This window comes from Acomys minous (assembly GCF_964271855.1).
Source record: "Acomys minous genome assembly, chromosome: 12".
In the NCBI taxonomy this organism is placed as follows: Eukaryota; Metazoa; Chordata; class Mammalia; order Rodentia; family Muridae; genus Acomys; species Acomys minous.
The window spans coordinates 82,885,044-82,945,991 of NC_140493.1; the positions used below are offsets into that span (position 1 = coordinate 82,885,044).

General features: G+C 44.9%; 1 protein-coding gene across 1 annotated transcript; it reads left to right on the forward strand.

The window, feature by feature from the left end:
• Nucleotides 1-23,212: 23,212 nt before the first annotated feature.
• MMD (monocyte to macrophage differentiation associated) lies at nt 23,213-50,728 on the forward strand. Its single transcript, XM_084750207.1, has 7 exons — nt 23,213-23,510; nt 30,637-30,718; nt 33,191-33,351; nt 36,824-36,898; nt 38,369-38,470; nt 39,942-40,011; nt 48,781-50,728. The coding sequence occupies exons 1-7, from the start codon at nt 23,485-23,487 to the stop codon at nt 48,979-48,981; spliced, it is 717 nt and encodes a 238-aa protein (XP_084606333.1). The 5' UTR covers nt 23,213-23,484; the 3' UTR covers nt 48,982-50,728.
• Nucleotides 50,729-60,948: the final 10,220 nt, after the last annotated feature.

Sequence of the window (60,948 nt, forward strand, 5' to 3'; positions counted from 1 at the left end):
TGTTTACCTCCTTGACCCCGAGGCGGGCTGGAATAGCAGGAGGCACTGTAGAAACTCACAACTCAGGCTGCTACAATCAGCTGCTTTGGCAGCGGGAAGGCGTACAAGGACAACAATCTTGCCTATGTTCCTAGGGGTAGACGGGGTCTCCTGGCAGGCAGCCAAAACCTGCTGACACTGGTTCTTTCCCAGAACCTCATTCTTCCTCTTCTCTGTGAGTGGGCTGCCTCTGACCCAAATATAGGTCCCCTTACCTCTCTTCCTAACTGTTCCAGATCTTGCCATTTTAACCCAAACATTCAACACTACCTCTTTTTCTTTTTTCTACTGACAATAGTATTGTTGTTACTTTGGAGAATATATGACATATGTAAATTTTCAATACGCAGCTCTACGACTAAGCCCTTTAGAGTTGTGAGTGTGAGTGTGTGTGTGTATGTGTGTGTACCTGTCTGTGTGAGTGTGTGTGTATGTATGTGTGTACCTGTGTATGTGTGTGTACATGTGTGTGAGTGTGTGTGTATGTGTGTGTACCTGTCTGTGTGAGTGTGTATGTATGTGTGTACCTGTGTATGTGTGTGTACATGTGTGTGAGTGTGTGTGTATGTGTGTGTACGTGTGTGAGTGTGTGTGTGTATGTGTGTGTAAGTGTGTATGTGTGTGTGTGTAAGTGTGTGTGTGTGTGTGTGTGTGTGTGTGTGTATGTTGGGGGAAGAGAAATCCTGAGCCCTTGCCACCAGAACAACAGCTCTGGGACATGGGGACCCACCCCTTGCCGGCTTGAATGGAGATGTGGAAGGATGTCCTTGCTCTTGCGGAGCAGCACCAGCTCTGCTCTGAGGCAGACCACACCCCCATCTTCCTTCAGGACATCCTGCCCCAGGATTTCTAAATCAGGACCAAAGGCAACAGAGTGTAAACTCTACATTCCATTCCTTGTGTAAGAAAGCCGTGTGACAATTCCTCGCTGGGCAAAGAGACAGTAGGAGAGCCCGTGAGAGATACTACTGTCTCCCAAAGTTTAAGAGCAAATTCCCATGTCTTCCACTGGAAAGAGATTTCCAAAGGGACAGGTTAGGGTCCAGGGAATTTTTTAAGTGTATTTATTTATTTGTGTGGTGTGGTGTGGTGTGTGTGTGTGTGTGTGTGTGTGTGTGTGTATGTATGAGTGTTTTGTCTGCATGTATGTCTGTGTACCTTGTGCATGTACTGCCTGTCAAGACCAGAAAAAAGCACTGGATAGCCAGGTACTGAAGTCACAGATGGCTGTGAGCCACAACATGGGAGCAAGGCATTGGCCATCAAGCTCAGGAAGAGCAGCCAGAGCTCTTAATGGCTGAACCATTTACACACACACACACACACACACACACACACACACACACACACACACACGCACATACCAGGTTAGAGTTTTATATGTCCTAAACTATCATGTTCTGCTGCAAAACTATTCCTTTTCTAAAAATTATTTATGTATATGAATGCGCCTGCATGTACGTCTGCATCACTTGTGTTCCAGGTAACTGTGGAGACCAGATGAGGACATCAGATCCCCTGGGAGTGGAGTTACAGTTGGTTGTGAGCCACCATGTGGATGCTGGGAATTGAGCTCAGGGCCTCTGGAAAAGTAGTTAGTGCCCCTAAGCACTGAGAAATTTCCAGCCTCAACAATTCCATTTTGAAAGGAGATTGGAGCCACACATTCTCTCCCCTCTTGTAAAGTCTAGGTGTGTCTTTGCATGCTAAAGGCACAAAGAACGGCAGCTGAAGGAATCCTGTTAAAGTTTACTGCAAGATTTCTGAAAGCTTACTAAACCATATGAGATTTTTCCCCCTTTCTTTTATGTAACACAATCAACATCTGTTCTGAGGAATGTACATTGGGAAACACTGACGTAATGGAACATGGTGACCTCTGGAGTCAGCAAGCCCACATGAAGTCTCCGCCTGATCGCTGACTTACTAAACCTTCAGCTCTGCACTGGCGTCTTCAAAGGCTGAGCTCGTAATTCCAACCTTATAAGACTATTGCAATGGTGAAATTAAAACAAACAAACAAACAAAAAAACATATTACTTAATGCCATATGGGAAGCCCATGAACCAGAAATCATTGTGAACAAAAATTACTTCACATGGGGTAGACTTAGTAAGGCGCTCCTCAGTGCTGCTCAGACCCGGTGCTCAAACCACATGGTCAGAGTCTGCAACTCAGCAAGGTTCACAAGTAATCTCTAGTGCCTTTGAGTTCGAGAGGCAAGGCTCTATAGCATCCTTTGAGACAAGGTCACGGACGAAGATCAGCAAGAGCTAGCTGGTGGGCATCTCTCTTCTGTGACTACAGAGGAAAGCTCAGAAGAGGGCTGTGTCAGCTACCTTGCAAAAGTGTGCCACACAGGGCAGCCGGCTCCGTGCTCCTCTTTACAGGGCAAGCTGATAAGTAGTCATTTTTTTTCTTCTAACAGGAGGCCAGTGGTTTAATAATGTAAGGATATGCGGTCTTTAAAGTCTCGCTGATTTTAGAGAGCATATAGAGGGAGGAAGGAAGGCAACTTTTTTTTTTATCTTGGAAGTAAAGAGCCAGAGAAAGTCTTGACTGCTAGGCACTGGAGCTCATCTTCCTGGTTCATGTCATCCTGTTTTTCCAGCAGAGGCTCTGCAATATTGCATCAGTCAAAGAACTCTGCAACATCATTTAGACGACATAAGGCGTCTGCTTGTGTCTGAGCATGACTCAAAGGGCAGACTTGTGCCAACCCATCTGTTACTCTGAGGATACATCCAGAATTAATTCTATTAGAAACTTGAAAGCAGCAGGCTCCCTTTGACGGATGACCTGGTGAGTGGATAGAAAAAGACCAGGTGCTGAAAGATGGCTCTCGCCTCCCCTCCTTTTGCCTGTGCATGCCTTAAAGACAGTCTGGACATGCTTTCTTGGCTGACTGTCATCACTGTTGCACCCTCCCTAGTTAGTATAAGGGAGGTAAAACTCCTCCCTCTTAGGACTCCCCGCTGGGTCCAAGAACTCAATAATTGTGAGAAAGATTAACAGAGGAAACTCAAAAATATTTATTAAAAGTTTTACACAGTATGGGAACGCTTAAAAAAAAAAGTTTGCCCAAATCGACAAGCTTATCGAAACAGTGGAAGGAAGTTTAAGAGTAAGGTAAGATGTGTTTCACAAGGTCTTTTAGACCCACTAAAGACCACCGCATCTTTCGCTTGGGCATCTTAATCTTGTCTCCATGGGGAAAGGAAAGAAGCTTAAAGCACCTTTCTTGTACCTTTCAAGTGTCTTTAGCTGCCAGTGATCCTTACGTCAAAGTAGTGTGTTGTGTGTGTGTGTGGGGGGGGGGTGACACATTCTGTCACTCTTCATAAATACTTCATCTTCCTCAACCGTAAGATCTTAGTCACAGCCACTCAACCCAGACATTGTAAATATCAGCCCAGCAGAGAACAGATGTAAAGAAGTGCATCTGGCTCTGTTCAATACATCGTTGTTTATAAGAATACAGGGCCAAGGGTTTAGATTTGGTTGCTAAGTTTTATCTCGCCAGCTCATACACCAGAGTCTTGTCTAGACGATGGCTTTTCAATTCTTAATGTGCTTAGAGATCAGCAGGTGTCTTGTAATGGTACAGATTCCGGATTCAACAGACAGAGCCTGACATTGTATTTTTCGTAACAAGCTTCGACCATGCTGGCCATGGTCCAAGGACCGTATTTAGGAAGACTGGGTGTGCAGAAGTAGGTTCTTCGCCTAGAGTCACACGAGACTCGACTTGGAGAGCTACAAGAATACAAATGCCTGATTCTTGCTCTCTCCACTCCCATCCAGGTCTGTATCCTGAGGTGTGGCCTGTGCATCAGAATATTTTTTTACAGTTCCCCAGGTAACTCTGACATGCCGCTAACTTCAGAGCAGTGTGCATACAGCACAGTATCTCACGTGGGAAAGGAGAGGGTTCTCTGAGGATTCACTGCTCAAGTTTCTGAAACGAAACATTTGCTCATTTGGGGGGGAAGGACATATTTCTATACAAGAAGAATAACAGACTCTTTTATGTGTGAGATGACCACGCCTCTGAGTCCCCCAAATAGGATGATGTCAAAGCCCACGTAGACGAACGGAGGAAGCACGGCGAAGAGATGAGGCTCTTCCTGATCTGAGCTTGAAGTGAAAAGATGGGCAGGTGTTTTTAGGGTTCTGTGGTGGCAACTTTTACTTTTTGTGGCAACAAAACTTAGGGCGAGAAGCGAACGAAGGGAGGAAGGGTTATTTTGTCTGGCTTACCATCTAAAGGCGCTAACCACCGTGTCAGGGGAAGCGTGGCATCGGGGGTGAGGGTGGGGGGTGGGGGGGGTGAGACAGCTGGCTACATCGGTCCCCAGTCAGGAAGCAGAGAGAGAGATGAATGCTGGTGCTCAGGATGGTGTCCTCCCCTTTATTCAGTCTGAGATGCTAATACACAGCATTGTGCTGTCTACACTCTCTTTCTTTGGGTGGTTTTTTTTATCAAGTTCTGTTGCCATCTCTAGATATAGCCACCGCCACAGCTATAGCAGATTCTGTGGCCCTTTGAAAGGGTGCGACTTAGCTCCAGGGCATCTTTTTGTATTGTTCTACCCTGATCTAGCAAACTCCCACCACAATAGTCCATAAAGCTAGGCTTATAGCATGCCATGGCTTCTCCGGCCCACAGTTCCAGATCCTTCCACAATCCTCTCACAAACTAACTCCAGAGGCCTTGAGCCATCTGATGCAAAACTTACCCGACTCCTGCCACCAATCTCCCCTATCCGTTCCTTTTCACGTTGCTGTGACTGAACACTTGACAAGAAACAAATTAAGAGTTCTTAAGTTTTGAATTTAAGTTTGAAGGCACATGATACTGGACAACGTCTGACAACAGGACCGTCGGATGTCTGGTACTATTGCATCCAGACACAGGAAGCAGAGAGAGGTGACTGCTCAGATGGACTCCATCTTTCTCATTTACAGGAAGTTTGGAATATGTTATTGTGCCACCCATATTCAAGGGAAGATCCTCCTTCCTCAGTTAAACACTGCTGAAAACAAGCAAACAAACAAACAAACAAAAACCTAAAAAAACAAAACAAAGACCCTCACATGCATGACCAGAGCTAAACCTCAGAGGTTATTCCAAATCTTGCCAAGCTGGCAATAAAGATTAACCACTATAGGTACAATCTAGAATTGGGGCATTTGTGCGAATTCTTCTATATAGAAAGATTGTCAGCCCTAGAGCTTCCCCAGCGTAGATGGGAGAGAGGTCAGTTGTTGAACAGGGGTCATAAAAGTAAAGTGAAGGACTTCAAGAGAATTGTGACATTTAAAATGAGTTCTATGACTACCGCGTGGGGGTGTGGGGGGAGATGCGGGTCGAGTAGGACATAAATGGGTTTCCCGGTGCTGTAGAGGGTCAGCTGCAGTTAGAAACGTTTTTTAACTGAATAAAAAGAGGAATTTGCTGACAGTGAAACTGTGCAAACTGTCCTGGGCCGACATCAGATATAGGGAATTACCAGTGTCAGGCTCTCTACCATAGGTGAAATCAGCACTTTTTATTTAAAAATAAAATCCCATATGCATCAAGAACAGCCAAAAGGAGTATTCTTAGTGGTTTGGGGTAATAACTAAAGGCCAACCTTTACATGATTGTAAAAAATACACCTAGCATACAGTAAAGGTTGTTTACAGGACAGCTGGCCCTCTTTTTTCCTTCTATTTTATCTTTATTATGGTTCTTTTGATATTTTTTTTATTTAAATACTTTCATATTCTTTCCCTTCCCCCAACTCTTCTCATATCCTCACCCCAAAACTTCATATTCTCTCCCCCACCTCCCTCTAAGACAAAACAAAAACAGAACAAAAAGAAAAAAAATCAAAACAAATAAGAAAAAATACCAAAACAAAACAAAATGGAACAACACCCCCCCCCCCACTGCACTCACACACAACAAACATGGGGCCCATTTTGCATTGGTCCTGGACACTGGGGTGGGGGTGGGGATGGGGGGCTGCTTTGGCATGTGATCAATGCACCCAGTGACACTCCAGTGCAGAAAACTGATTTTTGCCTTTGCCGGCACATATCCATCGCAAGTAACTTTTTAGTTTGTGGTGGAACTTCCTTTTCACTTCCCCTTTCTCAGTGCTGGCGTTTTCCTCTGATTTGAACTTGTGAAGGTCTGTGTGTCCGGCTGTCGCCCTTAATTACTTTCAATATGAATTCACTCTGAGTGGGAGAGACTGGAAGGGCAGAAGATAAACATGCCAAGAGTTGCCTACGACCTGCAGACTCTTCGTCTTGCCTGCAGAAGCAATACATCTCTCACATGAGTGATACCCACAGAGATGAAGGAAGTGAAATTAAAAAAAAAAAAAAGGACTAAATAATTAGTGAGGCAGACCATCTTGTGCTGGGATTTTGAGTCCGAAGGGTCCATCACAGGTTTATGTGTTTGGCTCCTGAAATGGTGGCACCATATTGGGGGGGCCATGGACCTGTTAGGAGATGGAGCCTCATTGGAAGAAGCAGGTCCATGGGGTGCTCTTGTCCACTTCCTGCGTTCGTCCCTTCTTCCTGGCCATGATGATATGAAGGAACTACATCTGCCACCTGTGCCTGTTCCATGGCCCCCACGACTGTCATTGGAGCTCTGCCCTGCCCTGCCTTCCCTGCCACAGTGGACTGAAAACTTTTAAAAGCATGAGCCAAAACAAATCTTTCTTCCTTTAACTTGTTCCTGGCAGGTGTTGTGGCCATGGCAACACAAACGCAGCAGTGTGGTGTGGTGGAGTATGGAGCAGTAAGTTAGACAACAGTCTAAGGTTTCCCAATTCTAAGATGCCGTGATTCTAAGAAAACCTCTGAGCTTCGGTTTGAAAGCCAAAGCCTCTTATAAGAAGGGAATGAATCTCTCACTGTATAAATTATTCAAGTCCTTCAGGGAACTGCTCTCTGAAGTTTGATTGAGGCAGATATCTCCCATATCTCTACCTCAAGGCTGAACTTTTTAATCTCTCAAGTCCAGAGATAGGCCATGGGTAATTAGGACGCAAGAAACTAGGTGTCCCGTCAGCTGATTTCATTGTGACTATCAAAAACATCACCTCCTACAAACACTGCAATGAAGTATATCCACGAAAGCCCAGAGTTGCTGTGAGGCAGATCACTACGAGGTGGTGTTCCAAACAAATTTTATTGCAGTATAAACCCAACAAATGGTTGGGCTTAGATATTATTAATTTTGCTGCATTGCAAGTAGTGGCCTTAGGTAGGTGACTTAGGCAAAGTGCCAAGCTTGGGAAAACGAGAACAATCATGCCCACAACCAAGGGTTACTATGAGAACAGAACACATGGGAAACATTTAGAACAGTAGGTGGCAGGAAGAAAAGTGGGGTTTAGCCGTGCTCATTACATAATTCCTAGTGCCAAGTAATGGGGGAAAAGTTATACTTGCGTGATCACACTTTTACAACACAGCAGCCAACATAACAAAGATGCAAAGTAAAAACAGTATTAACTGGGCTACCTTTCTGAAATTAGTCACTAACATATTTACTTTGCTATCAAAGCCCTTCAGGAGAGGCTGGAAGATGTAGCTCACTGGGATGGCACTTGCCTAGCATATACAAGACTCTAAGTTCAAATCTCATCACCAGAAGAAAAGAGTCTTTCTGGACTCAATGCCACTGTCCAGTCTCTCTCTCTCTCTCTCTCTCTCTCTCTCTCTCTCTCTCTCTCTCTCTCTCTCTCTCTCTCTCTCTCTCACACACACACACACACACACACACACACACGTTCTCTATTAAGTGAGCAGCATGTACTTAAGCCAAAGCAGGCTATTTGCTGTAGTCCTATTAAGCACCACTCTTTCAAAACTCTGAACACTTAAGGGTATTTATATGTAAATATGTGTGTAAATACATAATATATAAACAAGTATATATAAATAAAACATATGTGTAAAAAAAATGGACTCATCTTTGGTGGCCAGTGGCTTTCCAAACCATCACCATCCAGGCCGAATGACTGCATCATGAAGACTTTCTTCCAACAACATTCAACAGAAGTTTTTCCTCTTGTCTCTGGGACCTTACCACTTTTTGCTTATGTAGCTGCACCTCTGGTTTAGTGTTGTTTTGTGAACTCTGCCCCTAGGTCTTATGGAACTTGAAAGATAGAAGTTGTTCCTTATTTGCCTTTATATCTCATCTTCTGAATGGATCCCGCCATCCCACCTTCCCAATACACACAGATATGTTTACTGGGGTACCTCACACACTGTAAGAATTTGATAAACCTGGGATGGGCATTGTAATATTGAGGATGCAGGGACCCAACCATATAATTGGAATAGAGATTTGGAAGTTCTCTAACAAGCCTGAATGTAGAAATATAAAGCAGATGGCTGACTTTTAGATTCTGTGAGTACTTAATAAGATGAGCTGCTTAATGTCTGAGAATGCATTCTATTTTTCTTTTTCTTTCTTTCTTTCTTTTTTCTTTCTTTTTTTTTTTTTTTAGACAGGGTTTCTCTTTTCTCTGTGTAGCCTTGGCTGTCCTGGACTTGCTTTGTAGACCAGCCTGGTCTTGAACTCGCAACTATCCGACTGCCTCTGCCTCCCAAGTGCTGGGATTAAAGGTGTGCTTCACCACCGCCCGGCCGAGAACACATTCTTACACACACATAGTATTTATCAAACTTCAGTTGCTAGCTACTTGTTGGTCCCCTTCTATAACAACTTCCCCACTTAGCCTCCAATGATAGATATGGTGTATGACAAATCTGCTTGCTCCACCATGTCTCCAGCTTAAACTAAGTGAGACCAGCACAGCCCATTTACAGAAAAGCTGGTTACTCCTGGCCTTAGCAAGACAAGATGAGCTCTGCTAACAGGACCTCCACTGCAACAAAGGACCTCCATTTCCAACAAAGACCTGGGACTCCTCCGACAGGCGCTACAAACACCAGCCTTGCTATAAAAGCAACAGCACAACGATTTCACTTCTATTTGTTGAGCGAGCTCTACACACCAGTCACTGTACTGAACATTCAAGGTATTATCTTTACTTCTTAAAGTGTCCTGTGATGTTGACGTTACTAAAAGGCCATAAAATCAGAACAAAGTACAGTGCTTTGGCATGTTGAGTATTTTAATTAATTTCAAGAGTTCACTGCTCCACTCCAGCAACCTTTTCTTCTATTGAGGTTCAAGAAGGATGCTTTGTTTAAACTGTTCCTGTTTGACAACAGGCCAGACCTTTTACAAGATAAGTGGCTGGAAGGAAGACTCTAGTTGGCATTGCCTCAGAGCCAAGATGAAATGGCTCTTAGGCTATTTTCTATTCCTCAGGAACATTGATCTCCCTAAAAAAATTATTTATTTCCCCCTCTGAATTCCCCATGTTCCCTCACTTCTCCCATTTGTTGTATCCTCTGATGAGGGTGTGTATGCTTCCCAGACTCGCTGGGTTGCTTGCTGGGTCTCCACCTTCCAGGGACGCCATGGTACACACAATGTGCACACCTTTTCTGATGCCAATCTAAGATCTGCTAGTTCAGTCTAGCTATCAAACCCACAGCTGCGAGAGGGGAAGTTCTCGTAGGTCCTACAAAGCCACAGTTGACTCCCATTTCACAGATGAGGAACCTGGAACATGCAGAAATTGCTCAGCCAGGCATCACGCTCACCCCCATCTGGCTACAGTATCTATTCTTAACCACAACTGAAAAGATTTTCCAGGAAGGGCAGGAAGGGGAAGCATCCTGAAGATTCTATCAGGGTGCTCTTTTAAGGGCTGAAAAAAAAAGTCAGTCTGATGAGAAAACACCAGGGAGAAAGTGCCACGGATAATGATAAATAAAAAACTAAGTAACGGAAAATCAACAGAGAGCTCCAGGGCTCCTCAGTGGGGGATGTCCCCCAGGCTTTGCAACACTGTTTCCTGCCTTAGGATTTGTGACCTCTGATGACCTTTGTATCATTACTCAGTAGGACTTCTCCGTAAGGAGAACCACACGGTGTACTTAGTAAAAACCTGTGTGGACTCAGAAAACACCCACATTACATGGTCCATTTGGTGTGTTGTCAACTTGACACAAGCTAGGGCCATCTGAGAACAGGGAGCTTCAGTGGAGAAGACAATGCCTCCATCAGATTGCCTATAGGCAAGCCTATGGGGGGTGTTTTCATGATTAATGATTGATGCTGGACTGGTCCAGCTCACTGGGGGTCATGTGACTCTGGCCAGATGGAACTGGGTTGTGTTTAAAAAAAAAAAAAAAAGCTAGGTAGCTAGTAAGCAGCAGGTATTCCCCTGTGGACTCTGGTTCAGTTCCCACCCGTACTTCCCCAAGATCCTGCCTGATTCCGTCACTACCAATTGCTTCCCTCATGATAGACTTATGGTCTGGATGAGTAAGTCAAATAAACCCTTTCCTTCCCGAGATGCTTTCAGCCAATGTTTCGTCACAGCAGCAAAAAGCAAACTAAGCAGTCCATCCTCGGGGCCAACTCTGCATGCTGTCACGTCCTTTTCCAAGACTGGGCTTTATTGGAGTTCTAGCTCTGCCACATTCACAGGGAGGCCTGTTCCCTCCCTGTGTTGGAACCTCTGCACTTTCATTCATAAGCCAGCGGAGGCCTGGAGGGAAGACTTGAGGGTAGCTAGGCTGCCGATGTGGACACCCTTGCCCCAATTCTTTGTCTCCTTGTTTGTAGGGCATTATTTAGGGCTTGTATGGTAGAGCGCAAGTTACCCGGCTGGGCAGGGCTGGGCAGAAAAGAAGGTAATTTTATCTCTCCGGGTTTCATTTCATTCTCGCGACCGTGTTTCCAAAGTCGGCGGGATCGCCAGAAAAAAATACCTGTATCCCTTTGTTCTCGCTGTCAGCTCTGCAGGCACCCGGCTCTTTATCAGTGAGCCTGGTCTATCTTTCCACAGCTCTGTTTACACATTTTCTGCAGCATTCTTCCAAGGCTGGTTGTTTATTGTACGGCTCTTTATTCTTGCTGGGTTTGCTTTGTTTGTTTGGCCAAATCTTACTTTCCTACCCACTTGGACCTAACTGGCTACCTCCCTTTTGTATCTCATCCCCTGCCCTTCAACATTTAACAGATGGGTGGAAGAGAAATGGAGTTAGCTTCGAGGCAGTGAGGCAGATCGCTTATCAGTCTGAGCGGTCAACCACTTTTATGATTTTCTAATATAGTTAAGTGTACAGACACAAAGGAGTCACACTTAATTGAGTTTTGTAGTGGATTTATTTGTAAATGAACCATGCCCAGTCTAGTAAATATTTCCTGGGGTTGTTTCCAACTTTGAAAAGGTTTTAGGCCTCGACAGAATTACAAAACTCACCGATCCCAATCTCCCTCTGGCAATCACATGACCAGAACTGTACACAAACAAGTTGTGAGATGGCTGAAGCAACTCACATTAAGTTGTGGAGTGTGAAGGACTCTGGGGAAGGGCTCCCCTGAGGTGGGATTGCTACATCACCTAGAGGAGACTAAGTTAAGTTAAATTTCCGAGGACTAATTAATAATTAGCAAACAGTACTGTACTACAGGGCAGGGGCAGACTTTTTATACTAAACAAAACTGCTGAAAACTGAAATTCAAATTTCCTTAGGTATCCTGTATCTTTATTTGAACCTGGCAACTTTAATTCTCCATTTAAATACTCCAGCCTTCAAACACCTCAAGACTGAACAAACTGAAGAGCTTTTTGCAGCTCAGTAATTCTCTAATTCTATGACTCAGGTACTAATGACCTACAAGAGACTTTAGGAAAGGCATTTAATCTCTTAGCGTGTCAATTTCTTCATCTTCAAAGTAAGAATTGTGCAGCCAGTGAGTGACCTGGCCCACGCCTCCATCACCCGTAACTAAAGGTGGACATTGATTACATAGGAAAACAGATTCTCCTTGGTAACTACTGACGATAAGGGAAAGACCGGCGCTCTGATTTGGGTGAGTGTTGTTTTAAAGGGAAAATGAGAGACAAGGCGATGGGAACCTGATGGGTTGCTGAGGAGTCACGGAAGTGAGAACCCACAGAGGGCTGGCCCGCGCAAATGTGCTTAGGTCAGCTGTGTCTGCAAGATGGTCCTTTTGAGAGTCACGATTCTATCCACCCCGGGACCCTGGCCACATCCTTCCTGGGGATTTCTTTGCCAAAGCACGAGTTTCAGACACATGAGAAAGATGCCCCCTGAGTTTCAGGAGATGATATAAACTTCCAAGGACCTGGGGAAGGAAGGACTCCTCACCCTGAGCCCTTTTATATTGTTCTAAGTCAGGGAAGTCAGAGGCTGGTGGCCAGCCAGCTCTGGGCTGCAACAGCCAACTTTTCTGACAGCTTTGAGCTCAAAAAAGGACTGAGTTGATCTAACAATGCTACATTAGGCTACTAGAATCCATATCAGATTTGGTCAAATCTTAGTACAAGATTTAGGTTTTGATAGTTTTTTTTTAATTTAGTTTTTTTATTCACTTTACATCCTAATCTCAGCCCTCTCCATCCTCTTCTCCCACACCAGCCCTCCCTCCCTCTTTTCCTTATCACCCTCCCCTACCTCTCAGGAAAGGGGACACACACACACACACACACACACACACACACACACACACCAGCACATCAAGTCACATCAGGACTGAGCACATCCTCTTCTTTGGCAGCCTGGCAAGGCAGCCCCACCAGGGGAAAGTGATCAAAAAGCAAGCAATAGTTCTTTAGACAAGGCTTTTTTTTTTTTAATGTTTTTTAAAATATATTTTTAAAGTCAATTTCGTTTGCTGACAATTTCATAATGTATATAATGTATTGCTTACTCTCCCCTCACCCTTTCTGATCCCCCTTTCTAACCCCACCAAGCCCCTCTTGTCCCTCCCAGCCGCTTTCACAGACCCATAGCCTTGGTTGTGTTGTGTGATCCATTCAGTTTAGCCAAGGGCATCTGGGTGACCACTGGATTGAGACTGACCATTGGGATCTGGTGGGATCACCCGTGAGTAAACAACTGAAGACAGTGATTTCCCCTCTCCCTGAATCTACCAGGAGCAGACAGATGAACAATAAGAGGTAATCCACAGATGAGGGGTAGCCCCCACACCCAGCCCAACCCTAGGTACTGATGGGCCCATTCCTTTGTAGACCCGGTTGCTGTGAGTTTGTGATCCCAATGGCTGGTTTGCCTACAAGATGGCATTTTTCTAGCCACTCTCCCTATCTTACCACTTTTACATTCTTTCCACGCCCTTTCACAATGTCCCTCAAGCCTGAGAGAACAAGGGATAAATCTCTAGCTTAGGCCTGAACACTCACTTTCCCTTTTGCACACCTTGTACCATCATGACTCTCCACATTTACTGTTGTTCACTGGGGAGAGACGTTCATCTGATCAACGCTGAGAGTAACATTTATCTATGTATATCAACATAAATATTTAGGAGATAATTTGATATTATGTTAACCTAGCTAAACAGCATTATTCAGCTCGCTACTGGAACCTATGGCCTTCTCCCCCCCCACCATGGCTTTTTGACAGGGTTTATAGTATCAGGCAGGAATTCTCTTCTGTGGATCATCTTCAAATCCAAGTAGAGAAAGGCTGGTAACCCCCATAACAGTGGTGCCACTACTGCCTGAGTTTCTTTGTTTATTTTTTTGTTGTTGTTGTTTGTTTTGTTTTGTTTTGTTTTAGATAAGGTCTTATCTTTCCCTAGCTGACCTCAAAGTCAATCACGTGGCTATGACTGGCTTAAACTCCTGATCCTCTTGCCTCTACTTTCAAAATTCTGGGATCACAGGCACACGCCACTATACCTGTCTCTAGACAGTTTTTTTTTAAATGTACAGCTCTGACTCTCAAAAGTTCTTGGCATGTCCTCGTGCATTATTCATGCACAAGAGCAGCAAGCCTGTAGTTGCAGCTACTCCGGAAACTGGAGCTGGCTGCAAGATCTCCTGAGCCCAGATATATACGTGTGTGTGTGTGTGTGTGTGTGTGTGTGTGTGTGTGTGTGTGTGTACTGCACATGTGGAGATAGGTGGACATGGGTTATGCCTTCTGTCTTAGTTTTTTTTAGTCTCTCACTGGCCAGCCAGTGTGCCCCAGAAACACACCCAAGTCCACATCCCTAGTACTAAGGTTAGAGGTGCACACGGCCATGCCCGGCTTTCACGTGGGTGCCGAGGATTTGAACTCGGGTCCTCATGCTTATGTAGCAAGCACTTTACTGACAGAGCCATCTCACCAGTCCCTCTATTGGAAACATTTTATGACTAAATTCTCAACAATGATAGAGCTTTTAATGCTATATTAAAAATAAAGAAGTGGCTGGGTGTGGTGGTACACATCTTTAATCCCAGCACTCGGGAGGCAGAGGCAGGTGGATTGATGTGAGTTGGAGACCAGCCTGGTCTACAAAGCAAGTGCAGGACAGCCAAAGATATACAGAGAAACCCTGTCTCAAAAAACTACTACTACTACTACTACTACTACTACTACTACTACTACTACTACTAATAATAATAATAATAATAATAATAATAATAATAGGTCAGGATATGACACGCGTTTAATTATAGCTACCTTGGGGTACATCTGAGCTGGATCTAGGGAAGAGCATGCATTCTGTTTTGTTGTTGTTGTTGTTGTTATGTGTGTTTTGTTTTGTTTCTTTTTTCACTCATTAGATTCCCATTTTTAAATAGGATTATTCACTCATTAGATTCCCATTTTTAAATAGGATTAAAAGCTCAGTCAGGTACAACACCCATAAAGCAACCCTTAGGTGGCATTGTCGCTCCTCTGAAGCATTGTCGTAGATTTAAGCTTTGTCTATATAATGCCTTCAGCCAGGTATGATGGCTCAGAGCAGTAAACCCAGTGCTTGGGAGCCTGAGCCTTGGGTCACTGTGAAGCTGAGGCCAGGTTGAACCTCAAAGTCGGTCTCAAAAGATGGGGGGTGGTCTGGGGACGTTAATGCAGGCGGTAAAGTGCTTTCCGTGGAAGCATGAGATCCCCAGTTCAGTCCCCAGGACTCAAGAGAAAACCTGAGTGCTGTCCTGCATGCTTGTTTTCAGCACTGCAGACTGGGGACATGGGGACCCGTGCATGGAGTTCACTAGCCAGTCAGCCGAACCCAACCAATGAGTTCCAGAAAAAGAGAGAGATCCTCTCTTAAGATACAAGGTAGAGGCATCCTGAAGAATGACATCTAGCTTGACCTCTAGCCTCACATACTGGCATGCATGAACACACCACACACACACACACACACACACACACACACACACACACACACACACCAACTCTTTTCTCTTTCTCTGATTATTCCTCTTTATTCCACTGCCACCATCCCGTGATACTGCCTTACTCCTCAACTTTAATTGCATCTTGCCTGGACTGTTGTAATCTGTTTGTCAACTTTCTCTTAAATGCTGGGATAAGGTAAATGTGGGAGAAGCTCCAAATAAAAACCATGTGAGTGAGATGGAAAGGTTCCCTCTGACTTAATCAAAACTGTGAACTGGTGTGGCAGCTCTGCCCAAGTCGTTGGACTTGGGCTCATCTGTCTTACTGTCCTGTCATGCCAGAGTCACCCTGTCCACTCTCTGTAGCCACATTCCAATCTGTGGAGGAGGATAAGTAGGCAGAGGGCCGGAATTTTAAAGGCATGACCCAGAAAGCACATGGTAGCTAGCGCGGAACTGTCTAGAACTCAGCCACATGACAACATTTGCCGCCAGGTAAACTGAAACAATTCATCTTTATTCTGGGCCACTCATATGTTCAGCAAAAAAAAAAACAAAAAAACAAAAAAAACAAAAAAACAAAAAACAAAAAACAAAAAAAAACACTGGAGTTTTTATTCCAAAAGGGAAAAGGATATAGACTTGTATTTAAACTAACTGCATTAAAAAAAATCAGTAAAAGTGAACATCACATTCCTTGGGCTCTCTCTAAGGTACTCAAGAGCCAAGGTGACAACATGGATTTGGGCCATTCGGTTCCTCATGCGACACTCTGCTGGCTAGAATTATTATCAATACCCATGACTCTCAACTGTGCCCCTCCCAGCTGTTCCCCATACATCTCTCTAGATAGGAAACCGATCACCTTACCTGGATGTTACAAGGTTTTCCCACTGTGAACCCCAAACATGATTTTAACTCATCCATCCTCCCTTCATTAGGCAGCCTATCTACCCACCATCTCTACCATCCGGGACCCTGCTCCGCAAAGGCCTCCAGCTTTCCTCGTGTGGATCCTTTCCAACACATCAGGCCTTTGTCCATTGCATGCTTTCCCCATTGCAGCGTAACTTGCTCACCTTCCTCTCCTGCCTAATTTGCTAAATCCCGTTGTTGCCTGCTGTTGAAGGTTACCCCACCCTGTCCCGTTGCCTTTAGAACACTGGGAGCAATAGTCCACCAGAGCTGCACACACTGAGCTGCTATGCAATGTCACATGTCTAGCTCCTCCATGGTTATTTTACGGAACTTTCTACCTAGTGCCAGTATGCTCATTAGACTGTATGCAGAAACTGCTCACTGAGGACATGTATGACAGGAAAAACATTTCCTTTTTCATATTCATAAAAACCTAGTAACAGTAAGCACTACTTAGCTGTGATCTTTAAGTGTCGTTTAAGTTTGTGTTTCTTCCTTGGTATTCATGGATTTGGTCCCAGAATGCCCAAAGACACCCAAATCCCAGTATGATCATATATATATTTGTATGCATATATATATATATTATATCTTTGTATGCATATGTGTATATATATTATATCTTTGTATGTATGTCAGATATACATACATCTCTGTATGTATGTGAGATAGAGCAGGGTCTGTGTTGGAAAAGTACATTACTACCCATGCTGCCTCTCCTTGTCTTCCTTGGTTTCCTCTTTAGGGGACTCTATACGTCTCTATTTAGCTAACAGGCTGACTTGGGCTAGGGCTTCAAGCCACGATGGGTGCATGGGAAACACGCTAAGTGAAACTGAGTGGGAACGTAACATGTTAAAGATGTTTAATATTTATGGAACAGATTTCTATGGTGGATTCATAAGGAAAGTGGCATTTCTAGCTCCTAAAAATAAGTCCTAACTATGAGAAAATGGGTTTAATACCAGCCTTTTTCTTCCATATTCCTGCACATGATACACACATGCATGCATGCACACATACATTCATACAGTTTGCATATAATCTGTGCACATTGTTTTGTATACTCTGTCATCTCTACCTTACGTCTATTTCCTAATGCAATGCCACTGCCCACACTACTTCAGTGATGTGAATTCCAGGTACTTCCTTGGTGCACAGTAAATTCAAGGTTTTACTCTCTGAAATTATTCTTAAAAGTCTTTGCATTCTACAGTTTGTTGCACATATACATAGATCCACCGCCGATGGATTCAGAGCATCAACTACATAGAAGTCTACCAGGAAGCAGCTGTGGGTTGCCTAAGGAAGTCCAGCTGAACAGGAAGTACACACGATGGCAGGAATAGTGTCTGAATCCTCTCAGGAGGGAAGGCTTCAGGGCAGCTCCTGCAGTGTGTGAGCATGGAAAAATACTCTTGGGCAATTCCATCAACAAACTACTTTTCTCTCTTCAAGAGAAGTTTATGGTTTGTCTTTGCGAGCAGCAGCCAGACTACCCAAGACACACAGAGCCATGAAACCTCTCTCTCAAGCCCGTTTCATTGTGGTTGACTTTGGCCCTGTGGCTGTCCCTACGAACTTCCTGATACCCCAACCTCTAAAAGCAAGATGCATTGGATTAAATGGCCATACCACTCAAATCCAAGGACGTCTAGATTTTCAGAAACTATTATTCTTTGTTCTTTCTGCTGGGGGCGAAAAGCACAGACGATGGTTTCCTACAAACCAGTATGAAAGTCTTTGATATGCCTCTGTGGCTTCAGAACCACATGGGGACAAACAGTGCCATTAACTTCTGCTGTGTTTGAGGAGCATGCCTTTGCTTACCAAAGTCTACACCTACCAAGCCTTCTAAAAAGAGATCTGCAGCTAGCCCAAGCTTTCTGTATTCGGCAAGAACAGCATGAGACTGTCAGAGTATCCTACGCGGATCTAGTGCAATTGGCTGGAGGGAAGGCAAGCACTACAGCCAGTACAATGTCACATGTTGACTTCCCATTGAGGGTGGAATACTGTTTCATGCAGGGAAGATTAACACATATACTGTGATGAAGTTTAGAGGGACAAAGCCTGGGCCTGGGATCAGAAAGCCTATGCTTTTTTAACTCTTTCACTTATATTTACAAATCTAACTAACTCATGAAGTTCCCATAATGCTTTCACTTCTTCGTTTATAAAATAGACACAAAATCTTCATGCAAGATGATGATGATGATGATGATGATGATGATGATGATGATGATGATGATTTTGAGGGAATGAGGTCTTACAATGCTACCTGCATTGACTTCAAACTTCTTGCCTTGAGCACAAGATCTGCCCGCTTCAGCCTCTGAGTAACTGACATTACAGGCACACAGGCATGTGACACTCTTGCCTGGCTTTGGCAGGATGGTTTTAAAGGAAGTGATAAAGCAATGGATGTAAAAGTAGGTTGTCTGGGTAACCCCTTTGCCAACTAATTCTGCGTGACCCAGTCTCTAAAAGGAACATTTTCAAAACAATATTAGCAAACAGATGATGATGATTATGATTTTTAAAATAGGCCTCTAGATTTTTATCTGTTGGGAAACCCTCCTAGGAACTTGTCATCCTATTTTTCCTACTCTTGCCCCTTCCCACATGTCTATGAGCTCTTGTACTTACTCAATCCCTCTCTATCTCTCAAAGCACCTTAAGCAACATCCACTGGATTATGGAATGCTCATTTTGTTTTTTTTTTTCTCTTAGTCATCCTCACCAGAAAGATCAACATAGACTATGTACCTGTATTAGCTATTGTTTTTCCTTGGCACAGGCAAACAAATAAAAGGTTATTAAGGGAGGTTTTATTCAGCTCATGGTTCAGAGAATTCAATCTGTCATGGAGAGGTGTGAGTAACAGCAGGGCTAAGAGGCACAGATCACAGTCAGTAGTCCTGAGCAGAGAAAAGAATGCTGCTGCTCCGCTTGCTTTCTCATACCCCCAGCATTTTTGTTTTGTTTTGTTTTGTTTTTTGAGACAAGGTTTCTCTGTGTAACCCTGGCTGTCCTGGACTCACATTGTAGACCAGGCTGGCCTCAAACTCACAGCAATCTGCCTGCCTCTGCCTCCCGAGTGCTGGGATTAAAGGCGTGTGCCCTCATGCCTGGACACCCCACCATTCTGATTCAGCCTGGGAGTCTAGCCCACAGGGTGGTTCCAGGCACATTTAAAGAGAGCCTTCCTTCCTCTGATAAACCTTCCCAGAAGCTCGACCAAGGATACGACAGAGCCCTGCCTACTGAACGATTGCAAATCTAGTCAAGTTGACAATAAAGATTAATGGTCATTGTATCTATGCCCATCCCATTTTCCCAGATCTTTGTTGTTTTCTTTCCCATTGTTTTCTTCAGATACTTTCATCAGGAGAGCCTGAGGACTGAGCATACAGAGACAAAGGCTCTTCCCTGGTCAGGGAAGGTATGTAGAACAGGAAAGGGTAGCATTCCTCCTCTGAAGAAACGCGGAAGGCCAGGAGACTCCCAGTAAAGTAGTTGCTTTACTCAGTCATTTGTAGAGATGCACCAAAAAGCAGCAACACATCTGAGCGAAAAGTTCACTTAATCCTCCCTGGGCATCTCAAGTTGAAGTCTGAGCAAATCTATTATTCTCTGACTAGTCCACCACTGTCAGGGAAGCAGGGCCCAGGTGCTTGCTAGCCCCGTCAGCATCCTGTCTAGGAACCCGGTGTATCTTAGTCAGCAGAGCAGGTGTTCTCCCAAAAGCTGCTTCAGCATCTGGTGTCTACGCAATGACAAACACCGTCATATGAGGGACAGGTTGTTTTTGCAAAACGTGTCTGCAGTTTTGTAGAAAGACCTATATCCCCAAACCTAAGAACAACAACATCATGTTCCGTGAACGAGAAACAAACAGAAGAGAAAACCCACAACAAATAACCGAAATAAATACAAAACAGAACTTCTCCGGTTTTCTTCCGCTCCCACCATCTCAATGATTTCTAAATTGAAGACAGTAGTCTTTTATGCAAGTGCTCTTGGGATTTCTCCTCTTAGATGCAAAGGGCATCTCCTTCCACATGCGTATGTCGTATGTACATGCTTATGTGGGCATGGGCGCAAGGATGTGTGTGTGTGTGTGTTCATGTGCACACAGATGTATGAAGGACAGAGGTCAATGTCAGGTGTCTCCCTTTGCCACATTACTTTCTGAAACAGGATTTCCCACTGAACTTAGGCTGGCTGGCGCTACAGCTATATAATATGTGACCCTTTCTTTATAGCTGGTGTCTTTTTCATTTGGCATAAAGGCTCTCAAGGTTCATTTATGTTAAAGCATGCAGCAGCGTTTTATTTCATTATATACGTGTGTGTGTGTGTGTGTGTGTGTGTGTGTGTGTGTGTGTGTGTGTGTATGAAGCAAATCATTTTAACAGTCTTAGGTTCAGAGCAAGAGTGAAAGGAAAGCACTCACACATAGCCTCCCCTGGGTTCCCCCAAGGAAGTGATACCTTTGTTATAACTGTGGTTCCTCGTTCCTATCCCTTATGTCATGGCTAATTTCCATTTATCTTTTTTAGTTAACTTCCTTTGTTACCATCTCCTGAAACACTGATCATTCTTAGCTGGGCCATGCCAAGTAGCCAGTTGATAGATTTTTCAATGTATGCTAATGGTCAGGATTTACTGTGAGCAAGGGGCTGGGAGTGGGGAGGCAGAAAGTAGTCAAGTGCATGCTTTAAGAAATGTGCCCTTTTAAAACTTAGGATGAAGCAGTAGGCATTCTGAAGATACCTGTGGCTTTAGTGATAGAGGAAGCTACCTGTGAATCTGTTTTGCACCAGGCAGGTTTCTTTTTCACTCAGCACACGCTAATTGTAGAAAATAACAGATCTCATTGTGATAGCTTCATACATGCCACAACAGTTATGGTGGTTAGCTTCTTCAACTTGACACAGCCTAGAGTCATCTGGGAAGAGACTCTCAATAAGGAATTGATTACATTGCGTCGACTTGTGGAGGGTTGTCTTAATGAAGTTAAATGATGTGGGAACACCCAGCACCTGTATGAGGAGAGAAACTGAGCCCAGCACAAGCAAACAGGCAAGGGGACATGTGTGCATTCATGCCTTGCCCTCCTCTTCACTGCAGACGTGGATGGGACCAGCTGTTTGAAGTTCCTGTCTGCACTCCCCCAATGACACCACTGCCTAGAACATGGAAGTGTAAGCCACATGAGCACCTTTCTCCCAAAAGTTGCTTATAGTCAGGATAGTTTAGCACAGCTACACACATGAAAGTAGAACACATGCCTATAGTATTCTTTGAACAGATTAGCACACACCCCCACGACTTAAAAAAAAAGAGACCTCCCTTCTTCTTCCTGATCCCCTTCTACACTGAAGACTTTAACCCCCTCTTTCTCTACATTTAATACGTGAGAGAAAAAAATTTAATGTTTGTCTTTCTGAATCTGGTTTATTTATTTCACTTCACACGATGAGATCCAGTTCCATGCATTTCCCTGCTGAGGATATGATATGGCTCTTCAAGACAGCCTGTTCGGAAGGTCTCTCCCAGAACCGTTTTTTTTGTTCATACCCTTGGCTGAAGAACAACCCAGTCCTCCTCTCTTGGGGGTGCTGTCCTCCTACACCAAGCGTGCAGCTTTGGAACGGAAGCACCCCGAGCTAAACAAGGAAACCGACGCCCACCTAGCCAGCTCAATCTGCAGATGCAGCCCCGGATATGAACGGCCTGACAAATCACAGTCAGGTCACCCTCACATCTTCATTTTTTTTTTCCTTCTGGCTGACTAATTTTCCTTGTTGTCTCTTATACACGCACCACATTTCCTTTCTAACACCTACCCTCTGGTAGGCACCTGGGTTGATTTAATACATGGCTATTGTGAATAGTGTCTGTCCCCTCTCAAAGCCTTTGCCTCCTTGAGAATAGCGGTGTAAATCCTAAGGATTCCTGCCAAGATCAATGATCAATACAATTGTTGTGGAAAGTACCCCTGGGCGCTTAAAGAGAAGGAAGCTAGAATTGTGGTGAAGCCACGCCCCAGGTTCAGGATGCTTCATGCACTGAAAGCAGAGTAAACACTCCTAGGAACCTGACCCTAGGCCCCTCAAGAAGGTGGAGTCTGAGGAGTCGCGGATGGGTGTGGGCAGAGCTCCTGGAGGGGATTCCTCAGGCTGTTTACTGCCTCTTATCTGCTTCCCCTCTCTCTGTGAACTACTCTTCTAGAAAATCCTAAAAGGTTTAGCAAAAGGGTCCCGATTCAAGTCTACTTTTCCTTAGGAATGTCTTGGGTTAAAATAATAAAAATAAAAATAAAATAAAATGGGCGATGTCAAAATCCCTCTCCAAAGCCGGGCAGTTGTGGCGCGCGCCTCGGGAGGCAGAGGCAGGTGGATCGTTGTGAGTTCGAGGTCAACCTGGTCTACAAAGCGAATCCAGGACAGCCAAGATAACATAGAGGAACCCTGTCTTGGAAAAAAAAAATCCCTCCAGAAGACTCCCCGTTTCTCAGAGACTCCAATCACAAGACAGACGTGTTAATAATCTGTCTTTACAGTAGTGTAAATGGTGAAGAAATAAATGAAAGGAAGGACGAAAACATTAATAAAGGATGAATAAACGACACGGGGCCAAGATTAGAAGTCAGAGAGGTCCTTGCTTGCTGCCACTTCCGGCACAGCTGCTTTTGAGCTCAAGGGCCATCTCCTACACACTATTTCTTCCTCTCAGTTTCAGCTCACAACCACTCCAAGCTTTAATGCAGATCACCGCCCTCGCAGCGCCCCGCCCCTTCCATCTAACCACGCCCCTCCACTCGGAGGTCTCGCCCCACCTCCCGAGCTTCGCAGGGGTGAAATGAATGGCAGCGGAGCCACGCGCCGCTCCGGACACTGATTGGTCACTGGGTCCGGTGACGCGCTGGCGGCCCCGGGCGCACGCAGCGGGCTCCGGGGCGGGGGCGGAGCCGGGCTCTGGGGCGGGACGCGGGCACCCGGGGGCGGAGGAGCCGGGGAGGCGGGAGGCGCCCGGGCCGTTTAAGTGGCCTCCCTCCCGCCCCCAGCCGCCTGCTCTGGCCCGGGCCCTGTGCTGACCCCCGGCGTGGCCCACTCCGGCCCTGCCCAGCTGCGCGACTCCCGCCTGGCACGCCGGCGGCTTCGGGAGCAGCTCAAGCCCATGAGGCCCGCGCGCCCCGCCGCCGGTGCAGAAGAGACGGAGCTCCCGGCCCCCGCGGTGGAGCGGAGGATCAATGCGGTTCAGGAATCGGTTCCAGCGGTGAGAGCGCTGCGGGGCGCGTGCTCAGTCCCCCAGGATGCCAAGCCCTGACTCGGACGGCTCCTGGGAAGACCCTCAGCCCTGCAATCCTCTTCCCCTGGGCAGCTCGGGATCTGCGCCCCAGGACCCTGCGTCTGCTTTGCCTCCTCCATCCGCTTGCGCACCCAGTTTGGTCCTTGCGATCCCCCTGCAGACACGGCTGCCGCTAACTCAGAGCGCCTTACCCCATCCTCAGAGCCCCCGAGTCCACTCAGGGCCTCTATCCTTGTACAAACCCCAGCATGAGGTCTCTTGGGGCTGGCTGCTGCAGCACCCTGTGGTGATATTTGTCTTACAGCAGGGTGTGTGTGTGTGGGGGGGGGTCTGGCCCAAGCTGTTTGGGGGTGTTTTGTCCAGGACTGGCCCTAAAGACAGGGAAACTGAGGCATGCTGCCCTGTGTCTAGCTTTGCTCAATGTGTGGGGACGGGCGGGGGTGGAGGATTCTCAGGCTAAGAGCCCAGTGGTGTGCTATTTGGTAGCAGCAAGTTAGCATTCAGGTGGAAAGACTTGTCTTTGGTTTTAGGAAATGAGGAGAAAGAGCGAGGGAGGCGCCACCAGAAGGCTGCTCTACAGTTGAGAAGTGGTGGGGACCTCTGCCCTTCTCTCCCGGTACCTGCCTGCAAGAAATGGTGAAGGCTGCTGGCCTATTGTTCCCAAAGAAAGCTCAGAGCTTTTCTGTGTCTTTTAAGTGGGTGAAAGTTCAGCCCTCGGGTTTCTGTTAACTCTCCATCCCTTTGTCTGAGCCTGGCAGCCATACTAATTCCCAGGCCTTCACCACCAACAGGGTTAGGGAAATCCAAAAGCAGAAATGCGTGAAATCTTTCCAGCAGGCTGTTGAGTTTGAAGTTGGTTTTTTTTGTGGCTTGTTTGTTTGTTTGTTTGTTTGTTTTTAATGTAAACCCACAGTTAGGTATCCTTTTCGATATTTCCCCCTCATTCACCCATCAATGCTTATCTCATTCCTCCCAGTCCCAAAGGGTAAAAGAGCCAATACATACACAGGATGAGTGTGGTCTTTGCTGTCAGTTGAGGGGGGATCAGCTTGAAGAATAAGATTGCCTTCTGAATATTTCTGTTACTTGGCGGTTGAATGTCTGGCACTATTCTTGGAGGGGAGCTACGCATCCGTGCCCAAGGCAAAAGGGAACCTTGATCTTTCTGGTTTTAGAACCTCATGGATTGAAGAGAGACGTGTGAACTGCATGCCCCATGTGTGTGGGTTGCCTGATTTTGGTTTTCTGCTCTGCATGTCTGCGGGCTTCCTGCTTTCAGAGAACTATAGCTATAGTCTGCAAAATTACCCCTTTCCTATTTGACAAAGAGTTTCTTATTTCTTTTCTGTCCCTTTGAATTCTGTAAAAGAAGGGGAAAAAAAGTCTGTGTTTGCTTGTTGCACCAACATTCAGACAGCTCTAAAATGGGAAAATAAAAACCACTTCAGCTGATTGAGCAATCTTTTTGATGGACTGAATTTGCTCTCATCCTGTTTTTAGAGCCATTCAACAATTAGAAAACACGGGGATTATCATTCAGAGTATCATAGAATGTAATTTTGAGTGAGAATATAATATTGCACTCCACAAATGTTAGTTATGTCTTTCTTGATGACCCCTGGGTCTTCATTGATTTTGATTGACATAATCCCTTCTCTATTAAAATCTAGATTGGAAGGCTATTTATAAGCACCAATTTGAGCTTGAAAAATAAGCCTGCGAATACAAAGTAATATTAGAAGAGTCCTGATTTTTATGATTCACACATTAAAATGTTGAAAGTAGTACATCCCACATCTTTGAGTGGCCATTAAACATCTTGCTGTGCATCCACCATGGTTACATGCAGGTAAATTATACAGGAGGGACACACTGTAACTTTGAACTAACAGGCTCTTTTATCTGAGATGTCTTGGGACTCAGTTGAGGAACAGTTCATTAGACCACGGTTTATAGCTCGGCCTAAATAAAAAGAGCACCTTGCAGATCCACTCAGAGTGGAAACTCGGCGCTTACTGTGGCTTTGGATCGTCTTCCAGACTTCTGCCATTTATACGGAGGAAGACAGTAAGGGAATGGTTAAAGCAACATTGAGCGGAGGGGGCTGGGAGGTGGGAGGTGGGACGGGACCTTGGGAACTTAGGGTGTGAAAAAAATTCCTCTGGGTTGCTGCATATTTTCTATCTTGCATTATCCCTCTATGTCGAGTCTCTCAAGATACCTAAGCATGTACCTGCGCGCGCGTTCTCTCTCTCTCTCTCTCTCTCTCTCTCTCTCTCTCTCTCTCTCTCTCTCTCTCTCCTTTCTCTAACAGCTCTGACAGGTGATAGTAACCACATATTCAATCCCCGCCCCTTCGTGCCAGCTCCTGGCTAGGAACTTGCATATTTTTCAACTTACAAGTAATGGAGGAGCAGATAAGTTTAGAGCATAACAAAGTCCTTGCCCACAGTGGTAGAGATAGGAAGGAGCAGACCTTGGAGCTTAGTTTCATATCTCTGCCGCTTCTACCTGCCCTGTTAGCTCACCCTTTCTTTCTTTCTCTCGGCTGGGAAAGGATCGTTCTTCTCCACCCAAGCCGTGGCTACCCTACCGACGAATTGCGTAGAAAGGCATCTTTTTCAAGATCTAAAGCATTTAGAAAGTCTTCCGGGGCTGTCTGCTGTCTAATTGGACCGGTTCCTAGAATGTTGAACCATAGAGTGAGATGCCCTAATATCGTTCGTCTCCCTTTCGTAATTGCCAAGAGTGGCATCATTGACAGTGGCACTGCCTGAACAAAGTCCATGCTCGGCCCATGGTAGCAGAGTGCTGTGCATACGGTCAGCAGTCCCTGGTGTTGCAGGGGCCCTAAGGATATCCACTATCTTTTTTTTTTGTTGTTTTTGGTTTTTGGTTTTTGGTTTTCAAGACAGGGTCTCTGTGTTAGCTGTGGCTGTCCTGGACTTGCTTTGTAGACCACGCTGGCCTCGAATTTACAGTCATCTGCCTGCCTCTGCCTCCCGAGTGCTGGGCTTAAAGGCGTGCGCCACCACGCCCGGTGATATCCACTATCTTGCTCTTGGCGTTTTCTGTTCATAGGACTCAGGGTTCTTTTGGATCCAAGGCTGCCTGTTGCTCTTCTGTATGGAACCTATACAAATCTCTAGTAAAACCACATTGACGATGGCTTATCTCTATAGCTGGGAGAGCTGTATATTTATCCATCCATCCAATACTTATTAATTAAACTTCAGCAAAAGATAAGCATTGCACTGGACTGGAAATAAAATAGTGAAGACCACCTTCATATGTTTGTATTACAGTGTGGAAGTTTAGGAACCAACTTCTTACTAGTTATGCTAAGAATGCTTCTTGGGTGAGAAAGCCAGAGTTATACTATAGTCTATGGTGTCTGGAAGATCTCTGAGCAGGGGACATATTAGCTTGAAGGAAGGAAAGCAAGTTGAATGTTCTAGGGAAAAATAAATAGTCAGTGCCCTCAAGCGGATAAGACCTTCGTGGGTCAAAGGATCAGAGAGGAGGTGGTGTTAGCTAGAGGGCAGGAGGCACCTTGAGTGTGGGGAGTGGTTCTGGAGGCTTGTGGGTCAAGGATGCATCAAAGTGTTCCCCTAAGCATTTTGGGATGCTAAGAGATAGTTTTAAGTAGAAGTACATGACACGGTCTGTTTTTAGTAGACACTTACGGCTGCCATATGAAGGAGAGCCTCTATGGGGACAGGTAGCCAGGCCACTTTTGAGTCTCCAGTTCCACAGGTGGGAGATGTTGCCTGCTGGTCTTGGTTTCAGCCGGCGCTGTGCAGTTGTGGTGAGCTGATGTGGAATATCCTTTGAAAGTAATGTTGACAACATTTGGACTCGGGGAGTCAGGAACACAGGAGACTTAACCTGGTGTGGTTTGGTCTTAATGCATATCAATTCTGCTGGAAGAGATGCAGGCCTCTTTTCTGAGAGCCCGGTGCTTTGGTCTGGATTTAGTGTACTAGCCAACGTATGAAGGTCGGTGCCTAACTACTGTTTGCTTCATAGTTTTGGAATTCTGCTGTGGGACAAAGAACACATAAGAGTAACCCCAAAGCCGGAGGCAAAAGAGAAGATTGGGGAAAAAAAAAAAAGCAAATAAGCCCTGCTTCCCCAATCACCTTGGTAAATGGGATTGCCTCACACTCAGGCCTATATTGGAGCTCCTTACAGGTGGGGCTGTGCAGCCCATGGCCCACGTGCGTTTCAGCGTAGCTGTGAATGAGACCTAAAATGTCAAAAGCCTCTGCACGCTGGCTACTCTGCCCAGGGCACCGAGCAACCATTAGGTTGCTTCTGGTTCAGGAGGGATGACTTCCATAAATGGGCACCCTCTTTCTCTCAAACTTCTCCCGTCCTCTTGGGGGATGGAAAGACGAGGCTCGGAGTGTGGGGGTGTATTTTCTGCTTTTCCACTTAGGCCTCAGGAGTGGTTCCTTCAGACACTGGAGGAGGAGGGCATGATTGTGGCCTGGCAGGTGAAGAGGAATTGTGACCGTGCATTCTTATTTTCTAGTGGGACAGTTGTGCTGTCTTTTCTCGCTGAGCCCCAGACGGTGTGACATGCTCGCAGCATAGTTGCTTTTCCCTTTGTTTATAGTATAAAGCTCATCCATCCACCAGGACCAGGAACGTAGGCCACCAGAGAAGACTGTCCTCCATAGCTTCCCTTCTCCTCCTCAACTCTTTCTTTTTCCTCTGCGTGTGTATGCACAGGTATGTGTATGTGTGTTCATGTGTGTGTGTGTGTGTGTGTGTGTGTGTGTGTGTGTGTTGTACATGCACATGGAAGCCAGAGGCTAACAACAGGCATCTTCTTCAGTCATCCCCATATTCTTTGAGACTGACTCTCTCTTTTAATCTGCAGCTTAGCAAGTAACCTTGGCTAAGTGACAAGTGATGGGGATTCACTTGTCTCTATCTCCATAGCACAGGAATTATGGGTACAAGGCACCCCTCCCCCCCTTTTGAAACATGCATAATGGGGATTAAACTTGTCTGCATGATTGCATAGCATGCACTTTACCCACAAAGCCATCTTCTCTCCCTCTCGCTTTATTTTTAACGGGAATAATTTCTGCCGGGCAGAGACCAGCAGACATGGCCACCCAGCATCTTCGCTTGCAGGAGAAAATGTGAAAGTCTATATCTTTGCCCCGCCCCCTCCCCCCCCACACACGCTGGGTAATGGTCTAACTATTTTTAGAAATGGGCTTCTTGAGATAGAAGTTGCTATTTTAGTCTGCAGCCTGGTGGTGGGTAGACAGCTCCTGCCCTACATGGTGCACTTTTCCATTTCATCCAACCTCAGCCATTCTGGAAGCTCCTTCTCCGCCCTTTGAACTTCGTAGTAGGGGTGTGATCCACTGGGCTCCAGTTGGTTGTTACCTCTTGGGATGAGGATCCAAGCTCCTTGGATGCTTGGAGCAGTAGGAAAGCATTCTTCCCCCAGGGTGTAATTATTTTTCTTTTTTACTAATAAGAGCTGTGTGGCAGCTCTCATCCCATAGGAAATGAGTGATCTAATTTGGGGGAATCTCCAAGGGAGAAGAGATGAGGTTTGGACTTGTATATCTGCATGTGAGGGTAGTGGGTAAATTCCGAAGCTCCTAGGTAGATTATTTGTTCTTCAAGCTGGCTAGTGGCTACACTCAGTAAGTTCAGCTAGGCTGTAGCTAAACAACTGGTCCAAGTTAAATGGCTTCACTGTCCCCATGTCCAACCTGCACTGTTTATGAATTTTTCAGGAACTGTTGTAGCTGAGGATACCAGCTTCCATCCAGTTGGTGGTGTGGGGGGCGTGGTATTAGTTGCTCTTTTTTTATTTTTTTAAGTATTTGTAAGGGCTTGGTTATGTATTTCAGCCATTTTGTTGCTGCTTCTGGCAATTTGACTCTGCCTTTGGGTCAGCCTGGTACTGTTTCCCATCATGTAGATGGAGAATGTGATTGGTCAGATCGGATACTTGCAAACAAATACAAACTACCTCCAGACTATCTGGAAGTTTTTTTTTTTTTTTAAAGAAAAATGTTTTTGCTGTTGTTGTCTTGGTTTTGTTTTGGATTTTGATTTTTTGGTACTGAGCATGTTAACAGGCAGAGCTCTGGGATGTCAAAGCTGTCAAGGAGTTTATCCATTTGTTTCTCTGTGTCTGCTGCTTTTGCTCTTTTATTCAGTGGCATGTGGGTGTGTGAAGTGTGTGTTCACCTCCACAGAATAGAATTGTCAAGCCGATCCAGACCTTGCCAGAGCCTGATGTAGGCACGGGTTAGGTGTAGAAGCCTCTCTCCACCCTCTTGCTAGGATGGAACAACAGCCTTGTGGTGTGCGTGCATTTCTCGTTCTTCCTCGGATTCTGGGAAGGTTAGCTCGAAGGGAAGCCTGGGCCGTGAGCATCCTTGTGGGTGTGGCAGGCTGCGTGTATGTGCGTCAAGTACTACCAATCACCTGTGTACTGTCTGAAGCAAACTCTCTTTTACTCAGGAGGAATGGAGGTGAAAATGTGCCGTCTTGTTTAGGTGGCCTGGAGGTAGCCAGGTATCAAATATGCTGCCTAGTGCCAGAACAGGTAATACAATACAGGGAAACTAGTCCGACAGGCCCTCTAATGTGGGATGCTGCCTGTAGAGATCCACGTACATAAAGCTTTACAACCATCCGAGTGAGAAAGCAGAAGCCTTGCAAATGCAGTGAGTACCTTTTTGTTTAGTGACAGTAACTAAAAATCAGGCCGGGGAGCAGAAATCCTCACTTTCTTTTAAGATTTAAAACTTGGCTATGTACCACCCTTTTAATTTGGGGGATACAGCTGAGTTTGATACAGTTTCCGTTTGCTTATTGCTTGGCACGAAGTTTATCCATTGAGTAAACTCAAGGGCTGTTTCATCAAATAAACGAGATGTTTGCTTTAGACTCAGTGCTGCCGGGCCAAGTTGACACGTCTTTAATGGTTTTGGTGTTGTTGTTGATAGCAGCAACTCTTTTCATTTAGAAGAGACTGGGTGACCACTACAGGCTTCCTGCACGGTTGGGTTAGAGAGTTTCTCACATGATGGCTTTTATGTCTCTATAGTTTCATGAACCATCGGGCCCCAGCCAATGGCCGTTACAAACCAACCTGCTACGAACATGCTGCAAATTGCTACACACACGCAGTGAGTACACCTTTTCTGTTGCTGTCCTTCCCTCGGGGCTTTGGTGGCATGCATGGCTTCTCTGGCAGCTTCAGCACAAGCTATTGGGTCGACTCATCCTTGTGACCTCACGTACCTGAGTGGCAGCGCTGGCTTATGCCACCAGAATCAGAAGGTTGTGAGCATGGGGAGTGCTCTGCACACCCTAACCTGTAGCCCACGCTCTCCTGGACTTGTGTGCCTCAGTAAATCTTCAAAAGAACAGTAGGAAGTAAGTGCCTCAGTGAGAGGATGACAGAGAAGCTTGCTAATGGACACGGTGGGCTCTTGAATGAAAGTTGCTGTTTTCTCAGGACATAAGCTTACTTGTCAAAGCAAGTCTCTCTCTCTCTCTTTTTATTTTTTGTTTTTGTTTTTTTTCAGACAGAGCTTCTCTATGTAGCCTTGGCTGTCCTGAATTCACTCTGTAAACCAGGCTGGCCTCAGACTCACAGTTATCCACCTGCCTCTGCTTCCCGAATGCTGGGATTAAAGGCGTGTGCCACCATGCCGGGCCAAAAGTTGCTGTTTTCTCAAGACATAAGCTTACTTGTCAAAGGCAAGTCACTGGTTGTTGGAAGGGAGGGGGGTGGGTGTCTTGTTGTTTTTATGTTTGGGTTTTGTTTTGTTTTGTTTTACCATATGGCTCTCTGAGGCAGGAAGTTTAACTCTTCTAACCCACACAGTGGCCATTGCATTTTCTTATGTCTCTCTACGTTTCCTTCATCTTTGTTTGTTTTTTGTCTTTTTTTCTCTTTTGAAGTTTCATGTGTGAGAACTTGAGAGAGAAGCAGTGAGTGAGATATTCTGAAAGCAAGAAGTAGGGAAGATGATGAATTTGCTTCTGTAGCGATGGATATTTAGGATGAGGCTTAAGTTATGGGACAGCAGGGTGGTTTGCATATTCAGATACACAGCGGACCTTCAGAAATAACATTTGTGTGGAATGGGCTGGGCATGGCTACTCCTTATCTCTTCTCAACTTGTCACAAGTATGGAACAGTGCTTAAACTGAAATTTAGTGAAAGCCACCGATAAAGCCTCCATGCTAATGTCTCAGAACAGAATATGTGGTCTTATTAAGTAAACACTCATCTGGGAGTATTAGAGACCCATGAAATTTCTGAAGACAGTAAATATCTACCACCACCTTTATTCAAAGAGAAGGCATGGTCCAGTGTGGTGACGCACACTTGGAATTTGAAGGCTGGTAAGTATTGTGCCTGCCTGTCTCAAAACACAAAACCACAAACCTATAGAAACAGAGAGGATGCTTTCCCAGGACAAGAGTAAAAAGGACAAACTGGGCGGTGGTGGCACATGCCTATAATCCCAGCACTGGGGGGGGGCGGGGGGTAGGGGTAGGGGGGACAGGAATGGCAGAGGCAGGTGGATGGCTGTGAGTTCGAGGCCAGCCTGGTCTACAAAGCAAGTCCAGGACAGCTAAGGCTACACAGAGAGACTCTGTCTCGAAAAACAAACAAACAAAAAAACAAAAGAGTAAAAGGGACGGAATCTCTAAGGGCATTTTGTTTTTCCTTAGACAAGTTTTTCTTTATGATTAAAAAAAAATGCTACTACTATTACTGCTCTTGTCCTGTTTTGGACCACTGTGATGTTGGAATTTGGGCCCATGGTGTAAAATATAACACAAAAGGCAACCATGGTGGGCTGGCTCTGTAATCCCAGCACGTAGGAGGTAGAGGGAGGTGATCCCGGCCTAAGGTCATCCTTAACTACTTAGTGATTGCAAAGGAAGGAAATGGGAGTGAGGGAGGAAGTGGCAACCAGAATTCTAAGATTTCTGCTTTTCTCAAACGTTGGGTTTCAGGGATAAGTTATTCAACATGCGCTATTTAAAATGATGAGAGCTCCAAGCCCCTTTGTTCTGCTGGCTCTCCCAAACAGGTAAAACAAACAAGTACAAAGTAAAAGCCAGGACATACTAATTCCACAGTTGGGTTTGGGTGTGTGTGGTGTTTTATACAATATAATATGGGCTTATTCACCCATGTATCCTTTACTTAAATAGTGGGATTGCAGGCAGGGTGGAATGCTTGGAAGTCAGGGCTTCTCTGCGAATTGTAGAACATGCTTCATGTTTGGATATTTTAAGTGCCAGCCCTATATCAGATTAGAGAGGACAATGAAATACAATCTTGTTTAACGAAATTAGGATAAAGAACAGCTCTTTTGCAACAGTTGGGCAGTGCTGTGTTTGTGCACCCATTGGTTGGCCCAGTTTCCTGGACCAGGAACACCTGCCTCCAGCGCGGTAGCTAAATTCACCCGCCTCTAATTTTGATTATCCAAGGAAGACAGATGCTTGCTTAAAACTTACTTTGTCGGAATTGGCAAACATCTGTTTTGTTTTGTTTTTGTTGTTTGTTTTTTAAGGAACAGTCTCCATCCCACAGATGCCAAGGCATTCATTTCTCTTTCACTTCCTCCCAGTTCCTCATTGTTCCGGCCATCGTGGGCAGTGCCCTCCTCCATCGGCTGTCTGATGACTGCTGGGAAAAGATAACAGCATGGATTTACGGGATGGGCCTTTGTGCCCTCTTCATCGTTTCCACAGTGTTTCACATAGTATCATGGAAAAAGAGCCACTTAAGGTACAGAGGGCGGGGCACCCTCCTCTGCAGATCAGCATAGTTGGCAAAGCTGTCCCCAATCCCAGGCTGCTGCTGTTTAGTCAATAGGGTGAAAAGCAGGGCCTTTTCCTACCTTGTAGGCTTTGGGATGTCCCTTAATTCATACTCTTTGGGTTGGATAGAGTTTTGAAGACCCCCCACTGCCTTGTGTGCATCTGAGAAAGCAGTATCCTCGCTGGGTTTCCAGCTAGGACATGTTGAGAGGCAGTTTCCAGTTCTCTCACGCACACCACGGGATGCTACGGGAGAGCCCTAGCTGTGGCCCAGCAGGGAAGGACATTGAACTTTGTACCCCAGTCCTCCTGTGTTTAACCTTGCGCCTCATAGAAGGAGCCCCAGATCCTTCATTATGAAAGTGAGGAATTACTGTGCTGTCTCATAAGGAGAGTGTAATGCAACACCATGAATAAGATGACAAATATGAAAATAATTTGAAAAGCATGGAGTGCAGGGCAAGGTGGCCAGGAAATGCATCACAGTGATGATTAACTGTGAGACACTTTCCAGACAAGACCACGGTCCTTGGCCTAGCAATAAGAATGGAAAAGTGCTTATACTGGTCAGAATTAGACTGGAAGAAAAGAGCATTGTTTATGTGAAAGTGGGTGCTTACCAAATAAAACCTTAACTTATTGGGTAGACTAAACCCAAAAGAAGAAAACAATTCTAAAACAAAATGAAGGAAAAAAAAAAGCCAAAAAAACTGGAGGACTTGGAGCAAGTAACGGCTATTGTCAGAGGAACATGCACTAAGCTTGAGCTGGACCCTAGTGTAGTAGTATGCTTCCAAACAGAAATGTAAGAAAAGATCTTTTAGTTTCATAAATTGCCAAAAAAAAAAAAAAAGTCTCCGAGACATGACGGCACTCACAGTTGTAATCCCAGGACTTAGGAGGCTGAGACATGCATTTGCGGCCACCTTGGGTTCACATGGTGAGTTCCCGTGAGCTGCGGAGTGAGACTCTGTCTCAACAAAACAAACACACAAAGCAGAAAAAACAAAAACAAAAACAAACCATGACTAGTGAGGAGACAGGCTTAGGGAGAGGGCGCTGTGCCCCATTTTGGCCCTTTTCTTCGCCACGTCCCTTACAGCGCTGCCTGAAGCTTGCACTCTGCCACCCTTTCCTATAAGAGGAAAGGTCCCCAGGATTGAAATAAAACCTCAAGGGCACTCTGAGACACGCTCACAGCAAAGTCACAAAAGTCCCAGGACCCAGAGGCCCATCTGGAAGGCAGGCACTTCATTATGTTCTTGGCACAGCCCGCCTCCTGTGGTTGCCTCAGCACACTTGGCTCTGGTGTCTACATTTCTGAATCAATAAAGAGTTGGGGATGCCTACTTCAGTGTCGGGGCCTCCCTGGCAGAGGCTGGCGAGGATGGTATGCGAGAAACAAGACACCGTCGAACCTTGAAAGAACATTGCTAGAGGCACAAGACATGTGTAGATTTTTTTTTTCTCCTCCTCAGCATTCAATCACACCATTTTTTTTAAAAAAATGGCCAACGAAGCCAGAATTGGGAGAGAGAGAAGGGAAGTCCCAGTTTTTGAACATGTGCTGGGTGGTGACCTGAGAGCATAGGTGACCATGCCACATTTGATGTTCTGTGTGCTGAGATTGGTCCCCTTCCTGTGAGATAGTGTGACTCTGAGAGGTGGCTTGTGGAGCTTTTCTGTTTTGTGGGAAAGTGGTGTTGGGGATTGACTCTGGGATTTCATGTATGCCACGCATGCGGTCTCCCCTTGGGCTGTAGCCCCAGCCCTCCTCTTACTTTTTGTTTTGAGAACAAGTGTCACTTAGGCTAGTCTTGAACTCACGCATCCATGTCAGTCTGCTTGGCCAATGTGAGGCAACGTTGCGCAGGCCCCACAAAATGGTAGCCTCTGCACCATGGAAACAAAAAACAGATTCAAAACAATGTTTTGGAGCTGGGCAGATGGCAGGTCTCAGCACTGTGAGATGTGAAGGCAAGGTAATCAGGAGTTCAAGACCAGCCTCCAGGCCAGACAGGGCTGTGTGAGACTAGTTTCAAAACAAAACAATGAAGACTGTCCTCTGTGTTTATATGTTTATTTATTTAATAATATTTTAAAAGATTATCTATATGTATGTGCACCTGTGTGAATGTGTGTGTGAGTGTGTGTGTGAGTGTGTGTGTGAGTGTGTGTGTGTGTGTGTGTGTGTGTGTGTGTGTGTGTGTGTGTGCGCGCTCGTGCACACGCTCCAGAAGAGGCCATCAGATTCTCTGAAGCTGATGTTATGGGTTGGTGTGAGCTGGCTGACATGGGTGCTGGGAACCGAATACAGGCTTTTTGGAAGAGCAGATCCCACGGAAGAGTAGTAAGCATTTTAACTGCTGAACCATCTTGGCAGCCCCCTGAATTTATAATGTTAAAATACATCAGTAAAATACAGGTCTTTAGGATGCACTTTGTGAATCAACTCAGTGGGTCGGGTCTTTGTACATACACTTCCTTGACTTTGAGTTTTGGATCAATTTAAAAATTCAGTGGTCGCCCTTTCAACAGCAGATACTCCATATCTATGTTTGTTCCTGCTGGCCCTAAATTATTGATCTTCCCTTATTACTACTTAACTGTCTACCCTGGCGTGTTTAAAGTGAAAGCTTGTTGAAAGATGTGTGCAAAGGCAAGAACGTGAGCTCTGCAAAAACTGTAAGACATCAAAATGGGAGGGAGAGCTGGTAGGACGGTGCTTCTCAAGCTGAAAGGGAGATCGAATGACCCTTTCATAGGGGTTGCGTGTCAGATATATTTACATTATGATATATAGCAGTAGCAAAATTACCGTTACACAGTAACAATGAAAATAATGCTGTGGTGGGCCTCAGCACAACGTGAGGAACTGTATTACAGGGTCACAGCATTAGGAAGGTTGAGAACTGTTGTAGGAGAAGGAAGGGAGGGAGCTGGGGGCTAGTAAGAGATGGTAGAGTAATAATTAGTATGACAGAATGTGTTATTTATATATATGAAATTATCAAAAAAAATACATTTAAAGAAAGGAACGGATTTTTCAGGGTGTGTTAACTGGGCCTCAGGACTGAGCCCTATACTCTGATGGAAACCAGGCAGTGGTCTGCCCTCACAGCATTTCATCTTCCAAAAGAGAAGGAAAACATCAGGAAAAAAAAAAAAAAAGACCCATTATCACCTGACTACTGTGGGGCTCCCTCACCTCCTGTCTACTATATATACACAACCTAAAAATATGAAGCTCTTACCGTGGCTTCCTGTCATCAAAGAGAAGAGCTGTGGCCTTGAAGGCCAAGTTATGAATGCCATGAGGAAACGAAACAAGCATGGAGATTGTAGCCTTGTAGAGTGATGACCTGTGCTTCCTGTCTGAAGGTTTTGACCCGTTTGCCTGCCTTTTTGACTTCCCCCTCCTCCCCCCCCCCCCCCAACAGGTCAGTGGAGCATTGTTTCCACATGTGTGATCGGATGGTCATCTATTTCTTCATTGCGGCTTCCTACGCTCCGTGGTGAGACAGAATCCTTGTACTCAGGAAAAAAAAAAATCTCTCCTCCTCTCTCCATCCTGCTCTGCGCCCTCCTGCATGTACTCAGCACCCCCCACCCCCCGAACACGCAATGCATACGTATTCGCACCCCCACCCCCTCACCACTTGGAAGGGCTATCTGGCATGGAATTAACATTGGATGAGGCGCTGTGGACTTGGGTGTGGCTAGCAGGGGCCCTTTCCTCTCCATCTTCTTTCCATACACCTTCGCTGCTTTTCAGGATATTTGACAATTGAATTTAGCAAATGGAAATGCTGTAAATACGTATGAGGAGAAACAAGCTTTGTTGTTGTTGTTGAAATATATACACTGTCTCTTTCTGCCCGTACAGTAGCCAGTAGCTACTGTCTATGGGCACGCTTCTCATTTCTTGTGCTAAGTAACTAACCAAACTAGTTAACTACTTAAACTGTCTAGTTCCCTTATCTTACTGCCTTTCTAGCATAGATCAGATTGCAGCCTCATGTTGTTTTAAAAGCTGAAATTAGACGTTAGTTTTTCCTCTATTAAGACCTGGACCAATTTTAAACACTGAGAACTTCCTACTGAGCCATCCGCTGCTGTCGCCGATAGAAACAGCAGGCCTCTAGAGCCCGCTCATGCAGGCTCAGTCACTCAAAAGAAATGTAATTATCTGTTTGAATAAAAAGAAGCACACGAGGCCTCTCCAGCACCTCTCACTAAATTATAGGTCTGATTCACATACGAACAAGCATGCTTAAAAGCTTTTGTGAAGCAATTTAAAGTAAGTAAATACATTTAAAAAAAAATTCAATGTGAACTCAAGAATCACACGTAGAGTAGGCAATTTGTTCCCGTGTAGCTTTTAGATAAGTCCTTGGTTAAATTTCCATTTTAGAATATTAATTTTATAGCCAAACCAGGCTTTTTTTTTTTCATACTCATTTCCAACACACCAGGGCGCATGACGCTGTGGTGTGTTGAACTGGGACAAGACATGTCCCATAACACATGTTGTAGGAGTTCGCCTCATCTTCTGTCTGGCAGAGAGATTGCTAAAGGAGATGTGAATATTAGGTGTCTGCTGTGCAGGGTATACGATCCTGGTTCAGGATTTTATTCCGGGTTCTCGATAAGCTTTGTTAGCATCCAAAACGTCAAGGCATCCCAACTTTGTGGTCAGAAAAAAAAAAAATGACCAGTAGCCTTTACTTCAGTGTGCCCTGGTAGGCAAAGTCAGACCTGACGGGCATACTGGCATGCTTGTTTTTAGCTGGCGCTATTTTTTAAATTGTGTCTAATTCTTAACAATACTAATTAAGAATAAATGCTTAATTTCCCAAATGCCCCCTTACTGTGTTGAAGGCTGTATCTTTCTGTTATCCTATTGTTTGCTGTTTGCTGTCACTAGGAGAGCACGGGCTCTGAATTCCTGTCATTTATCCCTTTATTGTCATTTCCATTTGTAGGTTAAATCTCCGTGAACTTGGACCCCTGGCATCTCATATGCGTTGGTTTATCTGGCTCATGGCAGCTGGAGGAACCATTTATGTATTTCTCTACCATGAAAAGTAAGAAAAAAAAATCACTTCCATTTGATAGTTTTGACAATTAACTGCCTAAATTATTTCTGTGTCACAGTGCAGTTTTCTTTGTGCTTGTACTTCACAATAGTAGAAATACATAAAAGGAAAATATGTTGCTTTTTAGAAAAATCTTTAATGCCATTTGTTGCTGGACAGGCTGGGGTGTGAAGGCATAAAAATGGCACATTTGTGTCATAAGGTTGAAGGACAATGTGACCAGTCGTTTTAGAGCCATGGGGACCTCATTTCTCCTCTGAACGCAAGCTGTTTCACAGACATCTTACAAGGAAAATACCAAGCTTCCAGTTTCCATGGAGATGGAGGATAACTGATGTTAAATTTCACAGCACAGTACTTACCTAGCTAGAAATCTGGAGAGGGTTTGCGAAAAAAGAAGCTAACGCTGGACACAGCAACTCCCCTTACTCATAGCTGGAGTCAAATGTGCAAACATAGGGGCCTGGAAAGATGACGGCTCAGTGGTTAAGAACACTGGCAGGCTGCTCCTTCAGAGGACCCAGCACCCTCACACATACATGCAGCCAAAACACCAATGTACATAAAGTAAAAATAAATAAAAATTTTAAAGTGTAAGCAATATAAACAAAGGCATATTGAAGTATACCATTTGGATCTAAAAGAGACCTGGAGGTCGTCGTCTTCAGCTGTATGCGTAGAACCTAAGAATGTAAGAGCCAGAGGAAAAGGAGCTTTGCTGTGAGATTGTCTCCCATGAAGTTTACTAACATAGCTGCCTGCACCAGATCTGAACGAAGAGAACAGCAGTAGACATATTGACGCTGAGCTAGTTACGGACACTCGACTCCAAATGCCCTTCGAATGTAATGAATGCTAAGTGCATTATGTAATGCGCGTCAGTCCAAGGGAATTTCCACTTCTTGGGTCCAAGCTCCTGGATTAGCATAGCAAGTAAAGACGGGCTTTCTGGTAAACCAAGGTCTGCAGCCCATTCTTCCTCCTCTAGGGCCCGAGTTCTCAGATGTCCTGAGACTAGAAATGCACATGCAAAATGAAGAAGACAAACAGAAAACCCAGCCTGTGCTCTGGCTGCTACCCATCCTGAAGAAAGTCATGTTTCCACCTGTCCTTACCATGGCAAGGTCCTTTTGGCTCTGGATGGAACTGGTGACGGGCCAGCCCGAGAAGATGGGAAAGGAAAACAGTGCACTGAGCTTCAATGGCAGAACTGTTCTAGGCAGCCTGTGTCAATTCCTGCCTCTTTTCATCCTTAAAGAAAACCTCATCGTTGACTCAGTTTGCTATGTTAGTGGGGGGATGGGGGGCGGGGGAAGGCTCGGTGCTCTCCTACTGGGAAATGCGTTTCCAGTTTAAAAGCTTGTGTATTTCTTTCAAAATAGAGAAGCAGGCAGCTGACATGTGATGAACTAAGCCTTCCCGGAGTGTGTGGTGTCTAACTCCATTTGTGTTCCTGCAGGTATAAAGTGGTTGAACTTTTCTTCTATCTCACAATGGGATTTTCTCCAGCCTTGGTGGTGACATCAATGGTGAGACATGCCTTTATAATTTTAGTTACTTCCTTCTTAATCTCTGATACTCGGCTGTAGTGATAGATATGCAGTTTCCCCTTTTGGAGCTATGATATAGCCACAAAGTACAGACTTGAGAGAGAAACATGCATGGATCATGCAACATGCCCCTGAGCTGCCCAAGCTACCATCCAAGGCTTAGTGAAGCTGTGTATGTTAGGTTTGTTCTGTGTATGTGTATTTTGGATGATGGATCTGGTTTCATTTTTTCCCCCACTATCTTACCACGGTTCAAGACTCTAATCCAACTATTTAACTTTATAGACGTGGCTGTTTCAGGTTAAATAGTGTACCTGTTTAAGCCTGGATTCCTAGAAGAGGCTGGAGATTTGTTACAGTGAAGAAAACCTGAATTACTGACATAAAATCTTAAAAACTAGAAGGATCTTCAAAGGTTGTGGTGTCACACCACTGTGGTCCCTACCCAGCTGAGGAAGGAAAAGTTTGAGGTCAGAAAATACCTATCTCCAAAGTAAAACAAGCAAACAAACAAACAAAATAGCATTTGCTTCAGCATCCTAGTGGATAGTTTTTAGTTAATTTTTTACACTTGCTTTTAAGTAATATTATCTAAGAAAGCAAAATGGCTTTTGTTTGTTTGTTTATGTTTGTTATTTTACTTTTAACTTCGCTTGAAAATAACTTGGGAACTTTTTAGTATAAAAGTGTTACATTGTCTTTAGTGGACTCTTGTATGTGGTGTGTTTTAAGTTCTCTTTGGAGTTGAATTACTATGTAGAAATGTAGGTACATCTGCCACTTTGTGTCACAACTGTACATTATGATCTCAGCTAGCTCTGCTGGCTCCTGGCTTATGTCCTCTGGCTCCTTGTGGTCAGCACTGGCCATTAGCCACTGTACTAATTAAAGAAGTCCAGTGTATTTAGTTTGAACTCTTTTTTTTTTCTCAGTTGACCAGTTATTGCTGAGTTTCTACATACAACATGGGGAATGCAATTCTATTCCCCAGTGCCCCCACGCTCCTCAGAAAAATACCCTCAGAACTGAAACCTGGCCCCAAGTTTTCAGAAAATAGGGCTTGTGAGAATATCAAAAAATTATAGTTCCTTGAGATATGAACTTGATGATGGTTTTAATAATTACCTGGCGCCATCATATAGATAAATACATGTATCAATGTATATGTGCATGTATACGTAGATGTGTGGTTCAGATGGCAAAGGCGCCAGAGAAAGATGAGAGGAGGAAGGCACAGGATTGAAGTGAGAAAAATGGGCCACGGCTATTACATCGTTAGAGGGCAATTCAGGACAGCCAGAGCCATAATAGCAAAGTCTGTATGGATTGGTTACTAATTATTAGAGCAGGATTTCAAGTCAATCCCCTTTGGGTGTCATAAAAGCAGGTTTATCCAGTATTTTTACTAGCCCAAATCTTTTATCAGCCTTTTCATAGGTGCTATAATAGCCGGTGACTAATGTGTATGAAAATGAAGCAGGGTAATTCACCCACTGATGTCACAGAACTAGGGTCCAACAATAGGAGACCGTAATAAAATTTTATCATGTCCTAGAAAAGGGGGACAGGGAGAGCGAGCTCAGGTTGCTATGGGAACGTGAGATCGAAGTACTAAAGTAGGAGGTAAGCCGATTCAGAAAGGCAAGTAGGAACCAGGAAGTGGTCGGAAGGAGGCAAGTTAGGTTAGGAAAGGAGGGTGCAGCACGCCTCAGGGAGCACGCCGCCGCCTTTGGAGAACTGATAATAATCTGGGGCTTTAGGCAGAGTCCGGATCAAAAGGGTTATGCAAGAGTGAACACAGCCATGGATCTCAGACCTAACCCTTCTGCCGCCAAGAACTAGGTGGTGAATTAAAGCAACTGGGGATTTAGCATCAAGCACAGGCAGTGAGGAAAGGTGATGTCTGGAAGGAAGAGAAACCGAAACCGAGCTCTGGGGTCTGCCATCTCCCTCGTTGTTGTCTTCGTTTTCCCCACAGACTTTCCAAATAGCAAGTAAAGGAGAGAGAGCTTAGAGAGCAGCAGTCTGCCTGGCAATCAGCTGTGAGACCTTCCCTGAGGTGTGTGTGTGGGGGGGGGGGGGGCAGGGCTACAGAGGACTCTTGGCCAAGCTGGATTTGTGCAGAGAGAATTCTGTAAGCTCTCACTGAGAGTCACCATCTGAAGGTGATGACTAAAGTGTGGTTCCAGAAATGCCGGATTCGGGCATTCAGTGGAGTGGTGAAACCACACTGGACACCAAGCATCTCCAGCTTTCAGGTGACCAGTGACCAGAGTCCCTGTTAAGGACAAGCTCCTCTGCCTCCTGTGCCTTAGTTGCTTTTTGTTGCTCTGACAAAAAGACTCAAAAAACAAACAAACAAAAACCTACAAAAAGGAAGGGAGGACAGACTCATTCCGGCTCATGTCAGAGGCTTCGGGCCTGTAGTTACTTGGCTATTGGCGGTGGGTTCATGCATGGTGAGACACATTGTAGAGGGAGTGCGTGGTGACACAGGGTGGTTCACCTCATGGCAGATGGAGAGATAGCTAAGAAGGAGCCAGGGATAAGTTCAGCCCTTCAGAGGCATGCCCCCAGCAACCTGCTTTCTCCCACAATGCCCTAACTTCTAACAGTTCTGTATACAAATTCTTTTGATCAAAATAAGACAACTTAACTAGACAATGAAATAATCGTGGTGCTAAACAATTGAAACTATCACACACACACACACACACACACACACACAGAGTAGAGAACTCTGAATATTTATTGATTAAACAGCACACCTCTATATAAGCTCTTGGGTCTTAGAGTTGACTAGTAATGCAGATACAACATGGCAGTGGGCAGCAAGCGGTGCTGGGAAGGCGGTGTGGTGCTTTAGATGTGTCTATGAATGCACACAACACTTTGATGAGTCAACTTGACTAGGCTGAGGTACCTAGATGAAGTCAATTAACAGCCTAATTTTTGTGAAGGCGCGCTTCTTCAGTGACACTAGCTTTCGATTCAGTAGACACAGAGAATATATCGTGTAATGTGGGTGGACCTCAACCAATCACCAAGAGCCTTCTGGTAAAAAGACTCAGGCCCTCCGAGGGAGGCTCCTAGCCTGCCTTTGCATGCCAGTTGCAGTAGCGGCATTTCCAGGACCACAGTCTGCCAGCCCCCTGCAGATTTAGACTTGCTGCTCCACAATTCTGTGTCAGTGCCTTAAAGTCTATTAGTGTGTGTGTGTGTGTACACACACACACACACACACATGTGTCTGCACCTAGTCCTGCACAACGTAGTCTGGAAGCCTTACTATGGTGATGAAGAAATGAAGAGAGAACAAACACATGTTCAGGACATCTGGGATCGGGTACGGTGTGCTCATTCTGATGGAGGGACACCAGTTATGCAACCTAAGTCTGTTATGTACAGCATGGGAAGGGGAGGCCAGCTAGGCTTGCTGGAGATCTAGGGGAGCGGTCTCAGATTACAGTCATCTGTAAGGAAGAGGCTACAGTTGCTAGTTTTTGCACACACCTGATGGTCAGTCAATGGGCAACACTAGTGTTTGGACCAGAGGGATGCTTTGCCATCCCTCTGAGCCTCACCCAGACAAAGGCTTTTCTCTTAAGTCTGAGGCACTGGCATCCTCTACATGTGTGTGCCCATGTCAATTACACACATCCACTCCAGGCTTCCTCAGCTCCCACAGTTTTTGTTTTTTTTTGAGAATTCTGAGTAATACTACTAAACGGAAGAAAGTTTTAAAATTAGTAATGTAAACATCTACCTTATATGGAAAGAGTAAGTGAAGCCTACAGTGACTAACAGTTCAAGGGCCATGGATATGGCTTAGTGGTATAGACTATACTTGGCATGCAGGATGCACTGGGTTCAATTCCTACTGTTGAAAAAAATAGAGAGAGAGAGAAAAAAAAAAAGACCTCATCAACAAGAGAAAAGTCAGTGAAACCAAAAGCTGTTTCTTTGAAAATGTTATAATCAGTACGACTTAGGTAGATTGAACCAGAAGTCGAGAAAGCATCGAGTACCATTATGGGGCATTAAATGTGAAATGTCACCGTGGAGCTGCATCTGTGAAAAGATGATAAGGAGGTATTATGAACAACTTGGTATTGATAAATACAGCAACTTATAAGAAGTAGAGACATGTCTTGAAAGATAGTTTTCCCTATAACAGGCTGAGGAAGAAATTAAGATCTGGCAGCCTTATGATAATATTTAAGGAAACTAAATGCGTACCCAGAAGCATTTTACAAATAAACAAATTTTATTTCTTACATACATTCTAGCGAACTTAATACTTAAGGTTGGAATAATAATACTTCTGTTGTAAACCTTTATAAGTGGAGTAGAGCTCACTGAGATGGGACTTTTTTTTTGTAGTTGCAGTACCTGGGAGGTAGAGAAAAGAAGATCAAGAGTTCAAGGCCAGCCAAGGCTACCTGGGGGCAATCAGTTAATCAATCAAAACTGAATTGGAAGAAATACTTGCTAGTTGGTTTTTTAAAGGCCAACATTACCCTGAGAATCCAACACACATTGCAGGAATATTTCAAACAGGAGACAGGAAAGGCTTTAACAGAATATCAGCAAATTTAGTTTCACGAGAATGTGAAAAGAATACTGTTTGGGTTAGATTTTCCTGTAGCAATGCAGAGTTGGTGCATCACTTAGAAACCAGTCATTGAAATTTGCCACGTTGTGAGAACCATTAGGAAAGGTTGATTAAGTCAATAGATGGAGGAAAAGCTTTTGACAAGGTTCAGTATTCAACAATAATTGTAAAAGTCTTAGCAAACTTAGAAACTTCACAGATCTAATAGAAAGGCAATTAAAACACCACCAGCAAATGCCATCTTTTTTTGGTTGAAACGCAGTGGCTGATAACAAGGCAATAATACATGCCCTCACTACCTCTAGTCACCAAGTAACTGATCTACTAGCCATGCACTAAGAGATAAGAGAAACGAAAGCATGCCCGTAGAAAAGAACAAGAAACAGACTTTATCTGTAGGTGACCTCCATCATTGTTAAGAAGCAAGGGGTCTACAGAAAAGTCTAGGCGTTAAGAGTGAGTTTAGCGGCTCAGTTGGATACACGGTTAAAAGAAGTGATGGCTTCATCCCTGAGGAGGCCTCACACCTGTTTATGCCACTGCTGTCTCTCTAGTGATCCCTGAGAAGTTTCCACACACTTCGTGAGGGCTCAACACTAACATCCTTGGGATGCAGAAGATAGTCATCCCTTTCCTTAAGGGATGTGCGGAGAAGATATGTTTGTGTGGTGTTAAAGCAGGCGTTGACCTCACCAGGGGACCTGGAGGACTCAGGAAGGGTGGAGCAGAACTCGTGATCGTCCTTATGCAGAATCCGGGCCAGTTTAGCATCCCAGACAGGTTCTTGAGCTGAGAGAAGGATGTAAAGGATGGAAGTGTAGCCAGGTTCGGACCAATGGTCTGAACAAGTTCTGAAGAAGATTGGAGTCCACAGAGCGCTGTGCCGGCTCTGGGGCCTTCAGTTGTCAACACACCAAGACCACTGGCCGCCAGGGCTGTGCCATGAGTACGCACAGGAAGAAATGAGTCTATAGACCATCCCTGTTAATAAATAGTTCATCTAGGAAGCGGTGGCATTTATGTAGGAACACAACTCAGTGGAAGAAGGAAAATGTATTTAAGAAAAAGGTTTAGGATATCTGAATATCAATTTCACATCATGCACAGACTTCAAGTATAGGCTTAGCTATGAAACAAGAAGCTTAAGGTTTCTTGGAAATGCCAGCAAACCTGGACCGTCTCGTCATCGCAGCTTTAGGACTTTAGGCACAGAGTCTGTGAGCGACGGAAACAATGACCTTAAGAGAAGAAAAAGCAAGCTGGGGAGTTTTTCCGCACTTAAAGCTTTTGCCAGAAGTACTGGCTGTATCTGGGTGAAGGGCAGGACTCTGGAAGTAGCCACCTATTAAAGGTGTGCTCAGTCATGGTCTCTGAATCAATCCTAAAGTCCTTTAATGATGGGTGCAAAGTGTGTGTGTGTTTGTTTGTTTTGGTCTTTTTTTTTTTTTTTGAGACAGGGTTTCTCTGTGTAGCCTTGGCTGTCCTGCACTCACTTTGTAGACCAGGCTGGCCTCGAACTCACAGTGATCCACCTGCCTCTGCCTCCCGAGTGCAGAGATTAAGGACGTGTGCCACTATGCACCGCAGGTGCAAAGTTTTAACAGAAACTTGCAAAGAAAACTACAAAAGAACCCGTATCCCTTGAAAACACATGCATATGATTAATAGTCAAGAAAACATAAACATAAAGCCCCAGTGAAATACTGGGCCCTGCCAACATGTAAGGCATAAAATGATAGGGCCCGACTCCAAAAGTTTAGTTTCTTAAATGTTCAGTTTTTAATAAAATTAAGCATGCATGTATCCTGTGACTCGGTGGATTACTTAGGAGAAATGAAAACATAATCTGCAAAAAGATTCATGAAGTTAAGATTAGTCTCATGCACAGCAGTCCCCAAAATGGCTAGAGTTAATGTTATGTTAATTGAAAAAATGTGCACTTAGATTCATGTGACTCCCAGAAAATAAGCAATATAATTCCATGTGTCTGAAGTTGTAGAGTGGGTAGCCTTTGTGGTAAAGAACAGTGCTTGCCTCGGTGGCTGGAGGGGTCCAGGATTGATCGGCAAGGGGGCACCCAAGCACTCTATAGAATCATTAGGGTTCTGTGGATATAATTAATGTAATCAGACTCAGTCTGTCCCACCCATTCGTTCTGATCTGTATGCTTCCCCAGATCAGTCACACAAACCCCAGTTTTGAAAACACCCATTTCCCCAGTCCCGAATGAAAAAGTTTAGAAGTCAGACAGACCACTTTGGTTCACAACCCAGTTCTGACATCAGGAAACTATGTGGCCTTAAGAAAAGTACTTACCCTTCCTATTCCTTGTCAGTCCATGCTATTGATGGTGAGTAGTATCCCAATTTGGGGTGGTGAAGATTAAAGGGAATAAATCCACATGGGTGCTTCACGGTGTGTCTGTCTATCAAGTGGTAACCTGAAACATCGTGGTAACAAAGAAAACACTTTGCTTGTTTTAGAATTGTCTGTTCTTGCCTTTGAAAGTCTTGACGAGGAAGATGTGTTTTTTTTTTTTTTAAGGAGCTGTCTCTTAACAGAATGTGTTTAAACATTGATTGGCGTGCTTGTTTTGGTGCTGTGCCTGTTCGGGCAGAGAGGGCTGGAGTCCGTCAGGACCAAGCCAAAAAACAGATGAGTGGGGCAGTGGCCAGCCACTTGACTCTGTGGTACCTCTCTTGACTTCCTCCCAAAGCCTCTTTCCCGCCAAATAAGTATTACACGGTATTACTCGGTGACACTACCGAGTTGCATTACACGGGTGACACTACCACTTGCGGTTCCTGCTCTCCCTGACAATCTCTGGCGGCTTTTGTCCTAATGCACGGTGCTCCTATTGCACATCCAAGAATGCTGTGCGATGGGTGTTTGTAGCCCTGTCACCTGTGTGAAGCAATACGTGTGTGTGATAAATTGGCTTGGGGTTTTTGGGTTAAGTTTTTTGTTGTTGTTTGTTTGGTTTAATTAAACTCTAGCTGAAGTCTCTTCTTACAAAGAATAAAGAAAATCTGGAGTCAGTTATTTTGAGTTACCTCCTTCCTAATCTTTCAGTCCTACAAAATCCCAAGTTTCATGGGGATGTTGAAAATAGGGCTAACCATAACACCTGGCCCCACGTCCTACCACCTGGCCCTTAGCTCCTCTAGGCTGTTATTGCTTCTGCCTAAGCCTGCGGGCTCCTTGCTAGCAGGTGGCTGAGCTGGAATTTCCTCTTGCTTTTGCCTGACTTGGCCTCTGGCACCTTGTAGCCATGTGGGCTTGCCCCAAGGCCACTGGCATTAGCACCCAGCTGTCTTTCTTTGGGCACCTACATTCCTGTTCCCTTCCGAAGGCTGGCTCCCCTCTGGCTTGGCTTTCTACTCCCTCTGCAGGGCCTCCGGCAGCAGAACCTCCTTTTTCTCCTCGTTCATTCAAATCACTTTACAGTTTTCTCTTGTAGATGGACCTGGGTCTTTGAATCTCTCAAGGCAGCCTTAAAAATCCTTGCTTTTGACCTAAAACACACAGGACTTAGCTTTAGCACCAGAAGCACAGGGCAAATTAGGAAATTCCCTCAGGTTGAACCATGTGTCCCCATGTCGGCAGTAAGGATGCCCGAAATTCCTACATGCTGCAAAGATAAAAACAAAAAACAAAAACAAAAAAAACCAAAAACAGTCGATGTAGACGGTGCGAGAGATGTCAAAGGCACGTGACAAGCCTGTCTGAGATGTAAATTATAAACTAGTCTTCTGGGCCTGCCGCTTATGGAAGGAAGCTTCTAGAAGATAATGTGGGAAATGAGTATCATGTGTGCAGCCTTCGGAGGCACTTCATGGCTGACTGTGATTACAGACTGCTTAGACGCGGGTAAAATGAGCAGGACCTTCCACTTGGTCCTGTGGAGGCTGTGGTGTGTCCAACGGCCGAATCATGCCTACACATCTAAATTCAAGCCGGTGAGGCATCTTACGGCTGCCTTGTGTTTACAGATTAGGCTGTTGTCTACACCGTACTTTTTATTGTGCAGAGAACCAGAAATGTTTGGGAGAAGGGATGGTACCTCTTACCTTGTCACATGGGAGTAACATCAACCTTTTTTTTTTTTTTTTAACTTTCCCCTCTATTGACAGAACAACACAGATGGACTCCAAGAGCTTGCCTGTGGGGGCGTGATATACTGCTTGGGAGTTGTGTTCTTCAAGAGCGATGGCATCATACCGTTCGCCCATGCCATCTGGCACCTGTTTGTGGCCACAGCAGCTGCAGTGCACTACTATGCCATTTGGAAGTATCTTTACCGAAGTCCCAGGGACTTTATTCGACATCTATGACCAGTCTCAGCTAGGTCTTCAAATCAGTATTATCTCAATTGAGGCACTTGAGTGGGGTAAGAGCTGAACGTTGTACACGGAAGAAGATTGAGCAACTTGCACTGACTTCGTTTAGTTTTTTTTTTTTAAATATAATTACTGTGAAAGTATTAAAAAAAAAAAAGCTGTGCCCTGGATTTTTTCCTCCTCACAGCCAACAAATGAGGTAGTGGATTAATGCTTCATTCCATTCCACTGTCATGAAGGACTCTGGATAGACTTGGCCAACTGATGTTTACAAACCACAGTTTTGTATTTTCATTTTACAGACTTAAACGAGATGATTTTTTTCTAAATTACTAGGTCAGGTTGTCAAAGTCAGTGCAATAACACACTTCCTTTTTTAAGACAAACAAAGGCAGTTTCTATCACTTTTCCCGTTCACTGTGTAAAGAATCATGGAAACTTAACACTACTTTTTTACCATGTTTCATCTTGACATAACATGGTTATTTTTTAAAAACGAGGCTTAAGTTGTTTTTTTTTTGTAAACTTTTTAAAGAAACGCTCCCGTTGAAGCGCACATCATGGGTCCTTATTCATGTGAAGCTTTGCAGCAAATGTTCAACATTCCACAAACAAGCATTATATACCTCCTCTGACAGTTTTATTAAGTGTGGAGAATTTGCCAACTAAAAAACAACAACAACAAAAACCCCACCAAACGGCAATTTTCCAAACTTTTTCTGCCAATCTTTGACCCTGAATTCAGTGCTTCTCTGGGCTGATCCACTTGACCTGGTGTGTGGTCCACCAGGGATGGGGAAAGTCTTTTGATATCAGCAACTTTTCCAGAAGACATAACTTTACGCCTTCGCCACGTTTTTCTCCAGGGTCTCTCTCTCGCCACAGTGGAGGATCCTGCGCGTATCATTATAGTATTGTTGGATTGGCGATCTGCCAGACGCCTCTCATGAGCCTTCTGAATTATGGTGAATTGTTGTACTGCCACGTTTGTGCCCAACGGTTCAGTCGTTGTAGTTAAGTCACTTAACTTTACCGTATCAGTTTGATACTCATTTTGAATTGTGGGACTAGATGCATAAATTCACATTTCTGCCTTTTCCTCCACATTTTTCAATATGCTGGGTTTTTTTTTCATACCATATATAAAACATTGATTGACAGGTAGAAACTCGAGTCAGTAATCCTTGGGTTTTATGCTGACTTAGCAGAGTGGCTATTTATGTATTATTTCTAGCTTTCTCTCAATGTCTTATATTAAGATTGAAGTATTAGTTGTTTTGTTGGTTAATTTTTCTTGGTGTTTAAGAGAAATGAAGTCACCTTGCCTTTAGATCAGATGCTAATATATCAGGTTTGTGCAGAGATAGGTTTGCTCAAGGGAACTGTCAGATTGGAGATATGCTTTATTAATTGAAATGCTGTACAGTTGTAAGTTTAAAAGAAAATTTATTTTGTATGTATGTTTGGTAATTTGTAGAGAAGCGACAGAAGAATTGATACATGCTGGTGATTTCTTCAGTAGGCAAGGGCACCCAAGGATAACACCAGCCAGGCCACTCTGTATGCATGATTCTGAACATGTAGGTGCCTGTTGTTTTACTGTGTGTGGATATCTCACTTTAAATATATTAACTTTTTGTGGATTCATTTAAAGTCTGCTCATAAGCAACACTGTCAAAACCACTAAAATGTATGTAAAACCTTGTGCTGTAGATTAGAATAAAGTTGTTACTTGGGTTGATTCCATTGTCTGGACCATATGGCTGAAAGCAGTGCCGGGTATTTAAGAGCCTGAGCATATCACACATTTGTAGTTTGTGTAGTAGTCTTACAAAAAAAAAACCAAAACGGAGAGGAAAAAAAACACAGTGCCCTTTCATCTCTAACTTTCTAATGTACCTGCTAAATACTGGCTTGCAAGAGCCGATTCAAGCTTCATTCAGCATGTTATCAGTGTGCCTGGTTGCCAGGTGCGCTGATGTTCACCTACTGTAGTCTCGGCAGTTAGGAAGCTGAGCCTAGGCAATAGGTTTGAGGTCAGTCCTAGCTACTAGCTGCATAGCGAGAGATCCTATTAGATAGACTAATAGATGGATGCATGGTACTTAGATAGTTGATTGATGATAGAATATGATTGTATGTGTGTGTGTGTGTGTGTGTGTGTGTGTGCGCGCGCGCGCATGTGCTTTTGCTGTCACTTTTAAAAGGCCAAGCGTCACTGCTTGAAGAGATCACTCCACGTCCCCCTGCAGCTCTCCAGTAGATAAGATGTCCGTGCTGTGGTCTAACTATATATAGCCCTTGATTTATGATCCTAGCCAGCACCTGGCTCCTCCAAGCTCTTTGTCACGTATGCTGTTGAACTAGATCACTTGATAGGAAACTCCCCCTAAAAAGGTTATTAAAAAGTCCGATTTCTCCTTTGCTGGGGGATTGGTCTGAAGATTTCAGTGGGGATTTGTTCCACGAGGTGCTCTGAAGATTGCTCCCTGAAGAGGCCTTCTCCCGTCAACCCTCTGATGGCAGGGGGCTCCTGAGTGCTCCCTCTTTCCTTGTTTTCAGTTTTAAATGAGCTCCTCTCCAAGTTTATAGGGACGCTGCCCCGTTTCTATAAGACTCCCTACCACTGTTCCCTCTTCAATATATGTGTGTATATTATCCATATGTGTGTGTGTATAATACATATATATTATACATATGCATTATATATACAATATGTATGTATGTGTGTGTGTGTATAAATTTATTTATTTATGAACTCACAGAGATCTGCCTTGAGTGCTAGGATTAAAAGTGTGTGCCACCACCGCCCAGTCCTCTTCCGTATATTATATAACATCTTCATCGTCATGTTCTTCCTCCCACCTCAAGGCCTGAAAGTTATATATATGTTTGTAGATATGTCTTTACCTGGGGGAACTTTTGATTAGCCTATGTAATGCATCCTGGGATTCAGATTAAAAGCTATCATGTGACCAGGGTTAGACTTAGCACTATAACCCTAACCACAACTCCAGTGTTAGGTGTAATCCTTCCCCGGCTTTTGTTTCTCATGCCGGGGATTGAACTTAATACCTACATAGTGGACCAGTGTTTTACCACTGAGCTACTCCCCTAACCCCACTCTGTCTTTGAGGCAATATGAGGGAGAGGACTGAGGCCAGGTATGGTGGCGCACGCCTTTAATCCCAGCACTCAGGAGGCAGAGGCAGGTGGATCGCTGTGAGTTCGAGGCCAGCCTGGTCTGCAAAGTGAGTCTAGGGCAGCCAAGGCTACACAGAAACACTGTCTCAAAAAAAGAAAAGAGATGGATGGGGGGGGGGGGGCTGCTTCATCTTAAATAGAAGAAAGGAACTAGGGCAAAGGCAAGTGCCACATACCCCACTGCATTATAAAAATCAGAAAAGTCAAAGAACTTGAACTAAACATTCAAAACATGCACCATTGGGGCTGGCGGGGTTTGGGGCGGGGGGCGAGCGAGGGGAGGGTAGGATTGGCCATTTTCATACAGTGAAGAGTCTTAGTAAGGACCAGGTAACCCTTCCATGGGACTTTGACGTCTTATTTCCAGGAATTCTATCCTGTCCCCCCAGGGTGCTATCAGCTGTTTCTAGAGCGCCCATCTACCTGGTGCTGCCTCCTTAATGTCTCCCATATGACAGCCTTTAAAGACTAGCTCTTTCAGATTAACAGCCACCAGTCCCTTGTCCCTGATTTTTCTCATCACCCTTCCTCACAACTAGTCTTCCCAGCTGTTATCTGTGCCTTCCTCACCCCTCCACAACGAGGTTCCTCGCCTCTCTTCCCACTGCAGGGCTCTAGAAAACCCCAGTTAGCCCTCAAAGTACTGCAGTGTAATGGGTTGGGCGCCAATTATAATGGGACTTTCTTTGGACCACCAGCTCCCAAAAATGACATGGAGCCTTTTTATTAATTATGAAAGCTTGACCTTAACCTTGGCTTCTTACCAACTAGCCCTTATAACTTAAATTAGCCCCTTTTACACGCATCTGCGCTCTGCCACGTGGCTCATTACCTTTCAGTTAAACAGTCAGTCTGGCACTAGTTTCTCCCTCCGTGCCTGGCTGGCGAATCTCTTGCACACTTCTTTCTTTCCTAGAGATCCTATCCCCTCCTGGACTTTTCCCTTTGTGCTCTCCTGCCTTTACTATAGGCCGTTCAGTTCTTTATTAAACCAATCAGAAGGTGTTGAAGAGAGCATTTAAAAATAGGATGAGTCCATAAGAATAACAGTACCAAAGGTCTGTACTCAGCTCTCTGCTGGCCCAGAAATCAACATTTCAATAATAGAAGGACAGCCTTTACACAGTGCACGAGAGATAATTCTAACACTGCAGCCACCCTCTTGTCTGTATCACTGCCCATACTGAACCTTCTTTGAACAAACTCAGCCTTCACAGAGCTACCAGCATCACCTTCCTAAAATACGAACTGCGCATGCCTGATGTGCTTAGGGACTTCCACTGCCGGCCTGTAGATTCCTGCGCCAATGCCTCTGCCTGACTCTTCGCACAGATTCCCTGTGATCTTTCCTCTCCTAATGAAGCCCATGATACCATCCCCGCTGCTGGTGACTTTGACAACCTCTCAACCCAATGCCTGTGCCCTTGTGTTGTCTTTGTGCCTGCTGCAGCTAGGCATGACATGTACTTACCCACCGGAGCCTCTCTTAACCCAACCGCCAAAGGATGCTAAACTTTACCGAGCCATGGACGCAGGTACCTGGGACGGTTAGACCACGTCCTCCTGTTGAGCTCACCAGCTTTGACATCCCTCCACAGCCCATCGCATATTGATGGTGTTTGCTAGCTCCCGCTCTCTCATCTTGAGAAGGAAGTCTTTTGGTCTGTCTTTTTTCAGCATCTAGTGTAGCGCTGGGCTCAAGGTGAGAGTTTGTTGGGTGAAAACAGGGAAGAGAGATTGGGAGAGATCAGAAGGCATAGTATTCAGATCCCAGGGCTAGACTTCTCTGGACTGGTGAGGAGGCTTGTATAAGCCCTAAGGGAGTTGGGAAACCGGGGTGAAAAATGTTAGACACTGCCCTAAATAAAGAAAAGCCACTCGTATTTATGGACACTTTTATGAAACCCCTCAACAGTTTACAAGCGTAGGAAACGATTCTTGCCTATCTTATTTCCCTATGGTCCCTCCTTCCTTTTCTGACTTAATAATAAAATGAACAGAGTCAGCGCTTGGCTTTACAGCCCTGGAGCCTTAATGCAGATTATGCTAAAAAAGCAATAACTTTAAAGTGCGTACTGATATTATATCATGTGTTTTTAATCCCCAAGTCATGCACATGTACAGTTCTTGGGAAAAAAACACAGAAAAAAAGTTCCTGAGTTTGTTCATTTGAATACACCTTCATATACTTCTAGTCAGTCTTCTTTTCCCATATGGGTAGGATTTGGGTTTTGTTCTATGCAGCTGTCTTAAACATTAAAATCGTGGGGCCTGGAGAGAAGGCTCTTGCAGAAGCCCTGTAACTGCAGCTTTGGGGAACCCAATGCCATGGGCGTCTGCAGGCACCTGCATTCATGTGTACACAGACAGATACACATACACAGAATTAGAAGTTACAATAAAACAGGTATTTTTTAAAAAGGTTTAAATGGCACCCCATTTTCCACACTTTCTTGCTATGCTCGTTTAAAAATATATAGCTCTCAGCTGGTGAGATAACTCAGCAGGTCTTGGTATTTGCTACCGAGCCTGGCCACCTGAATTCCATTTCTAAAGCCTATACAATAGAAGTTGGAAACTGACCCCCAAAGTTCTCTGGCCTCCATGTGTGTGTGCTGCGGCATGTGTTCAACACACATGCGCACACGCACATACATACGCTGAATGTTTAATATCACTTTAGGTGGTAGAACATCCTTTCCTTTTTTGTTCAGTTCTGTGGATTTAAGCAGAGCACTTACGCATGCTGGACAACAATAGCCAGAATTTTCAGTGGCTCTCTCATTTTCCAGAAGTAAAAGTTTTGTTTGACGATGCAGCTAGTTTGGAAAGCTTTAGGGTTCTTTCTCAATATTACATTGTTATAATCAGCGATACAAGGAACCTAAAGCTCTTTTTGTATTTATGATTTGAGCTTAAAGGCAATAAGCAACTGTGCTCTTTTTTATTATATTTTATATGCATGGGCATATAGTCTGCATGTGTGTCTATGAACTGCATGCATACAGTGCCTAGGGAGGCCAGAAGAGTGTTGGATTCCCCTGGCTGGAGCAGGAGTTCGGAAGGTGAGCCAGCATGTGGGTGCTGGGAGTAGAACCTGGTGGTACCTCTGAAAGAGCCGCCAGTGCTCACATCCTCCGAGCATCTCTCCAGCCTCCAAATGTTCCTTATATGGCAAGTACTATTCTGGTCTACCTTAGTTATCTCATTCAGCCAATTAAAAAATTATTGTTAGATTTTTTTTTTCTTATCCCCATTTTGCACAGGAGGAAGTAACCACAGAGTGTGAGGTTTTGCCCTGGGTAAGAGGCGATGCCCTGGGAGCCAGGAGGCTTAGAGTCTCCTTTTCTTTCTTTTTTTTTTTTTTTTTTGTCAGTTCAACCCCTATAGCTCAAAGTCTCACTGATGGGCTTATCCACAGGAAGATATTTTTAGAGATACAGTGTGCTCTCTGTCTCCCATTTTTTTGTGTTTGGTGTCTTTGAGTGACAGCTCCTGCTGTCTGCCAATTAGATGGAGGGTTGTATAGGAGATGACACTGAGCCCAAAAGCAGCAGTTCCCCGTCCTGGTGAAGCCAGTTAAAGTTTCCCCCAGAGGACCTGGACAGTGTTTTTAGTTGCACAAAGCTAGGATTGCTGCGTTCATGGCTTTCTGCTGCTCTCGCTGTTTTAAATAGACAGTGCCAATATGTTCTTACATTCTGTGCCACCCCCACCTACATGCCTGCAGTGTATCCGTGGCGGTAGTTTTCCAAGAAATGGTGCCACTGTGCACTCTAGCTGCTTTGCACAGGGAGGGGATGCTATTCTCATGGGGGTGGGGTGGGCTGGCCCAAGGAAACCCTTCTCATGTTTCTGCATCCCTCCTGATCACTCCCAGACTTCCACCGCAGTCAAGACTAACCCAGAGTAGTCTGAATAGGCTTAGGGAGTTTGAGGGACTCAGCTTTGGAGTCTCACGCCATCTCTGAGGATGGGGCATTCTTTGGTGGGGGAGGGGCACTCTCTGTGTAGCCTTGGCTGTCCTGGACTGACTCTGTAGACCAGGCTGGCCTCAAACTCACAGGGATTCCCCCTGCCTCTGCCTCCCTGAGTGCTGGGATTAACAGGCATTCATTACCCATGCCCAGAGGGCATTCTTAATATGCCCAGGGATGTCAGACAAGGAAAAGGTCAGGCCCAATTTCCATCCCAAGTATTTTGTTGTTGTTGTTGTTGTTGTTAAGATTGCATTAGTCCTTTCTAAGTCCCATTAGCGAGTGACCTATCAGCTTAGCATAGAATCAAAACGCCTGGAACAAATTGGCTGGGTTAGCTTCAGCAAGTTACACCGAACCTCAGTTCCTATCTGATAAAGGGATTTATCTGCTTCTCTCAGTTCAGTCATGAGAGGGGAAAAACACATTGCATCCTGGGATATCGTTGGCACTAGATAAAATATTCAAGTGCTTCTTTGCCATATGGCCAAGCCTTTGAAATGACGGCTAGGCCCCACCTGGGGAGATTTTCCATGCAGACGCAGCCTTAAGGAACTCTTTTTTTTTTTTTTAAATGTTTGTGCATTAAAAAAAAAAAAACTCCAAAAATAACCACGGGGGCTGGAGAGATGGCTTATCAGTTGAGAGCAACTTTTGCAGAGGACCCAAGTTCAGTTCCCAGCATCTATGTCTAATGCCTCATTGGGCATGTCTTTGGCTCTCCCTTCCCCCGGATCCTCTTCTGCCTCCATGTGCACCCTCATGCACATGGGTGCACGTGCAAACATATTTTTTTTTTAATGGAAGGAAGGACCATTCCTTCTAACTGTCTTGTGCAGTTAAAAAACAAAACAAAACAGTTCTTTAAATATCCAACATTTCTTCAGGCAAGAGGCTGTGTATTCATGGAGGAATCTAGGTGAGTTAATTTTGTGCCCAGTGGATTTGTATACTTAGTAACATAGCAGGCCTTCAGTAAAATCTGTTGTTACTTGAGCCTGCCTCTTGGGACTCATAGACTGGTGGTGTTTTAAGGAGTACTTCCAAACTGTACTACTGGAATGCTCTTATTTATTTATATTTTTTAAAGATTTATTTATTTATTATGTATACAGCATTCTACCTGAATATACGCCTGTACTTCAGAAGAGGACACCAGATCACATTATAGAGGGTTGTGAGCCACCATGTGGTTACTGGGAATTGAGCTCAGGACCTCTGGAAGAGCAGACAGTGCTCTTAACCTCTGAGCCATCTCTCCAGCCCCTACTGGGGTGCTCTTACCTTGTTTCTTTCCCAGTGATGTATGTCACTCTCATTCAACAAATGTTTGTTGGGTGTCAACTGTGTACAAAGACCTAGGGATGTTAAAAGTAATAACAAAAGACCAAGTTCTAGCCTGATGCAGCTTCAGCCTCTTCCTTACCTCACTCCAGAATCTGGGTTGAGTGTCTTCATGAGCTTTTGCAGATCTGTTTCTTGCTGCCATGTGAGCAGCCATTAAATGAAACAATACGCGTAGGCAAAGAAACACCAACCCCGATTTACCTAGATTTTCAATGTAGGGCCCGCTCTGTATGCCACACATTTGCTTGTCTCCTAGGCTGAGGGCAAATTGCCAGATTGAAAACCAGCTCTTCCTTTGGAGAGCATCAAGACAGCACACGCTTTAAGGGAACCCGTGATGAACTCGGGGCTTCAAATGAATAACCTTCACAAAGTGAGTGGCTCGCCCTCTACTTGCGCTACACTTTTGTTTGTCTGGCTCATTGGAAGTAGAGTTGATTTCCCCGGCAAGAGATGATGCCCAAGAAACACATATTTCCCTTGTTCCTGGAGTATCTAAAGTTTCTTTATTATCCACATCCGTCCTTCTGAGCATCATCCTGGTAGCCGTGGCTGTGAATACAGTACTTAGTAAGGTTAAGTTTTCCTTGTAAGGCTCCTATAGTCTCTGGGGGGGGGGGGGGATGGGAGAACAAACGAGCAATTACAATGCGGTGTTTATGTAGGGTGTTTCTGTCAGAGTGATTAACTTGCCTAAGGAGTCCAGAGTTTTCCCTGAAGATGCCCCATTTATTTCAGCTGAGACTTGACCATGACCGAGGCTTTGGAAAAGAGAAATGGGTGGGGGTAGAGGATACGCGGGGGCAGTGTGGGCGTGCAAAGTCAGGGTTGGGGAGCAGCATAGTTGCGTTTGGGAGAGTGAACACTGCATGGATATCTTGAAGGGGAGACAGCAATAACAGCTCATTTTGATTGAGCTTCCGCTCTGACTCCGGCCCATTCTTCACGTCCTTCGTACATACTGATTTCATCTGTATTTTTTGAGATCGAGGATGGTGATCTTATCAGCATGTAGATTCTTTTCCAGCCAAGTGAATTTCTTTGTCTCAGTATTTCTGAATCCCTTTGCTTTTTATCTATCCCCTATGATCATAAAACTGTTATGAAAGAAAAAATACTTTATGGCCCATCTGAGTTAATGCCTGTGTTGAAATTGCAATCCAAAAAGAAAAAAAAAAGCATGGCAAAATAGATTATGAATGGGTCATGGGTCATTTGTCACTGGGAGTTAACTGTGCTTTGCTACTAACATGCATGACCAAGATCTGAAGGTGTTTATAGAGGCTTCGTCCAGGCATCCAATTCATTCACCTAAGGGAGCCCTTCCTATGTGCCACATGCTTTCCCGGGTGTTGGCGTGAAGGCAGACGTCAGAACAGACAAGGTGCTGATGCACAGGATATGCACTGTATACAGGAAGAGGCAGACAAAAAAATATAGGTGAGGAGGCACACAGTGTGTCAGGTGGTGACGAGTCCTAGGGAGAAGAAGCGACCAGGAGGGAGTCCTGGGGAATCCTGAGGGGGTGATACAAGCACATATAAGGGGAGGCCTGCTGGAGAAGGGAGTATGGGAGGGAAAGGCCCTCACCACCCTGAAGTAGGCTGGGAAAGCCTCCAGGCAGAGGCCACAGGCAGTGCGAAAGCCTTAGCTGGAGAGACTCTGACTTGAGTCCTGTGGAGGAGGTAATGAGGTCAAAGGAGCAATACAGGCATTAAAGCAGACTTGAGTCAGGCTCTTCCTGACCAATTCCTGACCTCCCGGGTCATTTTCAAAAAAGTTCCCTTCTGTGAATAGTGGGTTGAGTTCCGTGTCCCTCCTTGCCTGGCCACCAGCGAGAATCTGCCTACCCTTGATGTTTCTTCTTAATAATTTTCCATCCAGGGGTCCCTATCACCCCTTCTGAGGCTATAAATCCCCACGCCTCCATATTTTTAGAGTTCATCCTAACAGCCTTACTGGATAAACTCCGCCTTGCCATCCTTGAGAAACGTCGGGAGTTATTTTTCCCTTTAAGAATGCTTCTGACTGACAGGCCGCGCAGGGACACTCACGACCCAGAGGCACATGCGTGGCATAATTATTATTGGTGACATTTCTTGTAGAGTCTTCCATGCTTCCGGGCATTATAATTAGCCCGGCATCTCGAGTCAGAATACTAAATTGAGACCTGGCTCCGCAATGGCGGAGGACACAAGGACAAAAGACCGCGGTCTCAGCTCGGTACCTGCTAAAACGCAGACGATGTTACAAAGGCCAGCAACTTCACAGAGCATGGGAGCACTATGAGGATGTTAGTTTTGTTTGGTTGGTTTTGGGGGGAGGTTGTTTGTTTTTGTTTGTTTTTTGAGACAGGGCTTCTCTGTGTTGTAGCCTTGGCTGTCCTGGACTCACTTTGTAGACCAAGCTGGCCTCTGTTAGTTTTAAAACGATAATTGTATTTTTTTACTTTGTGTGTGTGGTATATGTCTGTGCACATGTTCATGGATGTACACGTATGTGTAGGTATGTACATATGCGTTCATGTGTAGAGATGGGATGTTGATGTTGGATGCTTTCCTCTATCATTCTGTTTTTTGTTAGGGGGGATTTTTTGTGGTCTGTTTTGTTTTGTTTTGATATAGAATCTCCCTCTGAACCTGGAGTTCATCTATTCAGCTAGATTTGCTGACCAAGTGACCCACAGTAGCCACCTGACTCCACCTCCCAATGCCAGGGTCATACTTGCACACCCCTGCACCTAACTTTTATGGGGGGGTGCTGGGGGGGTCAAAACTCAAACCACCATGCTTGTGCAGGAAGTGCTTTGCTGGTTGAGTCATCTCTCCAGCCCTAAAGATAAGGGTGAGGCAGCATATTGCTAGGTACCCTGGACAGTCTAGTTTCTTGAGGAAGTAGGAAAAGATGGAGGATGGATTCATCCCTAGGGAGGAGAAAGCCGAGAGATACTGACTGAACTTCCTCCTTTCTCTACTCTGACTACACTATCCTAGTTCCTTAGAAAGCCAGTCCTGTAGAGCGGCCACCTATCTGCTACAGGCTGATGTAGCTGCATTCCTGTGGATGGCTCTCTAGCAGAGAGAACGTCCAGCCTTTCTTTTCTTTTCTTTTCTTTTCTTTTTCTTAGACAGGGTTTCTCTGTGTTAGCCTTGGCTGTCCTGGACTCTCCTTGTAGACCAGGCTGGCCTCGAACTCACAGCGATCCGCCTGCCTCTGCCTCCCGAGTGCTGGGATTAAAGGCGTGCGTCACCATGCCCAGCTTGTCCAGCCACTCTTGTTCTTGCTTATCGTTAGGGGCTTGAGTAAGTGGGAGTCAAAGGCTCCATGAAGCATTGCTTTAGGCAATTGTAGCCTAGCAACCATGGGGGAGAAAATAGAGGGGCAGGTTATTCAGCAGGCCTAGGCTTGATTTCGTCCTCTTGATGGGGAGAGA

Coding starts and splice junctions, on each gene's coding strand:
- MMD (XM_084750207.1), top strand. CDS start 23,485: ATGCGGTTCAGGAATCGGTTCCAGCG. Junction 30,719..33,190: donor CAAATTGCTACACACACGCA/GTGAGTACACCT, acceptor ACTTCCTCCCAG/TTCCTCATTGTTCCGGCCAT. Junction 36,899..38,368: donor GCGGCTTCCTACGCTCCGTG/GTGAGACAGAAT, acceptor TTCCATTTGTAG/GTTAAATCTCCGTGAACTTG.